The sequence below is a fragment of the Telmatherina bonti genome (assembly GCF_933228915.1).
Source record: "Telmatherina bonti genome assembly, chromosome: 17".
Taxonomy (NCBI): Eukaryota; Metazoa; Chordata; class Actinopteri; order Atheriniformes; family Telmatherinidae; genus Telmatherina; species Telmatherina bonti.
The window spans coordinates 23,079,421-23,151,509 of record NC_136615.1 but is presented as its reverse complement, the minus strand read 5'-3'; the positions used below and the strand labels follow the sequence as shown (position 1 = coordinate 23,151,509).

The window sequence follows — 72,089 nt, the reverse complement described above, 5'->3', positions numbered from 1 at the left end:
AAATCACAACAAAAATGAGTGTGACAACGCAGCATGCATGAGCTTTGAAAGTGATGTTTGTTTTTATATTGTTATATCATTGTAAATGCAGAGCATAATATTTTTTTTTTTATTTCTGTAAAAAAGACTGAGCTGTAAAACTGTATGAAAATTGCTTTATAAATAAGATCTGATTGATTATTTTATCAGTGACACATAGAAGGCAGAACATGGTAGGAACGAAAAGGACAAAATAACACCAGGCCCTGCCAAAAAATTTGATATGGGAGCCCCAATTCATTCATTCATTCATTCATTCTCTAGACCACTTTATCCAATTTAGGGATGCAGAGAAGCTGAAGTCTATGCCAGCAACTAGGAGGCTAAAGACCGGGTACACCCTGGACAGCTCACCAGTCCATTGCAGAGCCAACTTAAAGTGACCAATTAACCTAACAAGCATGTCTCTTGATGGTGGGCTGAAGCCAAAGTATTTGAACCCCCCTACACATCGAAAGAACATGCAAACTCTGCACAGAAAGGCCACTGTTTGAAACACCTTTCAGCTTGGATCATACACTGTAAATATTACATCCATGTTGGCTTAATAAGAGGGTCTAGCATTCATTTGTGCTTGTCAATATTCCGAGTCACGTATGAGAATGAACTAATTCTCTTAATCTTACCTTCTGTAATAATAATAATATTGATAATAATAATGAGAATAATCTTTTTTAAAGTATGCAAATAGATTTGAGCTTAAGAAAATTATTAGCACTTCCTACTCCATCGTGAGATAAAACTGATTCAGAGCCTCATTTTTTTTATTCCAGCAGTGAAACAAACTGTCAGGCCAAATTTTGATATACTCCTGACACTGACACCGTCTAACAGGTCAGCAGTGCGTTAAATAAAACTGTGCTTCAAGCACAAACCTATGATGCTGTAAAATGCAGTGCAACTTGCTGAATGCAGGGAAGAGCATTAAGGAGAGAAATCCCATTAAGTGGATCACGAATTGGGGAGCACGAATTAGATTATATGCTCTGTTCAGAGGGATCGGGACAGACTTTGAGCCACCAACTACAGAGACTGTGCGAAGGAAAGACCGAGGGCACCCCTGTCCCAGACGAAGACAAAGTGGTCTAATTAAAACCAGTAGCAACAGCCGCAACAGAGGAGGAATTTTAAAGAAGTTCCTGTTTCGCCGCAGAAACAGAGCCTTGTCAGACAGATAGATAGATAGATGGATAGATGGGCGGATAGATAGGTAAAGGAAATGTCTACATTATCCTGCACTCTATTCACCACTGGGACTTCTGCCAGTCAGCTCTTTCTTCTTGAAAAGGGTCTTAATTAGAGCAATGTGTCTCTGTCTGGGTCTGTGGCCGAGTTGCCCCGAGTCCTCACCATAGCTGCTCAAGCTGGCAGTCACACTACATCTGTCAAAGTCATGTCAACCACCCTCCTACCCCACAACCCTTCCTTGATTTATATTGGAGCTGTGAACTATGATTACACTAAAGTGCAGCAGTATTTCCTTGAAATTAAACATCAAATAGCCACGTGCTGGAAAAATCATATGGTACATCAACATCTTGTCAAATCCTATCACGGTTAGCTCGAGGACCGAATCATCAAAACGTCTGGCCATAAAAATTATGAATATAGACGTGAACAGAACCCTTCTTTTTCAACAGCACCATCTTTTCACTCCTGCTGGCCCGTCCTCGCACGTCTTACTGAATTACGATGCGTTCACATCCCGTAGAACAAACAAATCACTCCCCTGCCCTCATGTTTCTCTCTAACTGCTTGCCTGAGTCACTTTGCCCTGCGCACTCTTCCTTTCTGCTTCAGTGTCTTGCTCACATGCACACACACAATCATTCTCTGCCAGGGTGAGTTAATGAAATTGCAAATGCCAGGCCACAATTTAGTCTGGAATCAATCAATGGAGATGTGATGAGCTTGACTTGATTACATATAAATTTTTGATTTAATGTCTGGCTGGGGCTTTGTGGCTATTATAGTCACCACTGATAAGAGTATGAACAGGCAGAGCTGAACAGCAATTCATATGACTTATAGAGTTATTTGTCATTATTGAAGAGTAATTGACACTAATATCTGAGTTTTATTAGTGTTTTTAATACTGTTAGTGTACAAGCTTTTAAATATTTCCTTTTGTTCCAAAATACTGAATTTCTTAATGTCTCAATATCTGCTTTAGTGGTTGTGTGAACAGTCAGAGTTTCTGTTTGTAGTACATCTGTCATAAGGCTCAAAGAAGAGACAGGATTGCAGTAATTGGTTCACTTCTTTGTGATGTACTTTATTCTTTTGGAGCATAAAGTACAAAAAATGTCATGATAAATACTCACCACTAACTTTGTTAGGCGTTCTTTGCTAGCACCAGGTTAGACCCTCTTTTGACTTCAGAATGGCCTTAATTCTTCGAGGCTTAGATTAAACAAGACGGTGGAAATATTCCACACATAATTGCTCCATTTTGACATGATAAAAACCACAACAAGTGTGACGATCAGTTTGTAGACCTCTCCATAAATATATATATAAGTATATATCTAAATCGGGTAATGTAAACATCTTTCTGTACATTTCAGACAGGACGGTTCTGCTTAGCCTTTTCATGCATGAATTAATAAAAAGCAATGCAACCTCTTTTTAAATACAGTATTTTACCTCTACAGACATAGACAATGATACTTTTTTGTTTATGAGTGATATTTGGAATTTATAATGACTTATGATTTATTTTAATGTATTCTATACAATATTTAAAAAATAAAATATAATCATAAATGTATTATGTAAATCTTCTATGAAATGTGGCTGTATCATTGTCTTTTCCTATTTATCACAAAGGGAAACTAGCATAATTACATTATGTTAAATTATATCATATATTTATTTATTCTCCAGTGAGTGGAAACATATTGAATGACTCATTCATGAAAATGCAAGAAAAAAAAGCTTTTAAATAGGTGTCCATTAGTTCCCATGTAAACAGCTTCCCCGAAATCTGATATCAGGATGATTTCAAACCAAATAGGATAAAAGTTTTCATGTAAACATGGCTAATCATGTTCAAGAAACCAGTTTGGGATGATTTGAGCTTTGTGACATGATACATTATCCTGATGGAAGTAACCGTCAGAAGATGGTGAGGGCAGTAAAGGCGTGGTCATCAGTAATACTCCACATCATTCCCCCACTAGCTTGAACCATCGATATCAGGCACTGTTTTTATTCTTTTCTTTTATGTTTTCACATCTAATTCTGACCCTTTCATCTGAATGTTGCTGCTTAAGCAAAACATCATCAGATCCACTCATCAACATTTTTCCAACCTCCTATTGTTCCGTTTTGGTGAGTTTGTGTGAACTGTAACCTCAGCCCCCTTCCCCCATGTTCCCATCAGATAGGAGTGGTGGTGTGGTCTTCTGCTGTAGCCCATCTGTTTGAAGATTCAGCACGTTGTGTGTTAAGAGATGGCACTCTGCATACTTTGGACATAAAAAGTGGTTATTTTAGATCACGTCTCCTCTCATCTCCAACATTTTTATCCAGACAACTGCTGCTCACCACATATTTTCTGTTTTTCAAACCCTTCTCTGTAGTCGATAAATCCCTTTTCTTCTCCACTCCGTTGCTTGTTTTAAATTTCAGCAAGTCATCTTGATGCCTAAACACATTGACTTGCTGCCATATGAGAGGCTTATTAGCTGTTTGTGTGAACAAGTAATTGACCATGTATACCTAATTAAGGAGCCAGCGAGTGTTGTAGTGGAAAATGACTCCTTCTTTATTACATGGTACACATTACTGTTATGCTTCAAGTTACGCTCTCCACCAAAGTCAAAACACTACTTTTAAGATGGCATCTAATAAACTGGATCAGATGGCGTTGTTGGAGCTGCAGGCGTTGCAACAAGCTGGAATTATAGCAGTGATATGTCAGCACAAAGCTGAGTGCCTTCCTGCTTGCAAACTGCAGTGATCACTCTTTTGGAGACATAAATACTTGCAGTTAAACTTGTGGAGTTTGATGGAAATACGTTTAGGTGTGCAAGCTTGTGAAACGCTTCCTGTTGCATTAAATGGAGCTTTTTGTGCGAGTTAACTAAGGAATAGCTGTTTCTTCACATCTGCCCGTCATTCCCTGGTGTTTGGCTTGTTCATCCCTCTATGCTTCATTTCTTTCATTTTCCCACGCTGTCAAACTCTCCTAATTCTTAATTCTGCCGTCACCGCTCTTGTAAGTCGTCACATCCTACTTTTCCAGACAAAAAGTCTGATCCCTTTTCCTTTTTCTCCCCCCTTTTTGTTTAAACTTAAACCTTTCTTCTGTTTTATCATTCTCCCTTCGGCCTGACTTTCACTTTTGACGCCAACTCGACTCCACCCAAGCCCCAAATCTTCCTGATGCTCGAGATGTCTCATCACAAGCCTCTGCCTCATCTGTCTCCAGCATCTTGATGGAATGATATAAGTCCCACTAAATAAGTGAAGAAGTAAATACGTCTGTGAAAGAATAGGAAAACAAATTGTGAAGATGTTAAAAGACTAAATATCAAAAAAGAAAATATGAAAAAATAAATACTGTTGAATTTATTCTGTTTATTTTATTTTTGTGTAATTTTGTTCCACAGGACTTTTGCCAAGCCAGTTAGTTGCTAGTTTTTCCCTGTTTTTATTGCTCAATGATATATTGTATTGCTCATCAACCTATATTTGTGATCACTTGGACTCCGATTGTTTCCCCTTCCTTCATTCATTTCCCTGCACCTCACAATCATCAATAATTTAGCTCAGATTCAGCCAACAGACCACACAAGTTCTGGCCGGCAGGACCGGCTCAGGGCTAGATGTCGATTCGTAAGTAAGTAAATGATTAAACTTTATTTGTTTTCATCGCCACAAAATCACAAAGTAGGAAAGGAAACACATTAGAAAAACACACAATACAAATACAAAACCACAAACACCACTGAGTCTTCCTGGAACTGGTCGTCTAGATAAATGTGTCTTTGCGCCCACCGCTGAGTTTTCCCGAGTTTTAAAGCCAGTTCATGGAACCATCGACAGGTTTTGCCCAGATGATCTTAGGTTTCAAGCCGACCTGTAGGCTCGAATCCACAAGTGGTGATTTGGCCCAAATCAGGGCCACATCTGGCCTAGACATGCTTTGAATCTGTTCCCGCCTACTGAAGCCTGCACTCGGCGGAGCTGCTGTCTGGAAGCCCAATCGGCAAATAAAAATCCAATAAATATGTTCTTTGTACATCAGTATTTTTTTTCTCTCTTCTTCCCATCAATTTCTCCTGATGGAAGTCTACGTGCAAGTCTTTTGCGTTATGCAGGAGACACTGTTAAATGAGTGCAGGTTAAACTTATTTTTATCCTCTGACACTCTTGTGACCAGCTTAGTGAAAGAGACAATATCTCCATCTTGGCGAAATTAAACTGAAGTTTCGAGCTTTGACCACGGCAGAGCCATTTGACCTGAGACTGAATGTTGATTTCACACTTTTCAAGTGAAGACAAAAGTCAGATGATGGTGAATGCAGTACTTTCTTCTTCTCTTTGTGTAAGCGGAAAGGGGATTTTCAAGTGAATGTTTTAGCTGCAGCCACAGCTCTTAATTCTGAGGATTAAAAAGAGCTAAAATCTCCTGTAAAAAGGAGATTGTAAGCTTATTCATCCTTTCTAGAAATCTTTTGCTAACACCACCAAATAAAAACAGAATAACTACAACTGCCTGAGCTGCCAAATATGATGCTTAACACACAAGCCGGGCAAAATGGGTCTACAATATCAGCGACTTTTTTCCCCGTCTCCTTTTGGCATCAGGAATATTTGCCAAAAGAGCTGAATGTTACACAAACTACACACATGCTTAGAAGGACCATAAGACTATCTGCTTTGGTAATAAAAGGATACAGGCTCATCCCTCGCATAAATCTGCCTCGCTGGACTCTTTTTGATTCATACTTATCTATTCCTTAGAGGTAGCGCACAATTACCACTTGAAAAATGCAGCGTAAGGCATCACTTGGCTGTCTTATCAAAGCCAGTGCAGCTGTGCAGACAGATAAAGGGCACAAATGATAAAGGAAGTGTCCTTTCACACACACTGGATTGGCCAGATGAACCGCTTGCTGAATTTTCAACCTATGTGTCATACAGTATCAACGTAAGGCACTTGTTGATAGGAATAAGGAATGCCAAAAAAAAAAAAAAAAAATCTGGTTTCTTTTATTCATCAATGGTTTCCAGTCCAAAAGTTAGTGCAGTCATACGTCAATAGGTGCATTCATTTTTACAACATTATCACATGCAAAACATGTCATGGTTTGTCAGCCGTGTTGTAGGAAATAAATCAAACCGTCACATTTTGGATGTTGAGGAAAAGATTATATTTGTTTTCATACCCCCATAGCTGAGATCTGCTTTGAATACATCTGCAGGAGGATTTAAAATAATCCAATAACTGGCATGCAAGCTTATTATGTGCTGGCAATGCCCTTTAAACACATGTAGGGATGTTTTCGTGTCTTTTCAGGAATTTTGAAGAATTTTTTTTTGTTGTTCTTATTAGTATATTATAATAATATTATATTGATATTATATGATTTATTAAAAATCATTATCACCCACCAATGTGACAAATACCGTTTTACATTATTTTAGGAAGGTATAAATGAAAACTGGGAGGTCAGTTTGACAGGTGTTGGATGACATAAATCATTTACCATAAATGTTGTTACATGACACTCATACTGCACATCTTTTGGCTGCATGCTTTTTTTTTTTTTTTTTTTTTTTTAATTTGCTTGATGTTGTTAATATACAACTGTTCATATACAGGCGTTTATATATAGTTGAATGAAAAGTCAAACTTGAACACAGGAAGTCGCATTTAGTAAAAAAACAAAGAAATGTGGATTGTTTGCTCTCATGTGTGCAAATGCAAACACAAAGTTAAGGAAACTTAGAATATCCAGAGTGGCACATTTTGCAGATGGCAGCTCCAAAGACATTTATTATCATAAAGTCCATCCTAACCTGAGGGGTTAGGATGGACTTTATAGTTAATTGTTCTTTTTTTTCCCACTTCAACATCTGTTAAAATAATCCAAAATGTTGCACAGACATGTTTTTTCTTGATACCGTTGTTAAAATCTACTCAGCTAAAATAATTCCAAATGTGTTCAGAGCAAAAATGACTTTGTTCTTTGCTAAAATAAAGGAAAATAGAGAAACATGTGTTGTTATTTGGCATTTCCATGAAAGCTAATAAAAACTATTAAAAGAAGCATACATGATTGAATGTAAAAAAAATTTGCATTGTTGATCTAGATTAATTTAACCCCCACCCTCAAAAATTGCAATTGAGCAACCTGATTGGCTGCTGAGTATAGGAATCTATCAGCCACACTGGGGGAGCGATTGAAAAAGTAAATTTAGATCCCTAGTTGTAACAGAATAACTTGTGATAATTTAGATGTTTTAATATGTATGCAAGTAGTGCTGTATCACATATAGCAAAATAAAAAAAACGTTCAGTTCTGCTTGAATTTGAAACAAGTGTGAAGAATCTGGCTGCACCGTGATCAGTGGTGTGAATAAATGTTGATTTATTTAAATAACTGGTAAAAACCCATGTGAAACTCTTTACATCCGTTTTCAGTGCATAAATGTTGGCTTTTACTGCTGCATGTCTTCCTGCACTTTTATACGCTTCCAGAAAACGTTTTACAATACTCGCTTATAAACGGCAAACACAGACCACTTCAGGAGTTCAGAGGACCGGTGAAGGACAGTCATTATGTTCACGGCTAACGTTGGGACTGCTGGGACTACTGAAAATAACTGACAGCTTTTGTGAATTTATAGTGGTTACGTTTGTTTGTAAGTTAAAAAAAACAAAAAAACTTTTGTGTGACTCTGAGTCCCTTTGTTCTGAAGCTTATTGACTTGTGGTGGGAAGAAAAATCCCTCCATCCACCCCCTGCAGTCAACATGCTGCAGACTGTGTTTGTTTAAACAACTGTAGTCAAGTCAAAGTCATTTATGAAGCACATTTGAAAGCAACCTCAGCTCAGCAAAGTTCTGTACAAAACAAAGCAGATAAAACTCTTAAAACACAATTACAATAAAATAAAATTAACCAATATTTATAACAATACAAAATACACAATTAAAAAAAATTAGTAAACTACATAAAACACATATATGAACACAACACATTAAAAGCTAAATGAAAACTCTTAAGTTGCAGAGTAGAGCTGAATATTTAAGTGTCCTCTTACTTCTTTAAGATAAGACAGTGCTCTATCTCTAGATTTTAGATAATTGTTTAAAAACATAAAAGTCAAATTCTGCTTCTTGATTGAATTCATGGTTTTAATTTTCTTACAATTAATTTCCATTTCCAAAGAATTTACGTGCAAGTGTTGGTGTTCAACAGGCACTGACGGATTTAATTAAAGTTGGCTTATTAAAGTTTCATTTGCAGAGGAAGAGCTTTCCATGTCATAATATCAGTTTCAATGCCATGAATTTAGAGACAAGTGTTCCTGACATCACGTGATACTAATGTGATAGAAAGTTGTGGCTTCCATCACTCAGTATACCGCTGCACTGGCGGGCATGAGGAAGGGCTTCCAGCCAGCAGAGAACCACGAAGCTTCTGCTTCAGTGTCAGGAGGGCAACACAAAAGAGGAAATCTTAAAAAAGAATGATAAAGTGAATGTGAAGATAAAAAGGAAAATGAATAAAAGAACAAAAATGATCTGAAAATAAGAATTATTTAAAAAAAAAAAAAAAAAAGGTACTGAATAAAAGAACTCCAACTATAATTCCAAAAGTCCAGTTCAATCATTTTGTTAATAACAGACCTCAGTGATTAAAGATTGCTTTTCTGAAGTGAAGCTACAGTAATTCAGTGAATTATTTTCATTTGATTAGGTCCTCAAAGATTTAAACACTCTAGCAATCACAGATTTACAGATAAAGTCAAGCAGAAACTGTGGCTGTAGTTAAGTTTTTTTTTTTTGTTTTTTTTTTGCTTGTTGTGATCTGCCACATCTGTTTGAGCATAACCTATGTGAGTGTAGCCAAATGCCCAAAAATACTCAGAAATATTCAAACGAATGAAAAAACAAACAAAAAAAAACCATGATGAAAAAGCCATAACAGTAAAACATGCCAGATGCTACTTGCCCTCTTGTTAAATGAATTTACATGAATCTCAGTTATTACAACTGTGCTGGAATACCTTGAAAGTTGGGTTTGCAACAAATTGTGGGGCAAAATAATCCCTTTCCGTTAATAAAGTCTGGTCCAAAGTCTCTTATCTGATAGACGGCAGTAAAAGAAGTGTTGTAGATCCTTTGGCATGAAACATTTCAACCAGCTCTCATCATGGCTGCTACTTCGATCCTTTAATGCCACTATTCTACAATTCAGCACTGGTAATGGTAGCTCACAGGTACAACAAAAGAGCAACTGGTGGAACCAGTGACATGACACCGAAAGTGTGTATATATATATATATATATATATATATATATATATATATATATATATATATATATTTTTTTTTTTTTTTTTTTTTTTTCTTTTCTTTAATTTAAGGTTTTAATTTTTTCAGCATGAGGTGTTTTCTCTGTCTCCTTTCTGTTCTTTGTCTACTGTCTTACTTTTCTTTTCATTCTATTCTCTTTTTAGGCTGTCTCTGTCCTCTCTGGTCAGGCCCGGCAATACTATTTATACATAATATATATAATATATAATACAAACTCTTTAAAACAAAAGCTTATTCAAAATAAACAGAAAAATGAAAGAAGAACCTAGAATAGAATATCAAGGAAGTTATTATACCTGTAAAGCTCCTCTTGGTAAAGCAAATTTGTCCCGCAGAGCACAGCACCCAGACCATCACTCTGTTTACCTTAATGCTGGACAAGACAAGGTTAAAAAAAAAAAAAAAAAAGAAAGAAATGTGGGCTTGCTTACAGCTGGAGGATTCTTCTTCCTCATTTGGATTTAGCCAGTCTTGCTACTGATCCTTGTCATAAAGGTTTTAGGATCTGTTACATGAAAAATAATAAATACAGCAAGGACAAAATTTTAAATGCATAAAAATGACCTTTTAATAAATAAAAATATGCCAGCACAATTAATTTACATTCATTAAGCTGTATTAAGTGAAAGGTTTAAAAGTGAACAGTTCCCTTCAGCTAGCAGAAGGCAGTAAACACGGTCCATTTGATTGGCGTCAGGATTATGATGGAGGGCCCTTGGCAAATTTTCTCCACTTTAGATGGTTCCTGGATTTAAAAGTTTGAGAAGCACTGCTTTAGGGTTATTTTATAGAATGAGGAGCTCCACTAAGCTGAAGAAAAGGAGAAAAAAATCCTATGGAACACTATGTGTCTTGTCAACTCCATGGTGTCCACAATACAAAGTTCCCCTGCAGCAAGATTTATGAGTTAAATCACTGACTTCTTCTCCTGGACAGAGAAGTTGATTGACAAGCAATTTTATAAAATGGGGGAAAGGCAAAAGGAATACAGATTGCTGGAGCCTGTCCCAGTTGCCAGTTGCCATGGGCAGGTTCCCAGACCGTCACTGGGTGAAAACACAGACAACACATGTAGCCCAGTTTTAAAGCATCAAGTAACCTAAAATGTATGTTTTTGGCCTAATTTGGAAACCTCAAGCTCGCAGTGCCTTTCACTGTGCTCTAAATGTATTTCTAAAAATTCATAATGCAGGCTTCATCACATGTCTCAGTCTTCTGTTTCAGAACCGTGTTGAATCACGTTGCCCCTGTTAAAGAGATGAAAGTTAAATTAAGATAAATAATTAAGTAGAAGATTGGTGAGAACAGCCAAAGAATATTCGAAGGTTTTAGTTGAATAATATAATGCAATAAAAACAAAGCATCTATCTGATATTATTGACAAGTTTTGATGAAAGGCTACAATGTCATAATATAAGGTGGTGAATGCTGATTGGAGGAACACCCTGTGGAATTTTGCATCTGGCATGAGGACATGCTGGGGTGGGCCGGAGTTTCCCTGCTGTAACACATTCTGATACCTATAAGACCTAATAAGCCGACTTGCTCTGAAATGAACGTCAAATTGCACAAGTTTGCTAATCACACACTGATTTTAATCAGGGATGTTGCAGCAGGGAAACTACTAACACTTGCAGGACTGCAGCTCTAGAGGACCGGTGTTGCCCACTCAGGATCACATCTGGTCACACCACCAGAAAAAAAAAAAAAAAAAAAAAAAAGACTCTGAGATGTTCACCCAGGATTAAAATTCTTCAGAAATCAACTGATGGCATATTTAATAAACAAAAACAATCCACAAAGCCACAAACTGCAGGGCCCAGACTGTCAGATTATCACCAAACTACTCCGAACATCTTCATGTGTTCTTCACTCATGCACTGCTGAGTCTAAAGTTTACACATGCACATAATATTACATTCGATTCATGTTTTTATTCTTTCATATACCATTGCTGTAATGCCGGCTTTGCTGCGCCACAGATAAAAAAAAGACCTTTTGTATGAATTTTCTACAAACTTAAATGGCAAGTACAGCAACACAATGTTCATTGTAGTGAACTACATTAATCCAATGAAAAGTTTGCTCAATATAAAGTTTCTTAGTTTCCATTATTTATTACATGAAAACACAAGGAAAAGTAGTTCTAACCACATAGATAAGACCTGCTCCAATAAGGCAGAAACCAGTCCAACCCAATTTTACACTCTGTCAGGCACACTATGGACAACACAGCGCTAAAGTCAGCTTGAATAGACTTAAACTGTGCCAGCTTTGCTTCTCAGGCTTTAATAGGACCAACAGGGCAGTATGTATGAAAACTATGTGATAGTATAATTCTCTGATAAATTTGTAAACAAAAGGTCCTTCATGATACATATTTAAAATGCATCATGGCAGCACTAAAAACAGACATAAATGCGTCATATTTTACGTAGCACTGCAGCTATTATCTGCATTACGTCCACAGCAACAGATCCGTGGCTGTTTATATGTGACATTCTGCTATTTATTATGTTGCATTTATGTTTAATCAAGTCATCGAAACAGGACACAAACCAAAACATTTGTTTGTTTGGTTAGTTTCTTTTTTTTTTTTTTTTTTTATAATATAACTTGCCACTTGACAGCAGATCAAATACTGAGGAGAAAACAAAGCAGAAAACACAAAACATCCAAAGAAATGTTTATGTTTGCCAGAAGGGAACATTCAGAAACTCTCACAACCTGAGGTTTAAAGTAGCTTCCTGGCCCGACTCCTGAAGAGTTTCCCTGATGGCGAGGGGTGGGATTGACTACCGCTGCAGTGACAAGAGGCCTGAAGTAGCAATTGTGATGCTGAAAAAGTACAAAGGATGTTTATTTCACTGACACTGAAGAAGAAGTTTGTTGTGCGGGTGCAATCATGTCATTGAGTAGTTTTTGTGTGTTCATACCAATCATTTAAGCTCTGAATATGCCCATATAAATCTAACAACACTGCTATGCCGACGATCCCCACCTCTACCCTACAGATAGTTTGATCCTGCCGTGGTATTACAATGGTCAGCTACAATCAGAAGCAGTGCAGTACGAGCACATAGCGCAAAAAGAACCTTTTCAGCAGCTGCTTATCTGTGTTGGGATTGATTTAGACATTTTATTGATTACTTGTATGACTTAGCGTGACCTAGAAAGGGGTTATCAGGCTGAGCGTCTAATCCGGTGAGCTGGCACTCTGCTATAATACTGAGATAATCAAGCTGGAGGTAACTAACAATTTCTGTACCTTGGTTTAACTACCCACTAAGTCACAAGTGCCATCTCAGCCCTGACGGGGACCTAGAGGATATCAGCCAATCAACCGCTAAGGTTCCAGGGTTTATGAGCAACGCTGCTGTGACAGTAACTTCACACAATCAGTGGAGGTGAAGGCTTGAGGGCAGTAAACATAATATCCTCTGTCACCTCTGTGGATCACAAATAAAAGAAAAGAAAGAATTAGCAACTATATTTTCAAACCTGTGTAACAGTAAACAAACACTGTAAAAGAGTGGCTTGTTGACCAATCAGAACCAAACAGAGACGGGGGAAAAATTGTTCCAATTCAATTCAAACTTGTGACCTTAGAAGCAACCTGGTAGTGAGCAATGAAGCCTCACATCATCATGCTTTCACTGCTTTACTTTACATATTTAATACTTTAAATGTCTTTTTAATGTCATATACAGTCCTGTGTGAAACTTTAGTTAGATAAATATATAGAATGTATTCGCAGCGGTGTGTGAACTGCCAAAAAACACTTAGTTTATGCATAGAACAAGTCAAAGATGTAACTCAGGTTTAGATTTTATCTCTACGACGAATAGCAAACAGTGATTTGTATCATAGGCTGAGTTTCCAAAGAAATATACACATAAAAATATGTAAAAAAAAAAAAAAAAAAAAAAAAAAAAAAGAGAGGAATGTGTACATAGAATTCACATCCTGAGTAAATCATGAAATATTTGTACCAGAAATTCTCTATTCAGATCTTAATACAAGGTTAGTGATCAGTAGAACGCCTTTTCTTGTGTCACCCTCCTCTTCATCAAAGGCAAGATGGAGAAATAATTGGGCCTTGCATTTTCTCCTTCTCGGTTTGTTTAGAGTTTGAACTTGTGCACAGTTCTCCATCAGAGACTGGCCACTGCATGAAACAAGCTTTCTTCAGTTGTGAGTTCATCTAAAACTGAGTAATATCTCCCAAAACCCTGGAAGATGAACTACAAATGTTTTCTTTTTAAAGTGGAAGCATAATTTATGATAGCCCTGCAAAATGCTGCAGAAGACGAGCACAGGTCCTGTTTAGTATGTGCCTCAAGCCATTAGCCTGCAACCCTTTGTGCGCAGATCAAGCACACACTCTAAATTCTGACAGTGAGCTAATCCTTCTTTGCCCTGTCACAAATGTTCACTTTACCCTAATTTTGGACAAATTTTTACAAACTATGAGCAAAGTTTTGACCTAAAAACTGCATTTTACTGCTGTAAGACGTCACAAGTTGAATGGACATCCGGTTTGTCTACCGTTAGATGATATGAAAGCTTAAAATAACTTTTCCAAATAAAGTCAGCTGCTCATCAGTACTGCTTCAAGCTGCTTTCAGGCTCCAGCATGCAACATTCAGGGGAGATACAAAATTACCATAATATGCAGGGCTATGTTGCCTCGCTTCTGTTGCAGAATTTATAAAGTAGGTTATAGGGAACTTTTTATTTTGTCGGGTTTATTGGACTTGGTGGAGTTTCAGACTTGAATAATAATGTATAAATCGAAGTATAAATATTTACCTGAACATTTACAGAACGTGTGTGAATTAGATGATCTGGTGATGCTGGTTGGATATTAAACACGTTTACTCTGTTAGGTATGAAACAAATGTGTATTTTTTTGTCACAGGAGTTTGATTGTGAATTTTTTTTTTTTTTTAAATAACTTAAAGTTATGAAGGTAATTTTTAGTTTAGGAAAACATTGAAAAAAGAAATAGAGCTCTAATGTACTGGAAGACAAATGTAAAAGATAAATTATGTTAATTCCTTCTCTTTTTTCATGTATGTGGTATTTATGTAACTTGTGGGACCGAATGGAAAGGTGTGTATAAATTGGGAGCGTTATAAGCTTACCTCCTTCCTGCCTCTTTTTTTTTTTTAATTTAATTTCTAAAAGAAATTAAATTAATCAGTCTAATTAACATATTTATGTAACCCATGGATAAAACAGACTAGTAAATAAAAAAGTTTGAAGACATTAACATGCTAATGCGTTTTTGTCTTCTGAGCACCTCAGGACTGAAAAGATTAACTCAGTTTGACTTCCTTTTTGGTTACAAATATGTAACAAGCCACATTTTAGCAGGTTGTCTAATTACCTTCAGAACCAGGTGAATTTTTATAACCTTAATGTGTAAAATTTCTTTTTTGACCCAATGTTGTTTTCAGCTGACGTAATTACTCGTCTTTTTTTTTTCTCCAATAAGTGAAGAAATTTTAACTTATGCATTTGTCCATTTGCAATGAAACTTAGGATTTTTCTTTTATTTAAAGAAAGAAAAAAAGCCAAGTTATTCATAACTGAAACTTTATTGACAGTTCAGATTACAAAGTTGTTCTCCAATAAATTCATGACAGTAGAAACCAGGAACAGAAATAGAAGGCCAGACACAACAGCTGAGGGGCAGAGTAAAAAATTAAAAGCACTGTTCCGGTAAAAGAGCGAAGCGCTGGAGAGGAAACAGAGCTGTGAAAGGAAACGAGGAGGAAAACAGCAGCAGAGATGAGTAGATACGAGACGGTAAAATAAAATGATCAAAACATAAACCTTCATAGAAGGAGATAATACACACAACAGCTTCAGTTAACGCTGCATAAATGCTGACATCATCTAGAAGTTTAGTTTCAAACAAAATGCAAACTAAACTTCATTTTGCCACCGTTTGATTTTTGATTCACAAAAAAACAAAAAAAAAACAAAAAACAAAAAAAAAAAAAACTTGGACCAGCTAATGAGCAATTTTCTCAGACTGGGTGTGAAACGCAGCACTTACACCCCTCTCCAGCTTCAGCTTACTTCCCTCTCACAACACTGCAGTAGACATAATATAGCCAAACTGAGCGTGCCCATGCTAAAATAACGTAAAAATAAATGGAAAAAACACTGAAACAGATGTGGGTCTGTTAAATCTCCGGGAGATCACAGTATGAAGCGTGGTGGTCTTTGATAGGCCAAAGTTGTGGTGGCTACTAGAGAGCCGTGCCCTCTTTAGGAACTGGGAGGCTGGAAGGTCTTTGAGGAGGCGAGCATGGCTCGCACTTTGGCCATCAGGTCCTGAAAAAGAAGCAGGGGAGAGCAAAAGTAGAAAAGTGAGTTTTAATGAAACACAGATTGCTACTCCCACATGTCACTGGACCACTAAAAGTCAACTTGAAGCCTGACCCAACCCAGCTGGCCCCGTGAAGCAGTCACAGGTGCCAGGGAACCGGCAAACACAGCTGCTGGACATCTGTGGGTAACATAACCCCTCTAAGTGGGGTTCTGCTGAAACCAGTCATGATAATGTCATATCTTCCAGTTCCTCATTAAATGATCCCAAACTAGAAAAACACTCAGAGATCACAGACATCTGCAAGCAGCTCATTTCTACCCATATTATTATTTCCACCATGTTCTCCATCTACATTCATTTTATATGGATGCACTACTAGTAACTGCTAACGAATCCACAGTATCTTGTCTATTTTGTGGCGTTTGTTGCATGTTTGTATCTTAATGCGTTATCTAGCAGCGTTCCAAAGATCCTCCACGTCTTTGTGTTGTGCATCGTAGTTTCCAGAATTTTGCCAGATGCAACTGGCCAAGCACCCATTATTGTGTAGTTTCATGCACACACTGAAAATGCTCCTATGTCACAATGAGAAAGAATTCTCTCCAAAACTTCCTGATCCAGGCAGTGATCCCAATCCTAAAACTAAAATCCATGAAAAAAAACCACCCAGTACTTTTTGCATAAATCTATTAACGGAAGAACTGACAGACAGATAAACACCAGCAAAAACACGACCTCGGCCGAGGAGGTAATAAGCAGCTGTATCGATGCGTATACAAACTATCCATCACCCTCGCTTGATATAAATAATAAAAAGACGTGCAGCCGATGTGGTAACGCATTCCTTTTCTCTTTGCAGCTCCTTAATGAATATTAATTCTAGGTATAATTAATCAAACTACTTCCTGAGGCATGAAAGCGCTGCTAGTGCTGCTGCTCCCACTGGGAATCAACAGAGCAGCTTGCGGTTGCCTTAAGCTCGCCAATTTGTTTTAGCTGTGTTTCGCCAGTGGCTTGCAAGAATGAGCGCAGCTCTTAAAAGAAGGAAAATGTCCACCAGTGCAGCAGCGCAGAAGAGGCCGTGACAAAACCACGTCGGCTCGGCAATATGTGAAGCAGGCTTAAACTTCAGTGGCAGCGCAGTTGAATCCGTCTCAAAGCAAAGGACAAGGATTAAAAAGTCCTTCTCAACCCCATGCATATTTACACGTTCCTAATATTTACATACGACTGCGTCGGCAACAGGTGTGATGAAAATAAAATAAAAAAAAAAAAAAACATTTGCAGAAAGCTACAGCGGTTAAAAGTGCAAAAGATAAGCAAAGAAACAAAAAGTTGTACAAGGTGGTTTTGGAGAACAGTATTAATGTTTGCTTTACTTCCCCTCCACTCTCTTTTCAGGTAGACTTTTCAAATCTGCTGACCGACCGACCGGCCGATGCTTGCATTGCAGAAAAGGAAGTGTTCATTTGCATCGCATCCCGTGAGGGATTTCTACATACTTGGACAAAAATCCACCCCGGAGCCCTCCTGACAGATGAGACAAATTACCAGCTGTAATCACAGAAGGATGGAGCCGTCACATCAAATCACTCAAAAGGTCTTGTGGAAACACTCGTCTTCGTGGGATGTGTCAAATAGGGCTCCGGCTATAACTCAACTCCTCTGTCAGCAGTTAAGCATCTTTGCAAACAAAAACTGTTTTGTTACATCAATAAATGATTACAAGTTATTGTAAAATTGTCACATGACAGTCGACCAAATCTCTCCAACGGGAAAGGAGAGACTTTTATTCTTTATGGTATCCTTGTTAATGTCAGGTGAGGAACAATGCTTAGCAAGTTATTCAAAGCGGAACAGCGAGTGACTGGAGCATGTTTGTATTATGACTTTAATCCAAGTGGACGAATGAAGATGGAGATGAAACTTTAATGACTTTGTACTGGGATGTAAAAAGCCTGCGGGAACAGGCCACAGTCAGTCCCCAATTCTTCTCGGGAGCTTTTATTCCTTTGTATCCTTTTAGTTTTTAGTCTTAATGATGCTTCTTTGGTTTTTACAACTGTCACAGGCTCTACATTTTGCAGCACTTTTCTAACTTTTGTATATCTGAGGAATTTTTTTGGGTCATGCAGTCAGTATTTTTTTTTTTTTTTTAAGGAGTTAGAACCCATCACTCTTAAGTATAAAGTGAGAAGAAAAAAAACACCAAAAAAACCAAATAAATAAAAAAAATACTTGTGCATGAATCGTTCGGATTATATTAGCTTTATCAATTTATTTCCATTTCCTTTATTGAATCAATAGTTTGTTGAACTTTTATTCTTACATCCTTTCAAATAATTTCACTAGATTATTTCTAGTATTGGATTTTTTCCCTAAAAAATATGTAATATTTATGATTCTTAAAAATTATTTGATATTTTTTCAAATCAAAAATAAGAAATAAAATGTTTTCCAACTCAAGAAATGTGTAGCCGCTAAAAAAAACAAGGTTTTTACGACTTGCTACAAATGTTTTTTTGTTCATTCATCTTATCAGGAACGAAATATAAAAAAATGATATATTTCTGCCTTTAAATAACTAGATATAAGCATTACGACCTGTATCTGTGATATTTTCATCGAGCTGCCACCATATAGATGAAGGATGATGATGCAGACATGACTGCCGTGATCTGAAATTGCGATTATTAATTGTAAATTGTGACACTGCTGGGTATCCGCCATCCCCGCAGTGATGAATAAAAAACATGTCATTTATATTAACTTCCTTAGCACGGTATCTCTAACTATGACTGACATCTGACTTCTTTTCCTTCTTTTTTTTTTTATGTTCACTCTGCAGGAAAAACAGCAGGAACAACATGGCTGAACTGCAGGGTAAAAATAAAAGCTGCAGGCTACAGGATGAATATTTCCAACTACTCAGCAACAAAGTGAAATGTTTAACCAAGAGAACTTGAACTAAGTGCAGCATGAAATTAGACAGTTTTCTTCTTTTTACCTCCATTTTATGTTACATAGGTCAGGATTTACAATCTCATTCCTTTTCAGAGGATCTCCCTTCGCTGTCCTTGAAAATTGCATCGTTCAGTGAGATGTAGAAAACAACACTAATAATGAATCATGTTGACAGAACATGTTCATTTGAAAAAGAGACAAGAAAGCACCTTACACATCTGAAAAAAAACATTGCAAGACTGCCTTAAATTGTTATTATTGTAACTGTGTGCAGCATGAAAATAGTATTTAATATTATTCACTGATATTTTGATCTGATATTTTAATATATATATATATATATATATATATATATATACACACACACACATACATACATGTATATACACATACACGCTCTTGTCTGACTAACTCCTTAATGTGTGTACTGTACTTAATGTGAAACCTGTTACAACTCAGTGTTACTACGAGTAGCCTGTGATCTTTAAACTGACTTATCAGGGTCTTTTATTTTATGATTCAATTTTTTTTTACTCCTTCATCACTCCTTGCTCGCAATGGGCTGTGCAGACCGCTCAGGAATCAATGATGGTGTGAAAAGTAAACAGGACTACAGACATTTGTGCAAATACAAGTTCATTTCAAGTTGCTGCACTTCATATTCCAAAAGATGCAATTTCAAAGCTCCAACGTTACCAAATTTGACTATAAACTGCACATCATTCAGAGAGAAAGTCTTTCAATTAAAAATGAGTAATATGATTGAAGTGCTAAATAGTATCGTATACAGGCGGGCTCACAGTCTGACTTTAAACCATAAAAAAAAAAAAAAAAAAAAAAAAAAAATCAGAAATGAGAAAAACAGTTGCATTAATACGGTGAATTTTAAAGCTTTGTTGTCTGATACAGCTGGGTGATGTGATTGAATAAATTCATTATCTGGTATGCAGAAGGGTAGTATTTGGTATATCTGGGAATTTGCTACAAATTTCTACTTTTGACAATACTCAGAGCTTTTAAAATGTGCACTGGCTTTATATTAAAAATACAGCAAAGGAAGAGACGACAAGAGAAATAAAACCAAAAAGGAAGAAAATGAGAGATGGGGATGAGGCAAATACCAAGCAAGCACCCTCTGGGAAGAAGAGGCCATTACACAGATGAGGTTTAGCTGAATTATTCAAGACGTGTTTGTAAAACATCACAGATGGGGGAGGGGGGGTAGAAGTAGTTAGCCGTTTACAATCAGGGCATGTTGCGTCGCCACGTTTCATGAACATGTTCATGTTTCTGTGTTCAGATAAATTCAAGCAAGCGCATCGGAATATAGACCAACAAAAGAAATGAGCTTTTTCCTTTTTTTTTTTTTAAATGTGAGGTGTAGGAGAGATGAGAGGTGTGTGACGTTCGACATCTGGTCGGTAAACACTACAGGCTCTGTCTGCAATACACTTTGTCTTTCACCCTCACAAACACACTGGACAGTGACCAGAGGAAAGAATAAGCTGCAACTGAATGTAAGTAGCACCACTGTTCACAGAATAGCTCGCATTGCCTCTTCATTCACACTCTGTTGACCTTCATTACTGTGAGCCGCAAAGCTTCTTGAGTGCTGGTCTCTGCCGCAGCTTCTCCTCACTCACTGGAACAATTGCTCTGTGTTTTTATCACAAGTTCACCTTTTTCATTTCATTTTTTTAAAATAGCAAAGTGCAGATTAAATGCATTTACTTGGCAGATGATCAACACAGAGAAGTGTTTTACTACTTTGTACAACGCAGAGACAAGGAAAAAAATGAGGAAAAGTTTGTGATCTACACTGGAAATAAAGAAAAAACCAAACAATGGGCGCAGAGTTATGTAAAAACACCTTGTACGTAGGTTTATATAGATGAATACCTATGGGTATATATGCATATGATCATGCAAATGTTGTTTTTCTCTTTTCTTTCTTTCTATCTCTCTCTTTCTCTTTCCCTTTGTCTTTCTGTCTCTATTCTGTCTTCTCGGTCTGGTCCAGCAGTAGGAACTCTATTACAATTAAACAAAATAAATAAAGATATAACATAAGAATCCAGAAAATCAAGGGGATCATCATACCAGTAATGCTCCCCTTGGCAAAGTATATTTGCTCAGCAGAACACAGCATCCAGACCATCATTCTGCTTGCTTAAATGCTGGACAAGACATATTTTAAAAAGAAAAAAAACAAACAAAAAAAACCCTTGAATCTCAGAACTGATTTCAAGCAAATCGGGTAAAGAATTTACTGATGTCTTTGGAGCTGATTCAAATGAAACAAGATGTTTCTGCAGAACAGCTGCAAGCTGGATCGCAGCCATAATCTGCACAGAGAAATTCTCCCCATGGTGGAGCAGAGAGCCGGTTCTGGGATCAGAGTTCAGAGATGTGTGAATGCGAGGTTACGCTGTGAGTAATAACTGCACCTAACTGGGAAAAAACAGTCACAACCTTACGGTAATTTCATTACACCATGTAGCCAAACTCATACGCCACTCTTTAATGCCTCTTTTCCACTTTTGATCTTTGGGACATTTGTCCATGTTTGGCCTCAAATCCAAGAACCACCAAATGCCTTAATGCTCAAGGCGACGTCTGTATGGAAACTTCAGTCAGGATTTATCCTCAGCTGGGCAGCGAGAACAAACTGAAACATACTGAACTGTTAAATGAAGCTATAATTAGCTAGTATGTTCGTGTCGCAGGACACTGATTAGAGGCAAATATTGAGTAGTTTAACAGCTGGCACGACAACTGAAAATGGAAACATACCCCATGCGTGATTACTACTAGTTTATATATCAAAGTGTCAGAAAGATTTTTAGAACCCAACAGAAGGTCGTGGTTTCCATGAGACATGATGACAGGGGGCGCCGTCCTGTCACAAACATGTCTCCATTTTCTGTTCTATTCCATTCTATTCTACGGTCATTTCGCAGATGCTTTTATCCAAAGTGACTTACATCTGAGAGTGGAAACTGAAACACTAGAGGACATCATACATAAGTACTAGTCAGACGGCTGCGAGTCCAGTTGGACGCAGGTGTTGCCATGTGTGGCTGTAGGCAGTGGAATTCTTTTTTTTTCTTTTCTTTTTCGTTTTTTTGTTTTGTCCCCTTCTTTCTCAGCAATAGTCCCTTTGTTACAACACAAGAAACAACAGATCCCACAATATTGTCTTGGGTGCAGCTTATTCAGTGCTGGTTTGTTGCAAAGAACTGGACCACGTTCTCCTCTGACGAACAGAGGAGATGAAATATGTGCAGAAATGCTCCTTGAAGACATGAGTCTTGTGCTTGCTTTTAAAAGCAGATTTGATTTTGTTGTCTGCACAAAAATAAATACATGAATGAATAAAAGAAGAAACAATCAAATGAAAGAATAAATAAATAAAATAAATAGAGTTTTGGTGTCACTTAGAGGAAAAAGAAACAAAACAGATTTACAGCCTTCTAGTTCAAAAGGTAAACTAACAATAAGAGTTGCTAATTTAACTCATCTGACGTGATTTTGAGCAGGTATTATAGTTTTTTTTTTTTTTAAACAAGAAACACATTAAACACATTAAAAGAGAACCTACTTTTACCATCCATGTTGCATAGCTATGACAGATCACACAACCTTAATGCTGTCTGATGCATAAATTTACATTTTAACAGGTTCCTCTTGCAGCATCAGCATCAAAATTAAAATAAAAACAGTGAATAAGTGTATTTTTATCGGCATGGTGATTGTGTCATAGCTGTCCTACTAGCAGTACCAGCTTTAAGTGTACACAGCAGTAGTTTGATTTGCTTTTGTGAACTGCTTCATGAAAGTTTTATAGCGGCTGACAGGTAGGAAGATGAAGACTCTGAGCAGCCCTGTGGACCTTTACAACACCGTTTCATACGAAACAACAAAGCTGAGTGGCAGCATATTTCAAGAAATAAAACTGCTCCCTGCCTCTACCTGCCTTGGCTGAAGTGGGACTACTGGTCAGCTTTTCCTTTTTTCCAATTTTGCCAGTGCTCCACTTTATCTGCCTGTGATTGGTCCGTATGTCCAAACCATTCAAAAAAATTATCTCACGCGATAAATGAAGCGAACCAAAGTGCCGTGTGACCTGGAGAGAGGCCATCTCTTGTTGTTGGACTGGTAGATTTTTTACACCTGCAATTTCCTACAGAGTGGGCCAAACCAGATGGGTTTTAAAGAACCTTTAGAAAACAGAATAACAAAACCAAAAGCCTCTCTGGGCCACAAAGGAAAACCTGCCTGCTGTGTTTAAAATGACTTAGAAAATCTTGCCTGCTGTGGACCCTTGAGCAAGGCCCTTAACCCTCAACAACTGCTCGCCGGGTACCAAAACACCCTCGAGTACATCTAGAAATGGGTAAAATGGGTAAAAAATTAACTTATTAGGTGGTAACACTGGATTTTATAGTTTATTTCAAACAACTGATTAATGAGCTAAACTCACTATTTGCTTCGGTTCAACAAAGGTTAGCTGAGGATGCAAATTATTTGCTGCGATATTATTGCACAAGTTTTGCTGGAGGCCATTTTGAAGATGCTGATAATCTGACAGAAGGGGGGGGGGGGGGGGGGGGGGGGAAAGGACATTTTCTGTCTTTGTGTCTGAATTCATATGCACTGGATGGCCAACACTGCACTTGCATCGGCCACCTCTTCAACAGCAAAGTGACATCTCATATCCCCGAAGATTTTTTAAAGCCTGGGGCCAGATTTCACTTCTTTTGCCTGCTGCTCATAAACCCAAATTTTCCAAATTCTTTTTTTTTTTCTTCCCCCCCTTAATTCTTGGCAAATCTCCCAGAATGAGTGACAGTGGTATTAGTAAACACTCAGACAGGAAAAGCTGCCACAGTTGTTCGCATGGCAAATAACAGCCTCAGAAATCAGCCCATGCACTTTAAGCATCATAATTTAATTTGTATCTGATCACACAGTCCTCATCTACGGAGGCGTAGAGCTGTCGTCCTCATCAAAAAAAAGTTTGGGCCTTATTACGTTATAATGTGATAGTTTCACGTTTTTACAATAAAAGTTTATTGTATAAATAAGAAATAAAAGAAAAAGAAAAAAAGAAATTTTGATTAGAAATGATGCCACGTCATGGGGATCGGACTTATTCTTCCTTCTGTACAGACCCATGCCTTTTAAAACTGTCCTTAAACTACGCATATTTATTACAATGTCATCCAAAGTGTTCCAAAGCACTAAAATTTCACAATGTCTCAACCCAAGTATGAAGAAAAACTCTATCAAGTCCTGTAAATGAGCCATTTGTGATCTCCTATCCCCCACACACAATTTCCTCATCTAAAGTCGAAAATGACCAAGTTCACGCTTTCAGATACGCGATATGTTCCACGTTTTTACAATAAAACTATCATGTTACAACATTGTACGTTTCACGTTTTACAATAAACTTATTACATTATAACACGATACGTTATAACGTGATAAGTTTTATTGCAAAAACGTGAAACCTACCATGTTGTAACGTGATAGTTTCACGTATTTTCAATAAAACTACCACGTTATAAGTTTCACGTTTTTACAATAAACTTATTAAGTTATAACATGATATGTTTCACATTTTTACAATAAAACTACCACGTTATAAGTTTCACGTTTTTACAATAAACTTATTAAGTTATAACGTGATATGTTTCACATTTTTACAATAAAACTACCACGTTACAAGTTTCACGTTTTTACAATAAACTTATTAAGTTATAACGTGATATGTTTCACGTATTTACAATAAACTTATTAAGTTATAACGTGATATGTTTCACATTTTTACAATAAAACTACCACGTTATAAGTTTCACGTTTTTACAATAAACTTATTAAGTTATAACGTGATATGTTTCACGTATTTACAATAAAACTATCACGTTATAACATTGTACGTTTCACATTTTTACAATAAAACTATTACGTTATAACGTGATTAGGCCCAACTTTTTTTTTTTTGTTTGGATGACAGCTCTACGCTTCCGTACTCATCAGACTGCATCAACACTAATCAAAACAGATGACAAAAGCTTCAGTTTACATCGAACTTTGAATATTTTAAGCTCCTGAAAAGGATCATTTCAACGAGTTTAAAACTCAAGAACAAGGGAGTCGTATCTGTTCTGCAAACAACCAAAACAGCTTCATATAAACTTGCAAATAACGGGGGCGAAGACATTTCCACGTGGCAAGCACATACACCATGTTCTGAAGAGACACACAGGCCCATCTAACCACTCTGAGACAAATCCCAAGACATAAAGTTCCTACAAGTATCCAGTAGGTATGAGGGGGATACGGCATGAAATAACAAATGAACTAAAGTAACACGCCGAGACAAAGGCTATAAAAACCGGCTATGAAAAGTGAAAAGCACTTAGCATCCTTACTCTTTGTATGATGGAAACAAAGTACCCCACTCAGTACATTTACTGGGGAGGCTGTAAAGTTGAGCAGAGGACATAACTGGGATAAAAGCAAAAGAACAATACCTGAGTTATTTTGGACTGCACAGAGGACACTATGGATGAAGACACTGCCTTGTCTTTCTCCTGAGAACCACCCCTGGAAAGAAAAAAAGAGGAGAGAAAGAGAGAGAGAGAGAGAGAGAGGGGGGGGGGATATCAATCATGTTAACAGGAGAGGATATACAATATTCATGGTATTTTCTGAAATGCTGAAGTTGGACAGGCATTGAAAGCAGCATGAGGAGCAGAAGGGAGAAACAAAAGAACAGAGATGTAGAAGACGCAGACATGTGACTTGTAAGAACAAAAATATCCAGTTAGAGCCGGAGCCACCGCCAGGAAAACAGCTGAGAGTACGACCGCGCAGACTGACTGTGGCGAAACCGCAGGCTTCAACATCACGGCTGTCCGAAGATTTTATCCGCTCTACATCTAACATTTCATTATTTAGCAAGAGACTTTTAAAATAGATGCAATCGTGTTCGTCATGTTGATTGAACACAACAGGTGACAAGACAGTGCCGAGCACACAGGGACTTATGTCAAGGGGTTTCAGACTCGAGTCCAAATTGACAGAAATCAGCCACATCCCTCCACGTAGTTACGCACCGAGCTGCTGCAAATACAACATGCTATTTTGATGAGCACCACAATCTGAAAGGAAAGGAGCATGGCTTTTTACTTCACTCGTGTGGTTGCTCTAAAGATATAGCACAATTATTTACAAGACAGAAACACACACGCACACACACACAAATCCATTTACAAATACCTCATTTTTGTTCCCAATCTGTTTATCAAGAAAAAGCAGGAAGAAAAGCTGCAACTATAATGTGTATATATTATCACAGAATTACTGATATGCTTCTGGCCAGCATGCCATGAGGGGTTGTGGCAGCTTTAATTAGCTATTGAAAGCATGAGTGCCAGCAATTCAGGACATCATTTGACTGGCAGAACTCCCTTTCATTCACATAAACCCTTTCAGGATGATTGACTTCATCTATCAACAAACTAAAAATGAGAAGTTATTACGTTTAATACCACGAGGGTTGGCCAAAGGGGTGGAAATAGAAGGATGAAGGCGGGACATTTTTAAACAGCTAGAGTCAGGTTATGTAGAGCAATGGTGCATTAATCTATAGTTTTTACATGGTGCTAAGTAGGGATGGGAAATCGAATCGAAAAAAATCAAATATCGGAATTTTTTGCTTCACAATTTAAAAATAAATTTTTCCTATTAAAAAAATTTTTTTTTAAATTCAAATGAATAAAAATAATTTCTTATAAAATTTTTGTCATTTTTATTGTTTTTATTGATCTTTTTGCTTGTCTTCTTGGCCATTATAGCAGCAGAATGATGGCCTGGCTACTGTGTTGTTTTTTTCCTCATTGAAATCAAGAAAAACGACGAGCAAAAAAAGTTTTGTACATTTTTTTTGGTTTTAATCTACAAAAATCCGCAATATTAAAGAATTGTTAGAATGGCAATTTAAATCGAATTGGCACCCAAAAAATCAGAATCAAATCAAATTGGGACAAATGTATATCATTAAAGCCATACTGAATAAGCAGGTTATTCCATCAATGGATTTTTTCTTTCCTGATGACATGGACATATTACAAGGCATTCTTGCAGCAGAATGATGGTCTGGCCACTGTGCTGTTTTTTCCTTATGGAAATGACAAAAATCAGCAATATCAAAGAATCGTTAGAATCACAATTTAAATCTAATCGGCACCTAAAAAGTTGGAATCTAATAGAATCAGGATAAAAGCATATTGTCCGAGCCCTAGTGCTAAGTGCTGCCTAATAATAAAATCTTTCTGGTTTTCTTTCATGACAGACAAAAAGTCTGCAAACCTAAAGAAACGTAAAAGCTCTAATCAGACAGAATCATTAACAACGAGTGTAGGCCAATAAAACTCCAGAAAGGCAACTTTCTTCAGTCACATCATCTCTTAGAATTAAGATTGGAAAAAAACCCCAAAAAAAAAACAAACTTAGGTTGGATTTCTGACAAGTTTAGGGAGGGTTACCTTGAGTTGCCAAAGCTGGACGCAGGGCTGGTAGACGGGGATAAAGCTCTGGGTGACGTATACGGTGAGACGGAGGAACCAGCTGCTTGCACCCGTTCTGATGACAACAAACTCTTTCTTTGTTCAGGAGGAGACCTGGGAGAAAGAAAAGCACTTGACACAATGGAAACTACACTAAGGTAACTCCTGAAAAACTCACCATGGTGCTTTTGCTGAAATATTGTCTGGATTTTTGGCCTTATAGAAATGTCAAACTTACACGACACAGAATTACAGATAAACCCAGTTAATAAGCAATTCATCAAGACACATGTTTCCCTTTATTTTCTAAATGTTTAAAACTAAAAACAGGCTCAACGCTTCAGACTTTCATCCATGTGTGGCAACGGTCAGAACCAACATTTGCAGTGTTGAAATAAACCCAGCTCTATGTCTAACTATTTCTCTTAAACCATCCTTTAGACCCCTGGAGTTTGATTTACCTGGATCTTGAATGCCCCCTGGGCAAGCTGGAGCTGCTGCTGGGATGATAGTGATCTCTCTCCACACGTCTTCTGTCTGAAGAGGGGCCGCTCCTATCCCTCCTCCCTGGGGAGCGGGAACGGGATCTGGCCAGACAAGAGGACAAAGAAAATAAAAGATGGGTAGAGGCCATTAAACGACAAAGCCCTGCGTATGAGAGGAGCTGATGTCTCTGAAATGAAGAGAACAGAGGATGAATAAAACAAGTGGAAGACAATAAAATTTAAAGAGAAACTATTTCGATTAATAAATTAGGATGGCCTTTGTATAACAGGGTTTTCATGCCTCGATGGGGAACCATTTCATTTCAATCCCATTTAAATACTTTGCAGTTCAGAACTCAGGTTATTACTTTTGGACAAAAATCATAATCACACAGAATCTCCAAAAAAATATGGAGATTTCTCTAAACAATCCTAAGACGGAAAGGGAATTGAATATTTATGAGTACTAGCAGAAATTAATTACACTTTTAGATTTTGTTCCACAAAAGGGCAAAGCTAAGTACTTTTTGTCCGCTGGCATAGTGCGCAACGCTTGTGTCATTTGCAAACATAAAAATGCCATGTTGGAAAAGGAAATTACATCCTCGGAACAGCGAAGGCAGAAAAGAAGATCCAAGGCACATCGGAGAGCAAGGAGAATGTTTGGATCAAGGCTTTGTTTTATGAAATATGACAACACTTGATCCTGGTCAGCTCAAATCTTCAGGAAGGGAGCATTCAAACTTTAAAACGTATGACACACAAACATAAAAGAAAGTAATAACCCCTTTTATTCCTTATAAACTGCTGCGACAATAATGACCAGCAAAAAAAAGCGTACTGGGAAAAAAATAAAAAACTGGACAAATGCAGCTAAAATTTCTTTAAACAAAAAGCAGAAAAGTTGTCATTTATGTCCAAATTTTGCAAAGGAAGTGAATAAATGTTCTGTGATTGTGTTGTTCTGTAAAAGTAAAATGTGCAGAGAATAAAATTTGCGGTCAACATTTATGAAGCAAGGATATGTTTCCCTTGTAAATGACAAAGTGTGGGTGAGTGTGTGTGTATGCAGATTAGCCTTGCATGCAAGTCTAATTTTATCCTGATAATCTGTGGTTGTTTCCAGGTAGGAGCAGAATTACACAATTATTCCTAATAATTAGGGAGTACTTGAAAGCAAAAAAGAAGTTCGATAGATAAACACGACGCACAATCTAATCATTTTAATCTTGTTTGTTTTGAAATAAGGACCCATGATAAGAATATAATCTGTTTTGTTCCGTTTTTCTCCCCCAGCTCTAAACTTTTGCAACCCAAATGCAGAGGTAAAGATGATGGATGATGTGCTACTGGAGTGGAAAAGGCGTAGTGTGTGGCAGCGACCGTGATGTGTGCAGGCAGCTGTTTGCCTGACAGCATGATCGTGTTCACTGCAGCGATTTTACACACAACAAGAATAGTTCAATTGTCCTTGACAAAATGTGCACTACAATTGAAAACAGTGAAAACTACTTACTGGCTGCTGTAATTTCTTAATGCATTGGATGCCAGATTGAATAACTTCATCATTGTTAATGACTTTTATCTATCATCATCATTTAGCCGAGTTAAGCTGATTAAGGTGAAACTGTAAAGTCATGCTGCGTCTTGGAGCATGAAAGGTTGGACCTCCCTGCATTCAGCTGCACCGCTTTGCGTTTAACAGCTGCTCAGGAGTTTCTGCAGCTTTAGTCTGACTGTCAGCTCGTCGCTCCGTGGAAAAGAAAAGTGATGATGAAACAACTGATGAAATGCTGACTGAATTTTGATTCTAGTTTTTAGTTGGCTTAAAATTAGTAAAAAAAAAAAAAGTCTTGATGAAATTGTTTAAAGTCAGTAGTAAAACCAAAAATTATACCTATATGCTTCTATTGATGTTTAGAATAGAAGCACATTTATAAGAAATCCAATTCCGTGAAACCAGATAAGTGATTTTATATTTTACCTTGTATATATAAAAATTTGCCATATCACCATGATCTCCGTACACACACACACACACACACACACACACACACACACACACACACACACACACACACACACACACTCCTGTTCAGTTTGGTTTTGACCTTTGTTAGGGACAAAGTTTTGCATGAATGTTACAGCAGCAAAAGTCTCAGGAACTTTGGGATACTTCATGGTTGGGTTCATGATGTCTTACCGGGACCGGCGGTTTCTTCTGTAGGCACTAGGAAGAAAGTGTCCACTCTTTGATCTGGATCTGGACCTCGACCTCGACCTCCTCTTGTGTTTCTTCTTCTTTTTGTCTTTGTCTCTCCCTTTGTTCCGATCTCTGTCTCTCTGTCTGTCTCTATCTCGGTCTCGGTCTCTGTCTCTGACACGATCTCTGTCTCGATCTCTGTCTGGGCCTTTGGACGGAGCGTAGGAGGATGAGGACGATGAGCAGGACGGGGCTTCCCTGCTGCGGTTGCCTTCATGGTTTTCCACCAACAGTCTTTGATCCTGAGGATAAACAGGTGGTGCGTGGTACCCTTGAGGATTTGCGGCATTGCAGAGAATGGAGAAGGCTTGCAGCTGGAGAGAAACGTAGAGAAGCAGAAAGCAAACATGAGTGTAACCTGCACCGTGATTTTGTATTCTGAACCTTCTCTAATTAACCGGTTTGAAGACAGACAGGAAACAATAACACTGACAAGATTAAACGTTCCTTCTTTCTTTTTGACATCAGGGACACTGATTGAATTCCCAAATACTTTGTCACTCTCTACATCTGTGGAAAATCAATATGGAAGCCTCTCAGCTTTAAGAAATGCAGGAGACGCACAAGGCTGACAGTGTGTTGAGATTAAAGACTTATTTATTCAATACCTCCATGTGTGTCCTTGTCAGTGTTACATATTAATGCAACTCACATGGTGACGTGTGAATTTAAAAACCATAGAGTTGATAACACGCGGGCAAGGTGGCTTATCACATGGGAATTTGACTTATTCAAGGGCTTCCTGAAGGCCTGAATGATTTCAGATTGCTTTATGTCGATCACAGCGATAAGGACGAGACAAAAATGTATTTATCCGTCTACAGAACTAACAGTGCATCCTTCGGCTGGTTCACAGGCTCTTAGCTGCTTGCTAACTGCCAAGGAAACCTCAAAATAGAGAGGAAAATATGAATACTGATGATAATAAAAAGTGAGGTGTTGGTGAACTGAAGAGAGAAACCACTGAGCTTAGGCGCCAGTAAAACATGCACACTTTGTTGTGAGTTGGCAAACAGCAAACAAGACACACGACTAATTTGTTTAATCACCTGAAGACGTGTCGTCCCACCACAACACAAAGTCTGAATGTGCAAGCTGGCGTTCCACCAGTTCTTGCAGTGCAAACATGTCATCATTTGACTGCAACACTCATATGACAAGCATTCAATAGAGAGCAAAGAGGCAGCAAAAGCACAAATCATCAAAACTGATCAATCTAGGAAAATATATTTTTTAACCATACTGCACAACCATTTTCTGCTGATTTTTATGCGCAAAAAAAAAAACAACAAAACTTACATTTTTATGAATTTGGGTAAGAAATAAATATGCGCGAGTGTGTGCGAGTGCTCGATTTAATTTTCAAGCGATAAGGAGAATACTTTATCCGTTTTTCAAGGGTTCAAGAACACATGCACTCAAAGACAGATGGGATCCTAACAGGCTGGCTCATGGAAAGAACATGTCTCATTGTCAGGGGAAATTATTGCACTGATTTTCTTTTCTTTTTAGAAAATCTTACTCAGCTGACAGAAAAAAAAAAACCCCAAAAAAAACACATTGTAGGTTACACAACACAGTGAAGCCCTCTGGCTTCACACTGAGTTACAACTGTCAGCTGCAAAGTGCCTCTAATTACCCCAATGTGGGTCTGCCTGCTCATTTAACATTCATCTGCTGCTGGAGTCATGTTGAGGAAGGAGGAAGAAGAGGAAAAAAAAGAAACTGGCTTCAGTCCATCAGCGGATTACATGTCACTAAATCCTCCTCGGTCAGATGCTATCCTGCGGGGTCAAGTCTTCTGCTGCTCCTAAGTCATCGTTTATCACGTGCACACTGCATACACACAGCAATTTTAATATGAGAATATTTTTATACAACAATATTAACTAAAATGATAGAACTCCATCTCGCTCCGATCCAAGGAAAACCAAAACAACAACAAAATAACATGCAAACAAAACACTGAGTGCAGCTAAATATTAACACGGCAGATGCATCTGTCAGGTTTGGCCACCGCCACCTCTATCCCATCTGCTTACACTGGTGAGATATGGGTGGAACATATAAAAAAGAAAGTGGGGGAGAGGAAGATGATGAAAGACAATGAAAGAAGAAGGGCAATGTGATGAAGAAGCAGAGGCGGGAGGGAAACAACAAAATATGCTCGTGACACACGACAATCAATGAATATCTTAAAAACAAACAAACAAATAAAGAAAAACAGCCTATATTGAGATAAATTATGAATTAAATGTGTGGAGAAACGACCAATGGAGGGGAAACAGTGTTTCATTGGGGTGGGAAGGTTAAGGGAAATAATAAAGCGATTAGAATTAGGACTAACATGTGGGAAGGTTATCCCAACGCTACACACAGAAAATGTTTGCACGCATACATCTGCTCCGGCAAGATATGGGAGCTCAGATCTACGAGCTATGAAAGCAAAAAGGGAGACAGTCTGGAGGGGGGGGGGGGGGGGGGGGGGGGGGGGGCGAGAGAAGAGAAACTACATGCTCACAGATGTAATCCTTCTTGTTATACAAAAAAACATCATCATATACACCATCGGGCAGCAGACAACTTTATCTCATTAACAAGAGCATTTTTAAGAGGATTCACAGAGAGAAACAGTGGGATATTTGTCATGTACACACTAGTTGGTAATTAAGACTTCAGCTGGATAGAAGTTTTTTTAAAGCCAGCCACAGATAGCAGCCAGTTAAGAAAACACATTCATTGCTTCATTTAATAGATTTCAAGTCCCTTCCTGCAGAGGATTTTAAGACTGCAGAGGAACCGGTGCACAAAAAAAGCTGCACCACCTTCACCAGATACCGAGAGGAAATGTAGTGAGTAACACTCTGATTGCGTAACTGCAGCTCAGGGGGAAAAAAAAAACAAACAAACAAAAAAACAAAGACTGCCTGGGACTGTAAAGTTTACCCAAAGGCTTCAATTTCATTGCGACAAGCTTCCATTATCCACTTAACTCTTGTTGTATAATCAACGTGATGAACGCCGTGTCAGACGTCAACAAATCCAAGTGAGGCTGATTCAACCAGCTCGGCACACGCACGGCATCGGCGTAAACATCTGTCCTCGAGTGTCTTAACATGCTGAGGCTTTGCGCATTTCTGACTTTCTATAAATACAGTGACAATGTTACAAATCCTGCCGCCACAAAGATCAGCTGGAGTCGCTAAATCCACGCTTATATCCTTTGAATTCAGGTTACGTTTTCTATAAGAAGAGTCTCTTCTAATCAACAAATCGATACACAAGCTTCAACAGTTGTATTGCTTTTCCAAATGCCCTTCTTGAGCAGCAATTGTGCTTGAAAGCTTTAATTCAAAAACCCTCTACTTATATCCCCCATCCTAACAGTCTTCCTATTACTGCTGATGATTACGCTAACAAACTCTAACTTTTAACACCCCCCTAAGACGAACAGTCTGACAGTGTAAACACCAGGAAAACCAACTCAAACGTCTCTTTACTGCTCAGTAAAAGTAAAAGTTTGTGGCCAGAAAGGTTGCCCCTCCTTCAGGAGGATATATGTATGCTCTTAGGGCTACTGCAGAAGTCGCACAACATCTGGAAAATGACAGGCCTGGCACCGCGGTGACATGAGCCTACCCACCGCCACCTGGCTTCACAGGCAGAGGGCCAGTTCGCCACGCATCAGTTGGTGCTAACACGAGGAGCTGACATGGAGCATCCATCACACAGACCTGCAATCTACACATCAAATGACTGCCCTTTCTTAAATTTACACTATAAAGTGTTGTTATGTTTAGTATGGCGAACAAAAGGCTTTTAGACAATGCACAGGGACTGTGACGGCCTAATGGAACTTCACACTGCACGAGTTCAAAGCAGAAACTTTGCATTAAGATATAGAACAGGGAACTTAGAAGACAAGGTGAAACAATTTTCCACTAAAAATAAAAGCCGCAACAAATTACTTCATTAACTGAAATGTAAAGAGAGGATTTAACATTTCTCCTTCTTTCTTTTGTTTAAATCGGTGCATTTGTTCAGGGGGAAAAGATGCAAGAATTCATCAGCGGAGCCAGCAGCCGCATGGTGACGAACTTATTCAGCATACAAATGCGACCTCTTCTTTTTTTAATGAGAGTGAAACCTCAGGAATAGAGCAGCCTACATGAAAAGTGTCTGGCCTGGGCTCATACTTGTGCTACACTTTTGATATATTTTCATAAATAATAAAGAAATGATTGTGCACTGTCTGCCAACATTGTCTTCTATGTGATAGCATGCAAAACAACTTCAACTTTTGGTCATATTATCATCTGTGAACCAGATATTACCTGAACCCTCCGTTTTAACCAAGCGGCAACCTCCGGCGGTGAAAAGTGAAGACTATGTGGAAGTGCATAAAACTGCAGTTCCCCCTTCATCCACTAGGGGCTCCAAAACAGAGCAAATCCCCATAGACTCCCACGTTAAAAAGGCCAACTTCACAGCAGAAATAAACATGTTTACAGCCTGGTTCAAAAATCCATTTTCAGTTTAATCGGTCAGGTTTACCTTCATGGGGGGAGTGAATTTTTTTTCTAACTCGCCTGTTTAAAAGTAATTTAATCTCGAAGTTCTGCATATTTAGGGGCGTGTCCTTTTGATTGACAGGAACCAATCTCCGGCTTCAAGTCAGAAGAACATAGAATAACCGCGGTTTTTAGCCGGTTAACAACGTGACTTAGCTTTAGCCCGCTTACCTCCGTTAGCTGGTTAGCTCCCGTTATCTCGGGGTTAGCTTGATTAGCTTTTAGCTGCAGAAAGCTCGGAGTTTGCTCAATGTCAATCATCCGCCATGACGCTCACGGCTCCCCTCTCAGCTCCACCTCTTTGCTCATATTTGTATTTTCCAGGCGAGACGACGTGCATGACCCTGCCAAGATGGCGATGGTAGGAACCGCCCACCGAGCTTCAATTCAGCTCTTCAGAAACCTCTGGGTGACGTCACCGAGGCTCTGTCCATCTCTTTATGTTTTAACACAATTACATATATTGTTTCTATGCAGGGAGCAAAAAGTGGTGAAGCAGCTTGACCAAAAAAAAAAAAGAAGAAAGAAAATATAACTTCCCACAGTTAAGTGGAAATTAATTTGCCAGGTTTAATATCAGTTGGCTCAGGAAATGAGCAGAGAAAAGTGTCATAGTAGGCCCTCTGACATCTATGTCAGATTAATATTTGATTAAACTCTCACACTTTGAAAATCAAATGGTATTACGACTTTCTATATTCTGAGCATTCTTCTTTAAAGTTTCATTTAAACGACAAATGCTGACCTGACATTTAATGAATAAATATCAAGCAGCTGATTTGGTTATATTTACCTTCAATCATAAGGCGTGTCAGGAAAATAACTGATAATGTTACTGGCTGCGTCCTCTCTTCTACAATGCAGATGACAAAGTGATATTTGCAGATTAATTCTGTCACAAATCTGACACAGAGTTTTTCCCCTAATAACAAATCTCAACCTTATTAGAGGACAAACCTGCACAAAGCCTGGTAAAAATCACTCAGATCAGCCTTTTTGACCTCTTATATCACATGAATAAAGTTTCACATCAGTAGAAATTAGTCCTGCGTGTCCCGCGTGTGCACAGTAGCTGTGTGATGCTAAATTATACACACCTGATGTATCTCACCAACAGCTGTTGCCATTTTAAAAATAGTGTGGGCATGAATCTAATTAGGATGTCAATGAGCAATAAGGCCACTCACACACCCAATGGCAAACACTAGTCTACCTTAATAAACTATTCCCCTACCTGGAGTTGTACACTTGAATCGAGCTCCGTTCTCTTGGCCTCGGGCTCTCCAGCAACTGGGCCACGGAGGGTCTGTAGGAAGAGTGCTGCTTTCCTCTTCCTTTCTGCCTGTAGCTGTTTCTCCTTGGACTCCTTAGATGCCTGCGCCAGCTTCTCCCTGGCTGCAGCTGCTAGACGATCCTCCAGTTTTTGCTTGGCTGAGGGGGGAGATGAGAGGGTAAAGCCAGCAGAAATGGTTGGATTGTAGTCAATGTCACACAAAATCTGATAGAAGAAGAAAATTCATTCTTGGCCACAAATTACTTTTGAAAGGAGAATTTAGGTAAGAGAGAAGAGGAACGTCAGAAGAGGGATGAAAAACTACAAAATCGAAGAAAAATTATGAAGAAAAGTGAAGAAAGTAAACCAAGAAAAAAAAAGAGATGGTTTACAGAGTTTCAAGCGGCTGTCAATCAACTCTCTGATCATACATAATTTCATGCAATTCAAGAAGAGCAAAGAAAAGTAGGAGGGAACGAGTAGGTGGAGGAGAGATGATAGACATCTGACTGACAATGGGAGGGGGGGGGGGGGGGGGGGGGGGGGGGGGCTGAAGTTATGGAGACAGGCTGGAAAGATGGCATGAAGAGGGAGACAACAGCATGAGCGAGACAAAAGAAGACAACACAATGTAAAATATAAAGCAAGTGCTTGCAGAAAACCCTTTTTCCCCCACAGTTATGCAACTACCGGGGCTACCGTAATCTCTCCAGTGTTAAAAATAGGCCAGCTGCTGAGGCAAATCACAATCCAGTTAGAAAAACAAACTGCAGAAACCAGAATCCATGAGACCTCCCAGACAACTCAGAACACAACGCAATCCTGGCGTCTGATTTAATCTCTATTAACTCATTTTCACTATTTCCTTATGAGTGTACAGATTCTGAGGAAAATGCAGAGAATTTCTTGTACTTCTCAGTAGGGCTGGGCGATATGACCTTTTAGTAATATCCCGATATTTTTATGCCATGTTACGATATACGATATATATCTCGATATTTACCTCAGCGTTAAATGAATGCTTTGGTGCATACAATCACATCAGGAAGATGATTTTGTGTCTCCATTAAAACATAATTGTTCATACTGCATCAAGATGTGCTGATTTTAAACATTTATGCCAAAAGGATGAAATTGTAATGAAGCAAACTGATCAAAACCGTATTTATTGAACAGTTAAAGCAGTGGCAGAAACATGTCATTTTAAAACAAAATAAAGTGACTTTGCATGATGTAATAAATGCAACGTATTAAAATAGGTGCTCTAGGGGGGGACTTTTCAAATGATGAACTATTATAAGGCTTTGCTTTATGGATACATTTTTGAGTTGTCGTGTATTTTTTTTAATTGCAGAGTTTACCGTATAAATCAGTCTTGTAATACAGGCAGAATGTCCTCGTATCGTCTCCAATAAACGGCTTCAGCCAGCTTTTAATTCAGGATTTGATTCCCACTCCTTTCTGTACTTTCTAGAGACATGACGAGCTAGATAAATATTTAGCTTGTGTCACACACACAGTGGATGAGGTGAGTAAGTGACAGAGGCTGTGAATGTAATCAAAAAGAATTAATTATTTTTTCGTGACGTGAAAAACTTTGTAATTTACATCCCACTCTGTAATCCAGAGCGGGATCAGTGGCGGATTTTGTTGTTCATTGTGACTGTAGGTGGAGTCGTGCAGGTGTCCTCTCTGCTCCTCTGACTGGCTGCAGCTGCAGCCGGAGCCGACTGAGCGCTTTAGAACGGGGAGAGACTCTCGTTCGAATATGCGCTTTAAAGTCAGTCGCCAAAACACCAGGAAAGTCTCCAATAACTCCAGTAAAAGTCGCTAGATTTGTCGCTTTTCACAAAAAAAGTCGTTAGATTTAGCGAGAAAGTCACCAAGTTGGAAACAGTGGCTACACGCTGCCTCTCATGACGTAGCACGTAGCTCACGTTATGTACGTAACCAGGTGCGCTTGCTTTAACTCTCTGTGCAAAGCGGTGCAGAGTCAAGGAGGAGGGAGAAAACCCCGCCCACTGCTAAAAACAACTGCGTGACAACAGGATACTCGAATATGACGAATATAGGCATTTTCTATATCGCAAAGTGGACTAGCCATATCTCGAGTATACTCGATATATCGCCCAGCCCTACTTCTAGTTTTTGCGGTTACTCATTTTAATGCAGGTTTGAAGTGTGTGTGCATGTGTGTATTTACAGTGTGCTGCTATTCTGGCAGCTTTTTGGTAAAAACAATTTTAGTCATTTAACATAAACCACAAACAATCTTGACACATATCATTTTAACTATTTAAGCAATCTGCCCAACATTCTCATTATTCACCTGATAAGAGCTGATGAGGACTTAACTATTAAACTGATAAAATGCATTTTCACCATAACTGAAGCCTGGAGAGAAACGGCAAAGTACGTTTTAAAAGGCAGATTCATGGTTTGATAAACATCCAGCAATCATAAAGAAGCTTTAAAGATTTTAAACATGAAGCAAATGAAAGTTTGATTTTTGTCCACATTTTTATTTTTTTAATTATTTTAATTGACTGAGAAGAAGAAAGCTGCTTCTGCCCAAAAACACACTTCAGTAGCTTTCTTCTCGATCTATCACCGTCATCTCTTTGCAGCGAATGCAGAAAAAAAACAAAAAAACACCTAAATCATACACTTACATGTAAAACTTTAACATTAGTTTGCCTCAGCTCCCAAAATAAATGCAATCAAGTCATTAATAGTAGATTTAAAATAACCCCGAGCAGATTCTCCGAGCTGCGGAGCTACTATTTCAGATCCTACATTTGTATTTTAAATCGTCTCACTTCCAAAACTAAAGATGCACATCCACTCTGAAATGCTTGCAGCCTTATTTATGTTGAGTATTTATCGGAGGAAACCGCATCTAGTGTTTGTGGCTTTTTTCAGCCCATCACTACAGATTAGTGTTCGCTATCTGCCACTGATTCCAGTGCTATCTGATCGAGTTAGGGCCTGCTGACTGACAGCCACTTTGCTGCACAGCAAAGGCAATTCAGTCAGCGTTTTATTAGGCTCTTCCAGCCTCTTTCTCTGGCCGCCTGTCAGCTTCAAAAGAGGCCATTACACTCTAAAACTGTTCCAGTGAACCTAAAAGGAACTGTCAACCTCTTTGATGCTGAAAAGTGGCACGTTTGTCTTTGATTGTCTGTCTGTCCATCTTTTTAGGTTCAATTTTGCAGCTGCCTTTCTGGTCGAAAGGAGATTATTATACTTTCCCTCTAATGTGTGGGAAGATCCACACTCTTTCAGGAGCATTTGGCTGAACTGCTAACAAGGACATCACAATATTTAGCAGTGCATGTTTCAGTTAGAAGGGCGCACTGGTAAAATTCCTTCAAAAACAAAAACAAAATACAAAAATAAAAACACACAGAATGTGGAAAAGTCTGTTTCTCCCTGTGCCTTGTTTTTTTTTTTTTTTTTTTTTTAACGTTTAGCTTTTTAAATTTAATGCCAGTTTTAAAGTGGCATTACTAAGTATGGTGGATTTTTGCACTTTGGCGTCCTTTAAAGACAGCTAATTCAGCATCTGTCTTGCATCCCGTCTGTCCACCCAGAAAAGTTCAGATCAACATTGACCCTTATCTCATCCCTCTGTCTCAGTTCTCTTTTTATTCCTCGCTTCCTCTCATAATGTCCTCGTGTTTCTTTGCTGAATCAGCGACGGTGCACATCAAACACAGCCAGCGTATTGATATCCAGATGCCGGTGTGTAATGTGGTGCTGCAACACAGCTGTCACGGGAAGCTCCATTGTCTGGTTTCTCAGCACCTGGATGCTGCGGAGCAACTGCAGCTCCATGACAACGTGAGTCAAAAGTATTAAAGTCTTTCATCAAAAGTATTGGCGGAAATTTATATCCTGTTTTAAGTGATAAAAAACATCTTTCACTTGCATTTGCTCACAGTGTTATCAATGCTGACAACTCCATTCAGGCTTGTGATTGTTGTTTTGACAAGTGACATTATGAGCCTGACTTTGGTGTTAAAAAAAAAAAAAGCTTCTGCAACCTTTTTCCAGCTAAAGTAAATATTTCATCTCAAAAATCGGTAATGCCCTTTTGGTGAGTCCAGTGAAAAATGCATAATCCTGAAGATGGTGGCAACCGACTGCTATATGGAAAAAAGATGTTTCATGGAGAAAAATTCTTTTGCAGATGATCATCCAATTGGATTTAATTGTTACCAAAAAAATGTTTTATAGTTTACATAGTCACTAAACATCACGGAGGTTTTCAAAATGCAAAACTACACAAACATAGACAAAAGGTTAATTAACAAAGTACAAGTGGAACTATAAAAGCAGGTTGTCTTTTATTTAAATGATCTAATGATGGTTTTAAAATGTCAGTAGCATAGTGATGTATTTTAATCATTTAGCAAGATTGGGCCGACTTCATTCTTAATGACCTTTCTTTATTGTTACTGTACCAATCTTAAAGTCCCATTCAAAGATTTTACTGTATGAAGTTCCTTTTGGACTAAATCTAAGTTTAATTTGCGTTTGCTCTCTGATTTAAAGATTTTCTAATAGAATGTCAGTGAAGTTTTACTTCGATTAAGAACGACAGGCAAGTCGTACCATTTTAATATCCATGCCATAACAAACGAAGAACGGTACCAAAAATAGAAAAATTCTCACATGAAAGATAAATAATGTTTTGAGTTCTACAGTCCTTGTTTAACTACACAGGTACACCCTCTTGGAGGAGTTAATACAGTTCGATTGAAGGATTATACTCATCTCTCTACTAATCTCCTTTTGTTTCTCTGTGCATTCCAACACTCTTAAAAAACAAAAGCATAAAAACAGGTGTAATGGTACCTACTCTACCTACTGTAGAATAAATGTGGCTGCAGACTCCACATTAAATTGCTGTTGAGCTTTCTTTCCTCTGCTTTAAGCATCTTATCAACAGTATCGGTAGTTTGTCATGTATTTATAGTACAAAGGGGATTAGCATTACAAAAGCAATGCAGGATACATTAAAACCTTAGAAAGTTGTTTCCAAATCACCTTGTTTTGCTTCCAACTCCTCCAAACTGAGGGTGGGTCTCTTCTCTTCGGGCATGGTGGCTGGTGGAGGCTCCTTCTCCATCATTTCAGCTCCCCCCAATACAGCTTCCAGTCCTCCTTCTTCCAACAGCTTCAAGCAAGCATATTTTTGCAATTGTTAAATTACCTTTTCTTTGTCTCAAAAAATGACTTAAACTTACAGTGAGACAAAAAACACAAAGCTGAACTAGACCTTGTCCTCGTCGGAGTCGTCGTCCAGTCGAACTCTGTTCTTCTCTAAAGGCAGCAAGTCGTTTTCCTTTGGTTTGATGGCAAAACAGATGGGGGCAAAAGAGACTGTAATGACACAAGAAGAGTCCGACTGTGATTGTGACACCAAACATGATAAGAAACTTTATTTAACCAAATTTAAATAGCAGGAAAAAAAAGAAGAGGAACAGACATAAAGGAGGATGGACAAAAATAACAGCAGAGGAGATCACAAAACAGGAAACAAACACACTGTGTCAAGAAAACAGGCAGCAGAGCAAGAGGGACACAAGTTATTTCTATTTCATTATCAAACAGCATTTCTCAGGCAGATATGAAAAGAGACCATGTGCCCCAATCCCTGAGGCAATAACCTCAATACAGGACCTAGATCCTCATTGGAGAGGTCTGGATAATATACCTGTGTACGATTCTAACTTATTAGTTTTTCCCGGTTGGCTGCTGCATGATCTGCCACATCCCAATAATCCGTGCATGCATGGCTTCATTTGCATAAGGTGTTGTGTATGTTTATAGCTCCTGCCAGCATGGTGGTATGCAGTCTTTGCTGCACCACTTCTAGCATGATACCATCAAATGAAATTGCAAACATAAATACAATAGTTACCCCAGGTGCATAGACATAAAAAAAACGGAACCACCTAAACACACTTGTATGTCCCAAAGGTGTTGCATCTATTCTAACAATTTCAATGTAAAATGGCATTTGTTTAGTGTGTATTTGGTTTGCTACCTTTTGTCAGCTTTGACTCCTTGGTTGACTCGTCCGTCTGAAGTTGATTACATTCACCTGCTGCAGCAGTCTAGATAACATAAGAGAAAGTGAAGAGAAATAAGGAAAATTAGATCATTTGCTTAGTTTGTGTTGAAATCGTTAAGTCGTGAACCAATCGTGCTCTTGCCGAAGCTACACCACATCCATCTACACTTATTGCATCGCTGTCTGTAATGACTCGACATGATGAATCAACATCAACAAGGAGAACTTTGAGCAGAGACAGATGGTGCTGAAAATGAGATTTCAGAGATACTGGCATGCCTTCATTTCTGCATGATGTAATGTTATGATGAGATGCACAGCAGTGGTTAAGTGAAAAATATGAGACGAGAAAAGCTTTAAGAAGCCAGAAAACGGAGCTTGTTGTCTATTGCCGATCAGTTTGTACTCAACGGAAACATCTTTTGGTGTTTGCAGGGGATTGATGCTTGGATGGCTCTAAATGTTAGAATCAGTGACCTATTTCTGTTGGTATGCCGACATTATAACCATTTATTGATCATAATCATTCATTTGGGTTTAAAAGGCATCATGGTGCCACCCCAGCAAATGAACAGGATATGATAACTCTGGCCAATATGTTCTCTTCTGGACTTTTTTTTTTATTTTTGAAGTGTAGGCAGAGCACCATTAACAGAAGCTCAAGCCTAGAGTGCTGCCAGTCTGATGAGATTATATATATTTTATACTCTTAGATGGACTACTGAGACAGAACAGCAACAGAAAGGCAGAAAAAAGCTGAAAATGGAAATGTTTAACTTATGGAGATGAGAAATCTTTCAACACAAATCCACCACATCTGACTGGCCAGTCTTTCCTTTAAACACACTTTAAATCAGCACTTCATGATGCCACATGCTAAGTCTCCAAACCACAAGTAAGGGGACATGACAAAATTTAAATAACTATTTTGTCCATTATCATTAGTACTAAGGATCCAATTTAACAGAAGATAGTGTATCTTAATTAATTCAAGCCGTGCACGATCTTTTTTTTTTTCCTTAAAAATTTTAAAAGCTTTATTCTTCAGTGACCTCCCCGATTGTAATTTGCCATCAACACAGCTTTGAAGTATAACATCTTATGTTAACAGAGTTAAAACTCGCTGCTGATTCTCTTTAACACTTGAAATTAAATGCAAAACAACAGCAGCTAGTTTTTGCAAGTGGAAATTTTTTTTAGAAATATGGATTAACACTTCTGACTGAGAGGAGTAACAAACACATAGCAAGTTTCCTGAAAGAAAAACCAAGCTGCTGCTTGTTGTTGGGGGGGGGGGGGCAACCTGAGCTGTGTCATAATGGGACACACTCCCCTGCACTCTGACAAGCTAATGGGTTTAATTTATTATCCCAAGATGAATGGCTCCATTCCAACCTCACTTACTTTCTTTGCTTTTCCCTTTCTTGGTGTGACACAAAGACAAATAATATATATTACATATAAATATATATTTTAAAATGTTTTAGGCATCTGTAAATTCATGTTGACATTTGACTTTCCAAAGTTAGCAGCTTGATGGGAATGTGACAACATGAGAAAAAAACGTAAAATCCCAAGTTTAAAATGTAAAAGAAAATACAGAAGCTGTTTGTTATTTGTTTACCAAACCCTGAATGATCTGATATTCCTGAAACATCAGGTTGATCTTATTTTAATCACACTTGAATAAGTCTGTCAGGTGACTCAATTTTCACAGCGTTGCATATCCAAACATTTTGCATCTTATATAATTTATTTGTGCGCAGCGTTAATTTCCTCCTTTACTTTAATATTCTAGACCAGGATATGCTTAATTTCGATGTGTAACGTCAGAGCATACCAGGAACAAAAAGCAGCTAATTTCAAGGTTGACCAAGTGTGGTGCATGACTACACAACCTTTCCTTAATCTAAACAATGATCCCAAGCATTGATTAAAATTCACGATGAACTTTAGGGAAGACTCACTAAATACCCTGACAAGAACACAGGGAATCAGCAAAACAGATCTTATGCAGACCATGCCGGCATGATGCCAACAGGTACAAGTTGAAGCAAACTACAAGAAAGAGTGAACAATTTTTACAACAAAAATAAATCATCATTACATTTTTCCCCAATAATAAAAGAAATAACTAAAAGTGGTGATAAAATAATATAATTAGCAAAACCTTCACATGTAATATTTGATTTGAAATCCTCTGGAGTTCATAAATAATGTTTAGTTTAGCAGTTTCTATACGCTTGTTGGTTCTCCAATGTCTTCTCTATCCTTTTGTGCATGCTTAGCACGATCCGCTATTACTGAATATAATTTGCATGAAATTTATATTCTTGGGGCTGTAATGGAAAAAGTGAAGTTCTTTTTTTTTTTTCTTTTAAGTGTTCTGGATGTAAAGCTGGCCTTTCTGAAAACTTTTTGTCACCAGCTTTGGAAGAGGACCTTCTCCTTGCACGCACAACAGCAATTCCACTCAAGTCACAACTGTATAAAGTGATTTAAGACTGTAGACGATAATTTCAATCAACTATTGAGTTTGTAGCAGCTGCCATGCAAATAAAACTGTGACAGTTCCATCATTACAAACTAATACAATTCATTATCTAGGAACCATGGCAATTACACTTGCATTTCATGACCATATGAGAGATTTATAGTTAGCTCTATCAAAAGCATGATGTGTCAAAAATACAAGATTTGATTTCAGATGCCAAAACGGGGACATGAATGTTAAATGGTAAAGTAATCTGAAAAGTATCACTGTAACAAGTAGACACACACACTTCTTACAATACCTCTGGCAGGCCTTTTACTTCTTTTTGCATAAAGTAATTCTTCTTAAATTCGTAATAGGTGTTGTACTGATGCCAAGACTGCAGAAATTCAAACCTACAGGGGACAGAAAGCAGAATTTACACACAGTGTATAGGATGAGAGGTTAGCACCCATATAAGGCTGAGCAAGAAGATGATGAAGAGGCTCAGCACTGAATCTGAAAGCACAGTTACAAATTCGAATGATAGATTTATAAGTGGTAGAAACACTTACCGGGGATCATTCTTGGCACGGACACTGGCCTCAAACTTCACACCGTTCCTCGCGACATACTCAGCCAGCTTGTCTATGACTGGCTGGATGTCAGGCGGTGGGGGGATGATGGCTGGTGCTGCTGGTGTGGAAACTGAAACTTCAGCTTTTGAACTGTTTGGACAAGAATTTTAAGATGACGTTAAAGACATGCCGTGGGTTCATATTTCACAAAACACAACAAGAAAACAACAAGCCATAACAAAGTGACTTTTTATTTGGATCCACTATGTATTTCATACAATTTAATCAATAGTATTAGAAGTAAAACTATTACAGTGATGCCCATTATCCTGATTCTTACCTGGTCTCTGGTATGTTTACAGGTGCAACAGAAGTGGAAACCTGGGCGGGGATGGTAGCTGGTGATGCCACTGGGACAGTTTCACCAGGGGTGGATGTATTCGCAATGTGGGGCAAAGCCTCAGACGTAGCAGAGGGCGTCATGACAGCTGAAGTCATAGTGTTGTAGTATGAGGTGGCATCTATACCTGGGGGAGGTGGCGCTAAGCAGAACGATCCATCAGGAAGCATGTAGTACCCGTAGTACACAGCTGGAAACAAAGGAGAAAACTGTTACAAGAAATACAGTAATTCCTGGAAATACTTACATTTCTCCCGATAAAACACAAATAGTTGTGTTACTTCCAGACAGATGCATGGATGGTTTCACATCTGCCTTGCTTTGGGCATGAATGAATGGATGAATCGCCCTGCTTCGCAATGTGAGCTTAACTGACGAATACAGTGCAATTAATTTCCATAACAAACCACAAAATAACTTTACAAAGATCACGCTGTTCTGTTTTTATTGAGGCTGCCGTAATCACTCATTTAACTCAGTGCCTTAGGCTCAGACTGGGCTGTCTCTCGTGTCCAGTGCCGTACAGCTAATTTTAACAGGAGATCAGAGCTGCGATAAAATTTTCTGGCTTTTATGAGAAATCCCGATGCATGTCTGACAGTAACACAGGGATTTACCAGTTCCTTTTCATTATGCATTCTTTGCATTTCAACCTTTGCAAAGTGCACCAACAGGTCAGAGAAAAGTCATCCGCTGCTCCAAATGTAAACTGTCAAATCAGCTTTGTTTATCGCGGAGCCTATAAATAACACAAAACCCCACATTTGTGCTCAGTCACTGTTCTGAAATTACATTTTCTAAGAAGAGAAAATAGGAAAGCTGGACGAGAACATTTCCCTTTATAAGCATAATAAACGTTTAGGGGATGCTCTGGGATAGCGGGTTCAACCCAAACATGTGTGTGTCTTCTTTTATGACCAAAAAAAAAAGAAAGAAAAAGAAATGCTTGTAGCTTTCTTCTGCAGATGCTGGTGTAGAGTCTAAAAAAAAAAGAGATTCAAAATCACTGCTGCAAGAAACGTGTATAGATGCATTTATACCACGAAGCTCAAACAGAAAAACGCAAAAGTTTTGTTGCGTACTGGCCTGTCGTTTATGAAGTAACAGAGATTTGGGTGGAAACAACAACTGGGCTGAAAATTTACTGCAACGCAAGATGAGTCCTGTCCGTGTGAATTGGATATGGAATATTTTGGCAACAGTCTTTCAGATCATCTTGCACTTGAATACTTTGATCCAGCAACAGCAGACGTGTGTGTCAACAAAGATGCATTAGTTACACGCATCAGATCAAAAGCAATTTGGCATGCAGCGCTTCTGTTGCTGTGTTTTCCAGTCTTACGCAGATGTGCTGCACACCTGGGTGAGTCTTTGCAAAGTTTCACTGCTCACTGGAAGCCTGGCATGTCCGCAACATTGTTTCTGGGCCTGTTTGCGAGATAAGTTGTTATCCTGTTGTTGTGTATGCAAAAGAAAACGTTTTACATGGAAACAGGGCTTGATATTTTCCTTTTTTTTTTTTTAGAACTTCATTTAAAATCAGATGCTAGAGTTTGCAGCAACATTTAAATTTCGACGCAGTTGGTGGGTCAGATGTCAACCTAAAAGTAAAGCGTTGTTAGTTGCAAAGATGGGAGAGGTCCTTTTTTTTTTTTTTTTTTTTTTTTTGAAGGTCTAGTGCATTAGTTTTTTTTTGTTTTTTTTTTTAACATATCTATTGTCCCCTATTAATCTAATCAACAAGACAGCAACAAATAAAACTGGTGTGACCTATGTATGAAAAAAGGTTATTTTGTCCTCCATATCTATTTCAAAAACAATGTATTAATGGATGAAACAAAAACAGGAGAGGAGTGGAGAATGGGGTTGTTATGGATAGAGACTAAATAAATGGTCAGTGTCAAAGTGGAGCCGCTGTGATATTAACACATCGCTCACTGAGCTGGCTGACTTTAATGACGTGATTGTCTCTGCTCTTGAAAACTGAGAATGAAAGCTGAGTCTCTGATTTACAATCCTGTCACTGACAGATGATGAAGACTTTAGATGTGCAGAACAAAGACCAAAAAGGAAATTTACTTCAGAGATTGGCAAAGCTTAGATTGCATTATATCAAAATAAGTTTTATTCCCTTCGGTTCAGTTGCACTTACTGTTAGATCTGCGATGTACTCATCAGAACGCTAGTGCAAAACCATTTTGGTCACAGATGAGAAAAAAAAACATTTACAGACTGTCCAGGTCTAGCTGTAGGACTTTTTCCTCTCCCAAATGTCTGCATTCATGTTTCGTGTTCACTCCCCCTCGTAAATACTTAAATATTCCTGTGTTGGACAAGGATGAACACATAAACTACAGTAATACAGTAACTTTAGCAAGTGATGTGCATCGTATCGAGCTGAGGTGGAAGTGACTCAGGAGGGAATGACTACATGGGGGATGCTGCAGTCTGGATAAAATGGAAAAACCGCATTTAAATATAAAAATACTGGTTAAAGTTCATCTCAACGCGGATTTATACTTGCGCAGCGCCTGAGTCCGGTTAGTTACGCCGTAACCGCCATAGACTCTGCGTAGGTCCACAGAGGCTCATCGCTCACCTCTTCGGACCTGACATGCATCCAAGCTACAGCGCTCGAAGTACTCCCTTGTTACATGTCAATGTGGATGTTCAGCAGACCCTACGCTTGACTATAAACACACACTCGTGCTCGGCCGAACCTGAATGTATGGGAGTACTTAACAATGCAAGTTCAACCTCAATCAGTGAAAACAGAAAATCCACTGTCTATCTCTCACTTTTTACCATATTTTTTTATTTTGAATGTCCCACAGAAATTCATTTCAAGACTAAAATGATACAGTATGTTCCACTTGAGATATTCTAAAATGCTGTATTTGAGCCTGTATTCTCATATGTCCATTTCTTTAATGTGTGTTTTTGTTTCTGGTATGCTTAAAAGCTCTAACATTTGAATTTTGAGAAGACAAATTAATGTGACAACAGTTTGACTTAAAAGCACATCATCGCATTTGAGATATACAAAATAAAGGGGAATTATTTTTTACATATATATATATATATATATATATATATATATATATATATATATATATATATATATATACATATACATATATATATATATATATATATACATATATATATATATACATATACATATATATATACATATACATATACATATATATATACATATACATATATATATATATATACATATACATATATATATACATATACATATATATATATATATATATATATATATATATACATATACATATATATATATATATATATATATACATATACATATATATATATATATATATATATATATACACACACACACACACACACACACACACACACACACACACACACACACACACACACACACACACACACACACGAGACATATATAGCTTATTTTTTTCAAACATTTTTGGATTCTGTCATGTCTGATTGAACTTGCAGAAATAAGGCCACAAATCTATTTAAGTCTGATCTGACCCGCAGCCCAGCTTCTATGTGGGCTACATGAGAGCTGATTCAGGTCAGGTACTATGGTTCTCAGGAGGTCGGCGCTGCCCTGGAATATCTCTAAACTCAATTTATTTTTGCTGTTAAGGCATTGTGGATCTGCTTAAATTAGTTATACACTATGTTCAGCTGGTTGAGAGAACAATACAGAGAAAATACAAGTGTAGAAAGTCAAGTGCCAGTTTTTTTCTGCAGTCAATAGTCCTCTTGGAAAAATGGACATCTGCTCAGTGTAAAAACATGCTGTGTGTTTGTCAACAAATCAAAACATTCTAGCGCCTCGATGAGGACAAGCCAGACTAGCCAAGAGAGGAAAAGAAGGAAATCAAAAACAATATTAAGCTTGTATGTGTTTTGTTTGTTCTCTCAGGAAAAACACAACAACAACAACATGTACTTACGGTCGGCAGAGTACTGAGTAGTTGGAGTGGGTGCAGGTTCCTCTTGAGTGGTTACTGCTACTGCTGGTGCTGCTGGTGCTGCCGCCGCCGTGCCGTTTCTTTCCTGTTGGGCTTTTCGCACAAGGGCTGCAAGCGGATGATCTGGGTCCATAACCTTTAGAGGCTGCAAAAGAACAAGGCCAATTTACTAAAAATATGCTTTTTGTTTTTGTAAAGTTATGCTTAAGACTGAGATCACACCACATGTTAATTATATGAGATGGAGCCGTTTTACCAGAACAATATCAAATGTGAAAAACCTTCATTCTGCTCCAAGGTTTACCATGTTATACAAGTCGTTTGGTCTTCTTTAAATTAAGTAAACACAAGCTCAGAAAACAAAATAAAATATTGCTTGTGAGCTCTTCTATGAAACAATCTTAGCAGTTTTTGCTGCTCTGGAGTAGGTGTGTGTTACTAAGGGAATAAAAATATTCAGAGATAATTATTCTATGGTGAAAAGATAATTGTCATGTGGACATTTCACATGTTCAGTGCAGCTAGCCATCTTCCCAGCAGGCTTTATTGAAAGGCCTTTGTTCTGTATATAATACCTTTGTCAGCTCCTCAAGGCGAGAACTCTTTTTAGGGGCAAAAAGGCTGGGGTGGAGGTAGCTGCCATCTCCATCATCATCCGAATCTTCAGAATCTGATTCTGTAACGGGAATAAATGTGCATTTTAAAAAAAATATCTCTATGTTAGTATTGGTGTTTCATTATATGATTTTTTTTAATGTGCTTATGCAGTCTAGGCATTTATGTGGCAATCATGATGAGACATGGGCTTGGTGCCTGCTTTCTGAAACTCACCCTGCGACTGCTCTTGTTTACCAGAAGACGGAAGGTTATATCGACCTTCCTTCATCGCCCGCAGGATGTGCTTGTAATAAGGGTTCAGGTAATGGTCAAAGCGAAGAAAGTCAAACTGGGAGTTCCCAGCCTGCTTTGCTTTCAGCACTATCTCAAACTGAGCCCCCTGCTGGCACACAAAGTTGGCTGTCCTCTCGATGATGTTGTGAGTCTTGATGGTAGCCGGCTACGGAAACAGAGAGCAGTGAAAAAAATCAACATCATGTTTTTAAAATCCTTGTTAAAAAACACTTTTAAACCGGAAATAAGTACAAATTAAATATTAGCAAACACAGAGATTCAATGCATGTTAATCATAGCTCATTCACACCAAGGACACATGAGCTATTTGGAGCTATTTTCAAGCCAAGAACTTTTATCATCACTGCGATGGCTTTAAATCTGAAAACACATATGGGCTAATTATCAGTAGAACAAGAAATGCTCCATTATTCATTCGTTATTATACGCCTTTCAATGATTAATAAGAACAGAGAAGTGCAACAATCTCCAAAAGAACACATGCATCTCATCAAGATGAAAGTCATCATAAATATTAGTCATGTTGCTGGCTAAAAGGATGCTAATGTCCTGCACAGACAGGCTATTACTGTGGTTCAAGCTGCCAAGGGCTCCCAAACAAACAAGGTCTCATCTCATTTCTGCTTGAGAACCAAACTATTATTGGAGAAGGTGTGTCAAACTGATTTTGTGTACAAATGCCATAAAGCACAGCCTCCTTAGATTACCTCACATCAAGATTACCAATGAAACACACCAACACCCTGCAGGTATTGTTTACAGCTTCCACACACGTGCCATCTCATTTATGCACAGAAAAGATGAGTGGTCTCATTACTTCCAATTTGAAATGTGAATTTGTTGTACAGCACCTCTTTTAAAGGCAAATTGGGTTTCATTGCTCTTGGTTTAATAAATATTATACAAAAAACAAACAAACAACCCTTTAAGATCCATAAAAATAAACATGTTTATGGCCATGGACCTTTTTTGGAAAAAAAAAAAAAAAAGAGAAAAATCTCCCTTTTATATACAAAGTTTTCTGTCTTTTTCTGTTTCATTTATTGAGAATGAAAATCAAATCGCTTGCTACAAGACTAGAAAAAATAACCCCACTTATCATACATCCTGATCAAACAGGATTTATCAAGGGACGACATTCCACCACTAATACGCGCAGACTAATAAATCTAATTGATTATGCCACCATACATAACCTGGAAACTACAATAATCTCTCTAGATGCTGAAAAAGCATTTGACAGGGTGAACTGGACATTCTTATTTGCAACATTAAGAAAATTCGGGTTTGGCTCATCATTTATCGACTGGATAAAGATATTGTATAGCAATCCAAATGCATGCGTCAGGACAAATGATCAAACTTCTCACAGCTTCAGTTTGCAGAGAGGCACCAGACAAGGCTGTCCACTCTCCCCCTCACTTTTTGCAATCTTTATTGAACCCTTAGCAGCTAGAATTAGACAAAACAAAGACATTAAAGGCATTAACTGTAGAAATATGGAGCATAAGACCAGTCTTAATGCTGATGATGTATTACTTTTCCTTCAAAATTCACAATCATCCATCTGTCAGACAATCACACTAATCAAATTCTTATCAATTTCTAAATATTCCATTAATTGGTCTAAAACCACCGTTCTACCCATCAACTGTTCCTTCCACAATACTCCTGACACTGCTTTACAGTCAGGAGATATTAGATACTTGGGAATAAACATCTCACCCAGACTATCAGACCTTACAAAGCTAAATTATGTCCCTCTACTAAAAACAGTTGAGGACGATCTCACACGGTGGAAATCTTTACCCATATCACTAATGGGAAGAGTTGCCACTATAAAAATGATGATTCTACCTAAAATCAATTATCTGTTTTCAATGATCCCCATTAAACCTCCCTCCACCTGGTTTAAATCGTTGGACTCTAATGTCACTCGATTTCTCTGGAAAGACAAACCACCACGGATTAGTCTAAAAACACTCCAGAAGACTAAAGATAGCGGTGGCTTAGACTTGCCTAATTTCCAAAATTACTTTATAAGCAATAGACTACAATACATCTCTAAATGGCTTAAACCTAGCTATCTAGATGAAGCATGGCTTAATATAAAAGAAGCTATGTGTGAGGATATGGCAATTTCAGACCTGCCATTTATCAGCACAGCTGTCAAACACCAAAAATGCTTTAAAAGCATTAATATCAGCTCCTCACTAATGGCCTGGTGGGAATTTCTTAAACTAACCAAGTCCTTGCTTATTCCATGCAAACTTACACCTATTTGGAACAATCCCGACATCCAGCAAAACCGGAAAATGATAAACTTCCCTCAGTGGAAGAATAAAGGAATAAAACAGTTAGAACATTTAATAGAAAACGGGAACTTTCTCCCTTTTGATACAATTACTTCACGATATGAAATCAGCAGCACAAAATTCTTAGAATACCACCAACTTAAATCTATTATAGGTAAGAAATACACCCCTGATCAATTAAACTTGCAGCTACCTATCAGGGCTGCAGAATTCTTAAATCTCATTGCCCCGAAACTGTTATCCAAAATATATAGATTACTATCAAAGCTAGACGATTCCATATGTCTCCCAACTTCTAAATGGGAAGCAGACTTATCCAGTAACTTTGACCAAAATGAATGGTCACAAATCTGTTCAAATACATTTACAATGACTAAGAATTCAAACATGCAACTAATACAATTTAAAATTCTGCATAGAACTCATTATACAGGACACAGGATGTTCAGGATGGGTCTGTCACAATCAAACATCTGTCCACACTGCACTGGCAACACAATTGACAACTACTACCATGCTCTGTGGTCTTGTCCACCTGTCCAGGAATTCTGGTTTCAGGTATGTAAAGATCTGTCAAATTGCTTCAAATGTAACATCCCTACAAACCCCAAACTGGGCCTACTGGGTCACTTGGGTGAAATTAACATAGAATTTAATTCTGCAAACTTAATCCTCACCAGTTTATGTATCGCAAAGAAAACTATCTTTCTAAACTGGAAAAGCAAACAAAGTCTGTGTATCCAGCAGTTCTCCAAATCTCTTATTAGATCACATCAGTATTGAGATGATGTCTGCCTCCTCAAGGGATCAGTCGGCTGAACTTCATTCCCTCTTGTCCCCTGTGATCAGCTCCATCACTTAGTATGGGGGAGAATGTGACCTTATTGCGCTCGGGGTTGGTGGCCGGTTGGGGATCTCTGGAGGCTGTGGGTCTGTGGTGGGCTCCTGGGGGGGGACTTTGACTGCTCCACTGCTGGGGTGGTTAGGTTTCTAGCCCTACTGTGGACCTGGATGGGCCAGCGGCTGGAGTTGCCACGCGGTGGCGGGGCGAGGTCGCTGGCGGGTGATGGGTTGGCCGGCTTGACTCCGTAACGGGCGCCTGTGCCGCCGTGGGGTGGGCTGGGCGGGGTTGTCCCCTGTCTCTTGGGGGTGGGGGGCTGGGCTGACCTGGACCTGCCGCTGCGGCGGCGGGCAGGTACATGCTCTGGTGCCTGGTTGCGACCCTGGGACTTGGGGAGTGGGGGGTGTTTGATAGTATGGATGGGATGTGTGTGTGTGTGGGGGGGAGTGGGGTGATGCGTGTATGTGGGGAGTGGCAGTGGTGCATGTATACGGGTGTGTGTGTGTGTGTGAAGGGGGGGGGGGGGGGGGTGTCTGTGTGTGTGTGTGTGTGTGTGTGTGTGTGTGGGGGGGGCGATGGGGCAGGGGTGTATGTATGGGGGAGTGGGGTGATGCGTGTATGTGGGGAGTGGCAGTGGTGCATGTATACGGGTGTGTGTGTGTGTGTGTGTGTGTGTGTGGGGGGGGGGGGGGGGCGATGGGGCAGGGGTGTATGTATGGGGGAGTGGGGTGATGCGTGTATGTGGGGAGTGGCAGTGGTGCATGTATACGGGTGTGTGTGTGTGTGTGTGTGGGGGGGGGGGGGGGCGATGGGGCAGGGGTGTATGTATGGGGGAGTGGGGTGATGCGTGTATGTGGGGAGTGGCAGTGGTGCATGTATACGGGTGTGTGTGTGTGTGTGTGTGTGGGGGGGGGGGGGGGGTGTATGTATGGGGGAGTGGGTGGTGCATGTGTGTGGTGGGTTGGTGGATAAGTGTAGATGTGATGGATGGGGGTGGGGGAGATTTGGATGTGACGTGGGGGTCAGGAGGATGGTTTTGAGGGTGGGCTGAATGTGTGGCTGGGTGGACCTGTATGTGTCGGGAAGTGTGTGTGTGTGTGTGTGTGGCTGTAGATGTGTGTGCTGAGACAATGGCGGATGTGCGTGAAAGTGCCGATGTGTGGACAAGGGGGGGCTTCATGTCCCCAGGTGGGGGCGTCCTCTGTGAGTGAGGGGGCGGTGGACAATCGGTCTGGGATTCCCCTTCTGCCGCCCCTCCTCTTCTTTGTCCTCATGCCCCCCTTTTGCGTGTGGTGAGTTGGTCCCCTCTTGGGTCGGTGATGACTCTCTGGTTAGAGTCGCCGAAGGCTCTGGTTACGGGGATGGCTGCCCCTGACTTGTCCTGGTCCTTGGGAGGCCCTGGGAATGAGGGGCATGCCTAGTGCCGCAGGCGGCTCACCTTCTGGAGGAAAGCTCACTTTCCTCCAGACTTAAATCCCTCGACCCCTCTTCCTCCCCGCTCCCCATCACACACAGGCAGGGTATTGGGAGGTGTGCACGTGGCGCTGGGTGGTGAGAAAGGCCATCAAGGTGGTCTTGATCGCTGCACCCAGCCTCGGCTCACCTCCCAGTTTTAATTACACTTAGACATCAAAACACCAAAACACTGACAACTTACATGATTAGGGGGAAGGGCATGCGGTGTATGGTGGGCGGGGCTGCTTAGGTGGTCCCTCTCTTAACACCGCGTGGCACTTCCCTCAGTCATAAGCGGGGGGGAGGTAGGGGCGATAGGGTCCTCTCATGCCCCTATTCTCGGGGCTTTACTGGGGGAGGGTACGGGTGGGGGAAGAGTGTCATCCATTAGACCTGTAGGAGGGTTGTCGCCGGCCCTGGGGGGGTGCTGGGTCAGCTGCATCTGTGGAGTGGTGGGGGGGACGCTGGGAGTGGTGGGCGGTAATTATGGGGGCCCTGATCGGGGCCATCCTGTCCTCTGCCCCCTCTGGGGTATCTCACATGGGACATGATGGTGGGGTGAGGTGAGGATGTGTGGGAGCAGGTGTATGGAGTTACAGATGGATGGTGGGCTGGTTGGGGGGGGGGATTAGGGTTGGTGATATAGATGGGTAGGGGGGTGAGGGGATGGGGATGTGTGCGGACGAGTAGATGTGTGTGTGTGTGTGTGTGTGTGTGTGTGTGTGTGTGTGTGTGTGTGTGTGTGGGGAGGGGTATGTTGGTGGGTTGGTTGTATGTAATGGGGTGTGCCCGTGTTGGAGAAGTGAGAGTGTGTGTGTGTGTGTGTGTGTGTGTGTGTGTGTGTGGGGGGGGGGGGGGGGGGGGGGGGTATATGCGGAATGGGATGTGTGAGTGAGGGTGAAGTTTGGAGGGGGGGCTGTGGGTGGTGGAGGGGTGTTTGGTGGGGCATGTGTGGTTGGGTACAAGTAGAGGGATGGGGTGGCGGGGTGTGAGCGTGTGTGGGGGCGGGGTCGGTTGGGGTTTGTGTGACTCGGTATGGGTGAGTGAGTAGAGGTGGGGTGGGGTTGTGTATGTGATGGGAGATGTGTGTGGATTGTGGAGGGGTGTGTGGATGGGGGCTAAGAGGGGAGTGCGTGTTGGGGGAGGGAGGGTATGCATGTATGTGTGTGTGTGGTTTGGTGGTGGGGGGGTGGTGTCCTGTACCCGGGGAGCGCAGCTGGTGCGCTGGGGTGCGACCTGGCTGCCGCTAGGTGGCGGTCTGGGGATCCTGGTCCTCCGTCGGTGTGGGCTGTGCCCTCTGCCTGCGGGGGCGGGGGGCTGCTCTCGGGCTCTTGGGGCCCTGGGGCCTGCGCTCTGTCTGCCCTGGGTGGCCGGTGCCCGGCGGGATCGGCCCTTGCCGGCCTGGGCCTGCTGGGGCCTGTTCCCCCTGACTGCGGGGGACTCTGGTTGGGGACCTCCTTCGCTACCTCCTGGGCGGATGCATGGCTGGCTCCGGAGTGGGGTGGTTGGGGTCTGTGCCTGGGGGTGACTGTCGGTTACCCGGGTCTCTGGGTTCTCCTGGCCTGCCTCTAGCCCTAGGCGGGCGGGGTCACATTGGCACGATCTCTCTTCTCTAAACACGTTCCACTCTAAATGTTCTGCATGTGTCACAGTCACTGAGTCATCCAGCAAGTTTATTCATTAACAGCAGGTAGCTCTCTTTCTGTCTTTTTGATTTAACTTGCTAGTTTCTGGTCCTCCTGATTGTCAATGGTTTTGTTCTCCACAGGGACCGTGAATCTAGAGTTGGCTTGTGTGGGTGTATATATTTATGTGTGTAGGTGGGTATGTATGTGCATATACGTGTATGCATTGATCTCTTTCTTTTGTTTTTTATGTTCTCTTTTCTGTTCTCTTTCTGCCCCTTTCCTGTCCTTTCCGGTCAGGTCCAGCAGCCTAAACTGCTGTAATACAAGCTATTATCCAAAGCAAATAGAAAAATAAAATAAGAATCAAAAAATACAAGGGGATCATTACATCTATAAAAGTTCCCCTTGACTAAATAAATTTGCTCAGCAGAACACAGACAGCATCCAGAACATCAGTCTGCTTGCTTAAATGCTGGACAAGACAAAAAAAAAAAAAAAAAAAAGAATGAAAATCAAATTAGGCTAAAAAATTAATAATGACAAATGAAGATGTCCGCAGTATACCCTAAGGATAGGCATGAAAACCAGTGCAGGTACACTCATATTAATAGATTATTATCGGCTATAATAAAGGCAGTTTTTCATGTTCTATAAATAATTCAAGCTTACCAGCTTGATGATTGTGAAATAGAGATGAATGTGATTAATAAATAAGCCTCTGAGAAATGAGGTGAAATCCAGGAACATTCTGCAATTTGATACTGATAAGAACCCAGGCTCTGGTTCTGCACACCTGGACCATGCAGTGTAGCACGACCAGTACACTGTATTTCATCATGTACCGTCACAGCTGCACATCCAAACATAGAAAAATCTGCTGTTAAGTGTGCCAAATGTCACTGATCTGACTAGAAGTCATTTACCAGTCTTGAAGCATGGTGCAAAATGAAGCAGCATGTTAAGAAACATCCTCAAAGTCAATGAGGTTATATATCCCCGTCTCTGGATCAGTCGAGCTGAGGTGGAACACACGAGCAGATTCATGTCCATCATTAGACTAATTCCAACGACCATGACATTTCACCCTGACTAAGACAGCTCAGATAAACTGTCTATCTAGAGGAAATATTAGATTATTAAATCTGCATAGAAATATAGCAAGTTGGTACAATGAAAAGTGGATTAATGCTACTCGCTACTGAGCATCAGACATATTTGTAAAGTTTGATGTATGCATAAAGCCCAAAGAATAGGAAAGGACGAAGCCAGCACGTCTACAGTCTCTTCACATTGCTGCCATTTGCCAATGGATAAAGACATATCCGCTGCTGTACCACAACACTTAGTGGTCGTTTGTTTTTTTTCTTCCCTTAGGCTGTGGGACTTCTCATCTCATCTTACTGCTGCCACCAAGGACAGTATTTTGATTGTTTTCATTATTTAATCAATCATATTTAGTCAGGCACGTTTAGAGATTACATGCAAGTTCTGTCATACAACTTTATGTGAATGCACTATTTATGGTGAAATTAGGTTACAGCAGAATATTTCAGTATGTCAAACATTAAAAGACTAAAACAACAGGCCTATGGATAAAAGGATCACATCAAAACACACCAAATACAAATGCACATAGGTGAAATTGATGAAGTAAACAGATATTCCTTGAAAATAAACAAATGTACAATCAAAGAAACTGAAAGTAATTATATTAGCATATCATCCAGTGAAGCTACATGAAGCTACACACACATACAAGGATGGCTTGGCTGTTATAAATGCATGCAGTTCATGACAGCATCAAATGTTGTCTTTCTTCTCATGCATAAGAAAGTGGCAGTTGGAAGGAGTTATAATGGCTCTAATTGCAGATACAAGAAAAAGTAACGCAACAACAATTTTAATATTTCAGTTTAGTTATATAACATTTTTGTTTGGATGGTTGGTCAACATTAAGTGTAATCCATTATATATCATCATCTGCAGTATAAATGTACATACAAAGTTTATGATGCTGTTGAAGTGGGACACGCCAAGAACGTTTACTAGGAGGAAAGAAGAAATATCCAATTTCATCTAAATAAAAAAAAAAAAAATAATAACTCTCGAGTTGTGTCAGGATCTCCCTAAACTTATTGCTTTTGCTGTAAAATAATCTTGAGAAATTGTAAATTTCCCTCATTCAGGAATTTCCAAATCAGCTTAAGTGATAGCTCCGTCAATTAATTAGTTAGCTAATTCAATTTTTTTTTTAAATGCTTGTTAAATCAATTCAGGTTCTTTTGTGACATTAAAATACATAAATTAGGCTTCACATTCCCTCATTATGATGTGAAGTAGGTGGCCAGTACGGGGATGGTACAATGACGTGACATAAAACGTGACATAACATAACACAAAAACTAAAATAAAAAGGCGGCTTGTTTGTAAGGGTTATCTATCTCCATAAACTTGTCAAATTGTCAGTCTTCAAATGTTAACATCCATTTTTGTTGATTGTTAAAAAACCATAAGGACAAAAAAAAAATCATAAAACATTCATTTATTCTCTACCATTAAATCCAACTAAGGGTCACAGGAAAGCTGGAGGCTATCACAGCACTCATAAGGTGAGAGGTTACGCCCTGGATAGGTCGCTAGTCCATCCCAGGCCCAACACAGAGGGTCAAACAACCATTTCCACTCACATTCATTCCTAAGAAGAATTTAAAGGGATCAATAATCAACCTAACATTAATGCTTTAGGGTGGTGGCAGGAAGCCAGAGTACCTGGAGAGAACCCAGGCATACACAGGGCGAACATGTGAACTCCGCAAAGCAAGGCCGCTGCTCAGGCCTCCTTCCAGCTGAGGCTTGAACCAGCGACCTTCTTACTGTGAAGCTATGGTGCTCTGCTGTAGTAAAGTGTGTCTAACACAGAAGCACTCATCAAATCGTGATTTTTGAGCACGGTTACATCTCTGGTTAAAAGACACATAGTGCCTTCATAAATACTGCATACACATCCACAATAAGATGTCAATATGCACAGGGCAGCAGTAACTCCAGCACTCACCAGTTCCACATCTGGAGGGATATCAAGTCCTACGGGAGCAATGAATGGCTCTTCACTATCCTCCGGCTCTGCTTCCTCTGTGCATATGGAGACATTGAAACACAAAAATTCTGATTGTGGTAATCATCTGAAGCAAAATCTGTGATGTCCTATTAGATATCTCCACTGCAGCTTGGTGGACTGAAGCTTTGCACTGAATGCCTCAAACATTTTCTTTTAAATTAATCAAACAAATTTCCTCCACCAAATCTCTCCACTCCACAGACATATCAGTAAAAATACCTTCAAGCCTATACTTTCATGTTGACAACTACACAGAGGTCAGGTAGAGAAGTGATTCAATTTTTAATACAGTATTGCAAGAAGTTTGCAGGATGATAAAGAAGCCCTTTAACTGAGCACAAAGGTGCAATGCAGAGTAAAAAGTGCAGGTTTAACTACTTTATTTGTCTTGACATGTACAGTGCAATATGAATTTGAGCTTGTGGTTGGACTTGAGAGTGGCCTAAAGTGAATAATTCACATCATAACTAATTCTATGATAACCTTAACGGGCCCAAAATTTTAATTGTGCCTTTTTATTATGACTTATCTTTTATTTTCACAGTTGATAAAGTTTTATACTCATGAAACCGCAAAAACCGTAATTTCTTTTTATTTGCTGAATTCGGTCTTCAGACCTATGGCCTCAATAAATTCAACACATTAAAATACCTGTCTGCTCATGGCTAAATGAGTCATCGAAGACCAACCAGATTGAACTAAATTCAGCTAACAGACCCTGCAGAATAATAAAATTCATTATGACGGAAAGTTAAATCAACAACAGCATTGTGAAATAATATTCACAGAGGCCAACATTGAGAAATACGTGTCATGTTTTGACAGAGAGCATATAAATCATCCTGCTATTAACCTTCTGGCTTATTTGGCTTTCATTCGGGGGTAAATAACAGCCGTCATGATCGGGTTTATGTTGTTATTGTGTGTATGCATATTTCTAAAAGCTCTAACAAGGTCTCTGAGCGTAATAATTTGCATTGTTCTGGGAATGTTTTTGTTAAATAAATCTGCATTTGTGATCAAGTGAAAAACACATGCCTACATGACGACTAAGATGCGAGCCACAGCAACTTATTACACTGGTAAACTTCACAGACATCAGGAGGCATTTTAATTTACACAAAAAGGAAAGAAAGAAAAAAAAAAAAAAAAAAAAGATTACCTAAGAGAAAAAGAAGCATCTAGTCTACTTACCTGTCCAGCTACCAGAAGTGCCTCTGGCAATATCGCCTTCAAATATTTGAACTTGCTGAAATGTATGTGCATGCACTTTTAAATCACACTTTTTGAGGATATTTTTTAATATAAAGCCTTGAAAGAAAGGACATTTAGGGTAAAGTCATGGTTAAAGGTCTGTTTGAAAGCCAGATCTTCTTTGCAGCCTTCAGATCATAATAGATGAGGAGTAATATTAGAGGAAAACATTCTGGTATGGATGAAGTTCAATGAAGATCCTCACAAAAACAGGTGTGTGTGTGAGACGTTACATATGTTTGGACAACTAAGGTCCCAATAGTGGTAAGAGGACTAGGATCACATCGATGTCTTTTTTAACCAAAGCTATTCCAGTGCTTGTTCAGAGTCAGAGGAACGCCTTCAGTATGAATGTAAAGCTGAAGCAGCAATGTAAACACAAGCTTTTTTTTTTTTTTTCTCCGTAAATTAATTATCAAATATTGCCAAAGAACTGCTCATAGCAGCATTCACACTGCAAATTTTGAACTGAAATCACAAATTGCCTTTAGTTAGTATTATAAACATAGTTTTTTGGCTCACTATCAGCTGTTGAACACATAAACTCCTAACAACAGTGCATATAAATTCTATATCCACATTACAGACTGCTACATATTCCATGATGAGTTAGAATGTTTTTTCTTGTCCTCGAGGCCCCGAGAAGAAAATGACATCATTTTGTTCTCGTAGACGTGGGTGAAGACAGTTCAACACATCAGGCTGGCAGCACTTTTTTTTTCTTGCAGGGCTCCGAGAAGTACTGTGTGATTGGTCGGACATTTGAGGTGGGCGTGGTTTAACATGGAAAAGGCATGGAGAAGAAAGCTGCTGCTTCTCCATTTTTGTTGATGCAGATAAACCGGATCGTTTTGATGAAACAGCTGGTCAAGGCGGTGAGAAAAAGTACGAACAATTTTACAACCTACCCTGCCACAGATAAAGTTTCTTGTTAAATATGAACCCATGCATCATTGCAGACGAAGCTTCTCTGGAGTGTGAATGGACCAGACAAATCAGATTTTTTTTTCTTGTTCTTGCAGCCTTGAAAGCAAAAGCAAAGTCCTCGCATCTCGCAGAATATGTAACAAACTTTGTTCTGAAAACCAGAAGCTCAAAGCAAATCTTTGTGACCTAACGTGCCACAATAGAGGCAAACAGCTGGACTGCGTTCTCTTTACAAATCTCCATTCACCAGCTCCTGTGACGTGTCACAATACCTCCACTAATAAATGCTGTATGTACCCATAATCCTGGTTATGCTCCGCTCTTCCAATCAACACCATATATGTGCAACTAACAGCTTCTCACCAGACTCCTTGTTAGCTTCCTCCTCCTCTGTGGGCTGTGAGGGGTCATAGTACTCAGCGGTGTACTTGAAGGCCACTGCATTGTAAGTGCCTTCATCAGCCAGAGCCTCACTCAGACGCTTGTACTCCTCCTCTGTGAAACATAAGAACACAGAGAAACAGAGAGAAATGACAACAATGTACATCTTTTTGTTCAGTGACACTGAGCATTGTTTACTACAACAGAGTAACCACATACTACGTAAGTGTTAATAGTATTTAAATGCACTGCTTAAAATTAGTGGCTTCAGAAGGTGCCACTAAATACTTTTTGACATCATCATGGCATTTTAGAAACCCAAAGTTTATTTGCTCTAAGCCATGTAATTGAAGTTGCTTAGCTTGCCCTGTTTTCCTTTGGTTCAGTTTCTTTTTTTTAATCAAAGAGAAACGACATGAAAATCAAAATGAATTGCCAAAAGCCACGGGAGAACATTAACAGCAGAGACGCATCTCAGGCGAGAACAGAAAGGTAAACATAAACTCGACACCCTGTCGGCCTGAATATCTGGCAACAAACCATCTTAGTAACTTAAGTCAGAGCGTGAGTCAGTCCATGTAGCTGCAAGCAAATGTTGATTTCACTCGCGTCCCAGGATAAAAACTGTGCCATGCAGCGGGAGTCATTTAGCACAAAACTTGCAGAGTATAGCATGCTGTTGGGTCAGATTGCTTTCACAGCACAAACAAATCGCTCCTGGATCTGTTTATCACTGGTTTAAGGCCAATGTTTTGTTTCTCTGTAATATCTCATGTATAGCGTTTCACCGAGGTGAAGTTATTGTTTTATTTGGAAAATGCTGCACAATGATGTCTTTATAAGTTCCAGGACAAAACAGGTATTTATGATGGCTGCTTACTATAATACAAAATTGGGTTTAAAAAAATTGATTGGAATCAAATTAAAATTGAAATCATGCAAAAATCTGAAATCCTCAAATACAAAAAAAAAATGTTAAAACAAAAATCTCAATTTTGAAATAAAATTTCTAAATGTTAGGTTGGACATAAGAAAGATAAAATGTTTTTTTGGTGGATTATGTTCACAGCTGAACACAGAATATCAGCTTCTCTCGATGAGGTTATGCCAAATTGTAAGTCTTTTTCATTCACCACTGGATTACATTAACCTGTCCACTATTTAGCAGCTTATAACCTCCCAGCTAAACAGTTTACACTGAGGATGTGGGTTTTCCATGCTCAATCAAACACTGGGTGTTTTGAAAATAACAGGAAGTGGCATGCAGATGTGTAATATCAGATTATCACAATTATCCAATTACTCCCACATATCTGATTCTACTGGTCATGGAAATAGGTTCATTGTTTTAGAAAGATAATAATCAGAATATCTTTAAAGGTGGAGTATGTAAGATTTTCAATATTTAAAAAGAAAATTAACTAAAACAACAACTACAATCATAATTAGATAGTTGGGTTTTTTTTTTAAACATGTAGGTTCCAGTCTGTCCATATTTGATGTGTTCTTAAATTACAAGTTTAATTAATGACAAAGACCCTCCTCAAATGTTTGCCTACCAGTAAAAAAAAAAAAGTGTTTTTTTGTCATTGCGTCATTAATTAAACTTGTAATTTAATAACACATCAAATATGAACAGACTGGAACCTACATGTTCAAAAAACTTTCTAATTATGATTGTAGTTATTTTATTAGTTAATTTATTTTGAAAATATTGAAAATCTTGCATACTCCACCTTTAATGTTCAAGAAAATTTGGGTTTTATTACATAAATACGTATGTAACTGAATTGATATAAAATTGAACCAGGTTTAATCGAATACTTAACAAATCTGGGTGTTGTAAGTCGTATCAAACGGACTCAGTAACTAGTGGGGATACCCAGGACATTATATTGTTAAATGTTTGATATTAGATTATTACAAGTTAATTTAGACTGTGCGAGAATACTGAAAGAACAAAGAGAATGAACTTTTATTAAACACATTTTTGATGGTTAAATCCCTTTTTAATTTAAATTAATTTGAAAATCTATCAATATTTGTCATGCTCTCACTTTCCCATCAGAGAACAGATGGGTAATAGACTGAACGGATGGGGTCAGTCCTCTAAATTCAAGGGTATAACATCCTGGGGGATGAACCTTTTGCAGGGAGAAAGAGAGTGAGAGTGTGTGTGTGTGTGTGTGTGTGTGTGTGTGTGTGTGTGTGTGTGTGTGTGTGTGTGTGTGTGTGTGTGTGTGTGTGTGTGTGTGTGACATGAGCGATTAGCTGAGTCATTCTGTCCCTTCAGTTTGAGTACAGGAATCCATATTTTACTTAAAATGGTGGTTTCTTAATTCAAATGCAGTCATTATATCTGCCTTTCAGAAGGTTGTTTTGTCATCCAAACTTTTTTACTTTAATGTAAAATGACTGAGATCCAACCCAAGATATTCTAGCATCAAAAGCTTCAATGGCAGCTCTTAAACCGAGTGAAACGGTCCATTTTAAAAACAAACCTGAAAATGCCTTTAATGGGAGACACAGAAAGAGATGGACGGTAATCAGTGGGTGATTACATTTTTTTATACAAATTTGTAATTATCCACCAAAAAAGATCCACACTATAATTAGTTACTCTATAATCGATGAAATGTGCACATGGTGGGAGAAAAGAGAAGATCATCTTGACCTGCATGAAAAAGGCAATTCGAGCATGCACTTGGTCCCAATCCTGAGAAAAGGAAGTGGCAAAGGTCATTTATTGGTTCCTGGTACCGCACAGTGATGCTTTAACCCTGTCCTCAGACACTGTAGATGTGTTTGAAACTGAGGGCCAGTTAGTATTACTGCATTTGCAGCAGTCGATGTTTAATGTAAGTCTACAGTCAGAGTCAGTTTCTTAACTAATTAATTAATTAATTAATGAAAGAAAGCATGAGGGATGTTCTGAGAAAAAACAAACTGGACCTGACTCATATACTGTGTAGAGCATGCACAACAAAGTGAATAACCTAAGATAGCTGGTTATTAACAGTATTTATCAAATATTAACTCAACATTTCTCTAATTCTTTTTCCACAGCAGAAAGCCGTGGTGGAAAAAGAACACAAAACTTTTCTGTGTGTGTGTGTTTTTGTGTGTAAACTGTGTAAAAGTGCAACCTGCATGCATTACACAAGAGTTTCACCTGTTTTTCAGTGAGCATGTTAAGTGAGCGATGGAACTTGCCTCTGATCAGTCGAGAGGGAAGAAGTCATGAATAAATCCTTTCATTTGGCTTTTAAACATGTTCAATGGCTTTTATACACATGGATAAGCAATGCATTGCTCACAGATGGGACAACTGTGTTCTTTATTTTTCTGTTTTGTTGTCTTTAGTTTGTTCTTCATGCTACTATCAGTTGCTGCAGAATGATGTCTCAGTGAGAATCAACACGTCCTGTCATCCCTGCTCCTGTAGCATGTGATCCTGTTTTACATGTGTAAATGTCTTAACAGGAAAAAGGGGGGACTTAAGTTTTCTCTCTATCACTGTTAGGGTGCAACCGATATCTGAAAGAGGCCACATGCGGACAACTCTAATTCAATGTGCTGAATTGTCTGGAGACAATGGTGTTGATGTGATCTGACGATGCACACAATACATTTCATACTGAAAACACAAGGGAGACAGATGTTTACGAAAGCGCCAGATGTTCCCGGCAGCTTGTCAGCTTGGTGTATAGTGGCATTGTGAAAAAATGAATGTAAATCGATGTGTGCAGAATCAACACTGATAACCATCAGTCTGCAGTTTTTTTTTCTCTATGCTGACTCAGTGGCTAGATGCCACAAGATCAAAATTTCTTAACTGAACCTGCACTGCTACCTCCAGAAGCACAGCAGCAGCAGGCTACCATGCTGTCAAGACATCTGCTCTGCAAGTGAACACAGCATGCAGAGTGTAGCGACAAGAGGTGGAGCCCGATTAAACTTCATTAGTTAAGCATGCTAAACTACAAGAGTAGTCTAAGAAGAGGAACGTTAGCTGCTAAGTTGCGTTAGATTTTTCAAGTTAAATATTATACTGTATTCTAACAAAGACACTGATGATGAAAGGCAAAGGAGATGCTCTGTAACATTAACTAAGTGGTCTTAATGTTACCATCGGCTAAACTTCACTGTAGGTTAACCCTCAGTCCATTCACTACAGGTGGGAAAATCAAATCGAAAAATTGGTAATCTGGATTTTTTTCGTTTCACAATTTTAAAATAGTTTTTTTTGTTAAAAATATCGATTTTTTTCTTCAAACAAATAAAAATAATCGACAATAAAATTTTTGTCATTTTTTTTGTTTTTATTGATCTTTTTACTTGTCTTCATGGGCATTATAGTAGCAGAATGATGGTCTGGCTTATTGTGTTGTTTTTTTTCCTCATTGAAATCAGGAAAAACGACGAGCAAAAAAAAAAAAAAAAGAAAAAGTTTTGCACCTTTATTTTGTTTTTAATCTACAAAAATCATCAATATCAAAGAATTGTGTGAATCGCAATTTAAATCGAATCGGCACCCAAAACATCGGAATCGAATCGGGACAAAAGCATATAGTCACAGCCCTACCATCCACATACCCCAATTTTATCAATATGGTTATAAACTCTTTTTTGCTAGTTTTCTGTCTAACATCAAGTTAATATTTCCCAAAATAAGCTAATTTGCTACGAGATTGTTAGTGTTTTCTATGAAGTCTAATAGAAGTATAGTATGACTAAGTGTCGACCGGTACTCTGTCTTTTAAGTCTTAATTATGAACATTGCAGATGGGTGTCAAAAGGTCTCCTGCTCACCTTGTCTTGCTTCTTCTTCTAGCAGGTCAGTGTGCAGGGCCAGGTACCTCTCCTCATCACACAGGGCCTCAATCCTGGCTTCTTCCTCCGAAAGCTGGTAGGATGTATTCCATGACCCGCTGTCATACTCTGACAGGTCATGTAAGTGACCCCGCCCATCGTATCTGTTGGATGATAAACATGATTAGAGGAGAAGAAAAAAGACTAACCTTTCGATACAAAATCATATACCTACTTACCAAGGTAGTGGGAAATAAACAACCCACAATACACAAGATCAAAACTGGTCTACCTTCTGCTGTGAGAAAGCATAACTGCCGGAAACTAGAAGGTCTAAAAATGTTTTCAAAATACTCACTAATTACCAATGTATGTCCTTGGGCTAAATCTTAATAAACCTAGAAAATTTCTGCCAATATTTTCTTCCTGGACATGTCTTACAATCCAACAACCCTACATTCAAAATAAAATAAAAAGGAGAAAAAAATGGAAAAAGGAAAGACAAACAAAGCAACTCGCCTCTTACCTTACAGGGTTTAATTCCCCCCTGTAACTCTCATCAATACTTCTAAATCTGCAATGAAAGTTACATTCACACAAACCCGAGCACATAAATACCTATCCGTAAGAACCCAAATGGACGACATTTTCCAGGGTTCGTCCCTCTACGCCATCTCTCTGTTGCAGTTTCTTCATGAAGACAAAGTAATGGGGTTGCTGTGGTTGGCATTCGGGGTTTGGAAGGACCCCTAAGCCTAACTTGCTGGGGAAAAATTGGGTTACGTGATAAAGACACACATACAAATTGTGTACAAATGAAACATAAGTTGGGCCAATGCAGACCAAAGTGATTCAAGTAGGTGAAGCATTTCTGCATACACATTTCTTTTCTAATACTTTATTGAATATTTTGTTTATAATATATATATATATATGTATGCATAAAAACATGATATTACCTACAGAAACATGTTAAAGAGACTCAACTCATTAACATGTTTTGTTATTCATTTTAGGGTTCATCAATACTTGGACATTTTGAATCACCTTGACTACAAGGACTTAGGTCAGGGATAGAATTTGCTCTGGTCTAGTAAATCTCAAAAAAACATAAAAAACTAAATTCTCTCTCAGCAACTTGTTCACTTAAAATTTAAGGTGAAACTTTGTTTGAGGGGGACAGAAATACTGAGTCAGTGTTGATATCATATTATCCAAGTGTGAAATTGATTTTCCAGAGAAAATTCTCCCAACATGCTACAATGCAAAAGCCTATTTCCTTAACTAACCCGAGTGGTTTGATGTATAATAGATTTTGTTGTTGTTGTTGTCTCGTGTTTTACTAAAGCCAACTCAGAATATACATTTAATTCAACCTAAGCCCCAGTCAAAAAGCTCTGACTCTGATGCTAAGATTGTGGCCATGTCCCAATCAGTTATAAAATTAAGATAATAGACCTTCCCTCTGTTTTTACCTATATTTCTCTATCAGACTAGCCAGAATCTGGCAGACACGTATAAATCACTGACAGGCCTGTTATGGCTAACATTAGCCACAAATAAAAGGCATTTGCATGTTAGCATATTATTGTCGAAACTCCATATATTTGTTGCCATTCTTGAGACATCCAGAGACAAGCAAGTAAGCATAAAAAAAGTTAAACATTTCGTCGTCAGGTACATGTATTCCCGAGCTTCTGCTGTACATACTCCGAGCAGTCCCTTGAATTTTGAACAAGGCTACCGACAGGACAGATAGTTAGCATTACGTTGTGGTCTGTGTTTGTTCAACCGACCTATCAATCATGATGCTCTTGTCCCCCATCCATGGGATAAGATGTTTGCCATGATCGTTGTAAAGAGCCCTTTCGTCGTCTCGGAAGAGTTTGCAGGCATAGCCGAAAACCAAGAGGTCGGCGTACTTGTCGCTGTCACTGACATCTTTCTTCACAGGTTTGCTGTTGTGCTCTTTCTTTGCAGCTCCGCGACGAAACATCACCCAAAATACTCCGGAAACCAGATTAGCGTAGAAAATGAGAAAGATGCTGAGGATATTATGGCTTTAAGACTAACAACAACAAAAAAAAAACTATCTGGCGATCTCACCGTTTCAACAATCTGCGACTTATGCGCCCAAACAAAACTCTACATGCTGAGAGTCGCCATGTTGGAAGTCAAGTAAACTGAGCTGTGTATCCCATCAGCACTTGCGGCTCCTTTGCGTAAGTAAATTTTAATGTAATGTTATTTGTTTAAAAGTGAAAATATGGAATAAATTGCATAAAGTCATGATGTAATCACCAGTCATCCTTTACTTATTTTATTAGATGTTACAATTTTAATGTTTTCTAGTCCTCTTTTTGTTGAAAGTGCTGCGGAGAATTTCTGGGGTAAATAATTATCGCAACAGTTGAACCGAGCAAAAGAAAAGACTAGAGTATAGACAATGTAGAGTATATTTATCAATATCTATTAGTACAGTTATGAAGCAATGAGTCTAATTTTTTAAACAAAAAAAGTCAGGTGTTTCTATGTTTAAAATGCTAAGATGGTCCCAGATAAGACAATACATTAGATGCACAAGTATTTCATATTAAAGGAAACTGTGGTGAAACATTTGCAAAGCAAGTGTGATTAACTGCTGTACATGAGGACAATTTAATTTATGATATATTATTCTTCTATGTTAATGCTCCTTTTTAATTTGGTTAATGACTGTCTCAAGTCACAATGAGGACCTACAGTTTACATACGGCTGCCCAACCAATGTTGAGTGAAACCAAGAGTAAACATAATTTATGCCTAAATGTACTTGTTTAATTGTACATAAATTAGACTTAATGGTATTGCTTTGTAACTTTTACACAGAGATTAAGTGTACAAAATGTGTTCATGTCCAAAACGCAAAATAAAAGTGTTGAATGTAGTCTCTCTGCTAACATTCGGAACTGTTGTAAAAGTTGTTTTACTTTGTCAACGTGAACTTTGAACTCTTAACTCATTTATGGCGTCATTCCCAGTTTCAACTTCCAAGCTTTTTGTCAGATCGAATGCAGCAATACTCCCAAACTGACCAATCGTAAGTGAGTACTTCCAGGTATCTGAGGTCCACGCAGGGGAATACGTCGGATCTTGAAGAGGTGTGCGTCAAGCAGCTGCTGACCTACGTGGAACCTACAGTTGTGGCATCATAACTGACCTTATGCAGACGTTGCATGAAAATAAATCCATTTTTAATATAGTGCACCCTTTTATCTGTTGTTTGTCGTTGGCATACTTAATACCATTGTAACTGGCTATTGTTTTTTAACTCTCATAACCGACAGAAGACATCAGCAGAAAATACATGAGGGTAAACAAGTTAACCACTTCAAATGCAAAGGTGCAAAAGAGGTGCAAAATTGTGTAAAGCAGATCTCACTACAAAATGGGACAAGCTTGTACATGACTTTTTACTTGTACATTAGTGAAGCTCAAGCCATGAAATCTTCACAGCTGAAATTCAACAATGATTAAAATAGAATAAAGCCATGTTTCTTTTTATTACCATCCATCCATCTTCTGCCGCTTATCCGGGGTCAGGTCGTGGGGGCAGCAGCCTAAGCAGGGAAGTCCAAACTTCCCTCCCCTCCAGCCACATTTGCCAACTCTGTGGGGAGGATCCCAAGGCGTTCCCAGGCCAGCCGAGAGATAGAATTCCTTCAGCATGTCCCGGGTCTTCCCAGAGGGACGTGCCTGGAGCACCTCACCAGGGAGGCATCCAGGAGGCATTCTGACCAGATGCCCTAGCCACCTCAACTGGTTCCTCTCGATGCGATTTTTACCATTTTTATTTTATTTTATCTAGACATTTCAAGCACTTGGTGGCCCTTTGCCCCGTTTCCACCATTCCTGGTCCTGGTTGGTACGGGATGGTTTGTCACATTGCCAACCGAAGGCTCACCTGATAGGTTGAATATTGGCCAGATAGAAAGAAATCCATTAACTTCAGAATACTGTGACTTTATAATGGTGCAACACCTTCCTTGAACTATGCCAAGAAAAATAAAAACAAGTGGAAATAAAGGAGGAGAATCATGGTTGTCCAGCAGTTTATATTCTTCTTGACATGCGGTTTAAAACAACAAATAATCCATGATAAATCTGTCTATGACGCTGTTGCCACTTTGCTCTTAGTGTCAAGTCACAAAGGAAGTTATGATTCTTTCAACCAGTCAACAAACTGTAGCATATTAGGCTCCACTGCTTTGTGTTGAAAACTACCCCCTTCCATCAAACTCTTTTGGTAATTTAAGCATACGTCACTAGCAGATGCTCATAGCCACCAAAGGTGGTCAGAATAGTTTATTTACCTTATTTTCCCATTGAACATGGATTTAAAAAAATAAAAAATCCAGCTAAATACACAGAAATGGATTTGAAAAGCTGAATACTTTATTTAGAGATTGCTAAAGATTATTCCAACCTGCCCCAGAAGCTGGCTGAAACATCTTTGATTGCAATTTTTCCAGCTAAACCAGTCCACCTTGCCAGCAAAGAAAATCAAGATGCCGCAAGAAGGGGGATAGATCAAGGGCTGGCCATCTTCAAATAGATTTTAAAGATCCCTTTTTGGTATCTTGGACAAGAAATTTTGACTATTTTCTACTACTAGAAGAAAATAGTCATACTTTGCCCAATTGCCACATATATACACCCAATTCCACCAAGTCCCTGGAACCTTCAAGGCTTTCAATCAAGCTGTCAAACACACCTCAGTGGGGGATGTCAGAGACCTACAGCTCTTGTCCGTAAGTAGCCTTGACTTTTTTCTGGTAACAGATTAAAAATCTGTTTCTGTTTCTTTGATT

General features: G+C 39.0%; 1 protein-coding gene across 2 annotated transcripts; it reads right to left on the bottom strand.

Moving 5' to 3' along the window:
* Nucleotides 1-15,208: 15,208 nt before the first annotated feature.
* Nucleotides 15,209-69,397, bottom strand: sfswap (splicing factor SWAP). 2 transcript variants are annotated; one of them, XM_079256162.1, is made up of 19 exons: nucleotides 69,036-69,397; nucleotides 67,240-67,403; nucleotides 62,410-62,541; nucleotides 59,803-59,879; nucleotides 50,428-50,653; nucleotides 50,172-50,272; nucleotides 49,579-49,741; nucleotides 45,551-45,800; nucleotides 45,208-45,360; nucleotides 44,955-45,048; nucleotides 42,133-42,202; nucleotides 41,362-41,465; nucleotides 41,130-41,259; nucleotides 36,039-36,235; nucleotides 30,174-30,547; nucleotides 27,947-28,072; nucleotides 27,465-27,599; nucleotides 25,449-25,521; nucleotides 15,209-15,944 (listed from the first exon to the last, which is right to left on the bottom strand). In XM_079256162.1, exons 1-19 carry the CDS (start codon nucleotides 69,233-69,235, stop codon nucleotides 15,879-15,881), a joined length of 2,835 nt encoding a protein of 944 aa, XP_079112288.1. In that variant the 5' UTR covers nucleotides 69,236-69,397; the 3' UTR covers nucleotides 15,209-15,878. The 2 variants fall into 2 exon arrangements, with proteins under 2 accessions (XP_079112288.1, XP_079112289.1); XM_079256163.1 differs by having other exon boundaries at nucleotides 67,858-69,179.
* Between the last annotated feature and the right edge of the window lie 2,692 nt (nucleotides 69,398-72,089).

What these genes read in the sequence shown, in the direction of transcription:
- sfswap (XM_079256162.1), bottom strand. Translation starts at nt 69,235, where the DNA reads ATGTTTCGTCGCGGAGCTGCAAAGAAAGAGCACAACAGCAAACCTGTG. An exon ending in AAGTAAAAGGCCTGCCAGAG is followed by an intron (nt 42,203 to 44,954) that starts GTATTGTAAGAA and finishes TATGTTATCTAG; the next exon opens with ACTGCTGCAGCAGGTGAATG. An exon ending in TCCAGCTTTGGCAACTCAAG is followed by an intron (nt 25,522 to 27,464) that starts GTAACCCTCCCT and finishes TTTTCTTTCCAG; the next exon opens with GGGTGGTTCTCAGGAGAAAG.